At 35.1% G+C, this 71,817-nt stretch overlaps 8 protein-coding genes across 9 annotated transcripts in view; 3 read left to right on the plus strand and 5 right to left on the minus strand.

Moving 5' to 3' along the window:
* Window positions 1–9,261: 9,261 nt before the first annotated feature.
* On the minus strand, window positions 9,262–11,277 carry LOC132037688 (F-box protein At5g03970-like). Its single transcript, XM_059428238.1, has 2 exons — window positions 11,193–11,277; window positions 9,262–10,573 (listed from the first exon to the last, which is right to left on the minus strand). Exon 2 carries the CDS (start codon window positions 10,361–10,363, stop codon window positions 9,398–9,400), a length of 966 nt encoding a protein of 321 aa, XP_059284221.1. The 5' UTR covers window positions 10,364–10,573; window positions 11,193–11,277; the 3' UTR covers window positions 9,262–9,397.
* A 9,072-nt stretch (window positions 11,278–20,349) lies between these two features.
* Window positions 20,350–21,901, minus strand: LOC132038258 (F-box protein At1g52495-like). The gene has a single exon (XM_059428947.1). It carries the CDS (start codon window positions 21,457–21,459, stop codon window positions 20,350–20,352), a length of 1,110 nt encoding a protein of 369 aa, XP_059284930.1. The 5' UTR covers window positions 21,460–21,901.
* A 5,404-nt stretch (window positions 21,902–27,305) lies between these two features.
* LOC132036351 (lysine-rich arabinogalactan protein 18-like) lies at window positions 27,306–28,096 on the minus strand. Its single transcript, XM_059426672.1, has 2 exons — window positions 27,800–28,096; window positions 27,306–27,721 (listed from the first exon to the last, which is right to left on the minus strand). The coding sequence occupies exons 1-2, from the start codon at window positions 28,017–28,019 to the stop codon at window positions 27,483–27,485; spliced, it is 459 nt and encodes a 152-aa protein (XP_059282655.1). The 5' UTR covers window positions 28,020–28,096; the 3' UTR covers window positions 27,306–27,482.
* Window positions 28,097–32,711: 4,615 nt separating this feature from the next.
* LOC132037212 (uncharacterized) lies at window positions 32,712–37,588 on the plus strand. The gene is made up of 2 exons (XM_059427686.1): window positions 32,712–35,151; window positions 37,218–37,588. Exon 1 carries the CDS (start codon window positions 32,857–32,859, stop codon window positions 34,930–34,932), a length of 2,076 nt encoding a protein of 691 aa, XP_059283669.1. The 5' UTR covers window positions 32,712–32,856; the 3' UTR covers window positions 34,933–35,151; window positions 37,218–37,588.
* Window positions 37,589–39,272: 1,684 nt separating this feature from the next.
* Window positions 39,273–40,526, plus strand: LOC132037823 (nuclear transcription factor Y subunit B-3-like). The gene has a single exon (XM_059428456.1). The coding sequence runs from the start codon at window positions 39,701–39,703 to the stop codon at window positions 40,256–40,258; it is 558 nt and encodes a 185-aa protein (XP_059284439.1). The 5' UTR covers window positions 39,273–39,700; the 3' UTR covers window positions 40,259–40,526.
* An 824-nt stretch (window positions 40,527–41,350) lies between these two features.
* On the minus strand, window positions 41,351–51,121 carry LOC132037820 (DEK domain-containing chromatin-associated protein 4). Of its 2 annotated transcripts, none has more exons than XM_059428455.1 (13): window positions 50,956–51,121; window positions 50,799–50,849; window positions 47,934–48,788; window positions 47,784–47,817; window positions 46,512–46,591; window positions 44,581–44,640; window positions 44,016–44,126; window positions 43,646–43,726; window positions 43,478–43,558; window positions 42,757–43,228; window positions 42,428–42,540; window positions 42,117–42,147; window positions 41,351–41,896 (listed from the first exon to the last, which is right to left on the minus strand). In XM_059428455.1, exons 3-13 carry the CDS (start codon window positions 48,771–48,773, stop codon window positions 41,736–41,738), a joined length of 2,064 nt encoding a protein of 687 aa, XP_059284438.1. In that variant the 5' UTR covers window positions 48,774–48,788; window positions 50,799–50,849; window positions 50,956–51,121; the 3' UTR covers window positions 41,351–41,735. The 2 variants fall into 2 exon arrangements, with proteins under 2 accessions (XP_059284438.1, XP_059284437.1); XM_059428454.1 differs by having other exon boundaries at window positions 47,934–48,834.
* Window positions 51,122–64,083: 12,962 nt separating this feature from the next.
* On the plus strand, window positions 64,084–67,197 carry LOC132036714 (uncharacterized). Its single transcript, XM_059427094.1, has 3 exons — window positions 64,084–64,286; window positions 66,477–66,577; window positions 66,710–67,197. Exons 1-3 carry the CDS (start codon window positions 64,253–64,255, stop codon window positions 66,983–66,985), a joined length of 411 nt encoding a protein of 136 aa, XP_059283077.1. The 5' UTR covers window positions 64,084–64,252; the 3' UTR covers window positions 66,986–67,197.
* Window positions 67,198–68,064: 867 nt separating this feature from the next.
* The window catches only part of LOC132036619 (cysteine synthase 2), a 4,688-nt gene continuing 935 nt past the window's right edge, over window positions 68,065–71,817 (minus strand). Inside the window, exons 2-6 of the mRNA XM_059426991.1 lie at window positions 71,809–71,817; window positions 69,782–69,925; window positions 69,133–69,522; window positions 68,818–69,053; window positions 68,065–68,530 (exon numbers count right to left, since the gene is read on the minus strand). The exon at window positions 71,809–71,817 is cut by the window's right edge and continues 66 nt beyond it. Of these exons, the coding sequence (XP_059282974.1) occupies window positions 68,308–68,530; window positions 68,818–69,053; window positions 69,133–69,522; window positions 69,782–69,925; window positions 71,809–71,817 (1,002 nt within the window). The 3' untranslated portion in view covers window positions 68,065–68,307. The remainder of the gene's footprint in view (window positions 68,531–68,817; window positions 69,054–69,132; window positions 69,523–69,781; window positions 69,926–71,808) is intronic.

Raw genomic sequence — 71,817 nt, forward strand, 5'->3', positions numbered from 1 at the left:
ATGGAGAGGAAAAATAAGAGCGTGACGCAAAGAATTAATCCTCCATCATCATCACATTCAAAAGGAGAATTCTTTGACAAAGAGATTATCATATATAATATGGTAAAAGTGTAACACCCCGTATCTAAAAATAAAGGTTAGACTCGTATCGTTAGAGTTTCAGAGGAAATTTGAAGGTTTGAACGTTTTGCGAAAGTGGTTGAGAGGCCTACTTTGGGCAACCATAAAACCTTGATTCGTTGGGAATTTGGAAAAGGTTCCTAAATGAAAGTTGTAGCCCCTTGAAATAGCTTTCCAACGGTATATTGTGAAGCCCGAACGGAGCTCTGTGCTAGGAGTTATGCCCATTTTACTAAATGTTGTCGACTTGGTGTAAAATTGACAGGGAGCTCGCCGAGCGAGGCCCAAAGTGAGGCAAGGGCTCGCCTTGGACCGCGCTCAGCGAGGTAGGGGTCCAAAAGTGGGAAAAAGTCAAGAAAATTGTCTAAGTGTAAAATGGACAAGGGAGCTCGCCGAGCAAGGCCCAAAGCGAGGCAGGGGCGAGCCGTAGACGCGCTCGGCGAGCCAGGGGGTCCAAAATGACCCATGCTATTAATTCAACACTTAACACGAAATTTCAGTTATTAGACATTATAACTTCGTTCTAAAGCCCTAAGCAGCAGTTTTCCTCCTCTCCTCATTCTCCCACGTCAAGGTAAGATCGCTCTAACGATTCCTAAGTAATTCCAACAATTATTCATGATTAGTAACATGATTCTTCAAACAAAACATAGGATTTCCAAGGTAAATCCTTCCCAAGTGATTCAAAGCTAGAGTTTTGGTATTCTACGTCAGAAAAGCAGTTTAGTTCGTTGGATTAGAGTGATTACAGGTATGTGAGACTAACTATCTACGTTAGGGAATGTTTATGATTCTCTCGCCTCATTCTTCATACTTATCGGTAAATTGACTCGAGAATACAGTTTTTAGCCTAATTTCTTGAATAGTTGTAGAAGCGTATCTTAGGCTTATAGTTTCGAATTCGTTCATGGTGATTAATTTGAATATCATGAACTCGACGTAATCATTATAGACTTGTGAATTGTATCTCATGAGTCTCAGTATGGATACTTAGAATTATTATGAACAGTTGCTAGTTTTATCTTCATAATCAGAAATCAGTATCATGTTATCAGTTATGTCTCAATCTCAGTGCTTGTTATTGAATACCTGTATTAGGGCATCAGGCCCACAGATATGGACCTAAGGTCACAGATTATTTATACGTATACTTAGGCATCATGCCACAGATTTTGCATGTATATTATTATTATTGGACCAAAGGTCACAGACAGTAAGCAGGTTATTCGTTATTCGGGACAGGGAGTATCCATATCCTTACTTCTCCCGTTTCGATCCCGGTTATCGACATTTCGATTCCGTTTCGGTTCGGTTTATTATTTCATTCGGTTGCTTTACATACCCAAGTACAATTCGAGTGTCGACGTCCCATTGCTCGGGGCGTGCATCTCGTGATGCGGATACCAGGTATACGGGTGCGACGCAACTCGCTAGGAGGCTTTCAGATTCAGCTAGTCAGTGGTGAGCCTCAGTTCTCCGAGGCCCTATCTTTATCTTTATATTCAGTCAGTTAGCAGACAGTATTTCAGTATTAAGGTATGTCGGGGGCCTTGTCCCGGTAGTCAGTCAGTATTTCTTTATTCAGTAGAGGCTTCATAGATTACAGTCAGTCAGATATTTCAGTATTTTGTTGGATTATTGAGTTAGCCCTTTTGGCTACCACTTATTCAGTATTGCAGACTTTTAGTATTTCTTTCGCACAGATATATATTCCAGTCAGTTATTCTCACTCGATTAGCATGTGTTTATTGTACTTAGTTATCAGTATACCACATGTTGATCCAGTCAGCCAGTTGGTTCGATCGGTCACATGCAGACAGGCACCGAGTGCCGTTTTACGCCCAGGCCATGGTTCGGGACGTGACAAAAAGTAAGTTAAACATCCACATATCTTAAACCAATATAGCAACAATGGAAAAAGACGCTTAGTTTCAAAAGCGCATGTACAAAAATACTGGTAAGGAAATGAGGTCTCTCCTTATGTAGAAGCTTCAAATAAATCCCCTTGTTCTACCAAAGCCTGCTTCCTACTTGTATCTCAGATGAATCTGAAAAAATTGATGTAAACCAATATACGCTCCACGACAAAAAAGAAAAAGAATTTTTTTTATTACAAAGATATATGAAACCAAACACTAACCTAACTCAAGAGATCAAATGATTGTTTGCGCCGTAGAAGGCCAATATTTGATATTCATATGTTGAGTATGTGTATATATGGTTGTGTTCACAATTTAATGATGAAACAATCTTAGTTTTGGTGTTTTCTTCCGTTGCACCGATAGGTAATCACCATATAAATTGCATTTTGTTCTTAAAAAGTAGTGTGGTTATTGAGAGTGTGTGTGTATATAGCACTTGCAAAAATGTAAAATTTAAGTAATGCATCAATTCAACAACATAATGCATGAATAGGAATTTAATTATCATTAAGGTAATTAACATTAGGTGGGTGGATTCAAGCTAAATGGTAAATTGGGCTTTATTATAAAGGGGAATCGTGCACATTCCTTTCATTCAAATGAACCACCGTTTTTATTCCATGTTAATCAATGTGTAGCCATAAGTTGTCCATTATTGAGCACAATAATTAAGAGATAATTAGATTTTTTTTCATTTTATAATTAGAGAAAAGGCCAAAAAAAGGAGAAAAAAGATAAATAGAAATGGTGGCCATAGAGAGGTGTCATATCACCTTGTCTATGCCTAGCTTTATATTATATATAGACTATCTTAACCCATTTTTCATTAATATAAATAAAACATAAAATTTTGATAAATAAAATACGAGAAACATTTATAAGGTAATTAAAAATAAGTATAGCCGGTAAACCAAGGAAATTTAGTCAATTGATGTTATGTTAAGAAAGGAAAATCAGTTTAAGTTAATATTACAATAATAATAATTGAGTTTACGATCAAATATGAGTTCATGTGAACCCGTAAAAGACCCTCTAGATCCGCCCCTCTGCCTACAAAAAGGTCTCAGCATTTAGAGTTCCAAAGAAAAAGAAGCACTATGTAAAAAACGATTATACATATCTGAAAATAAGAGTAGCTATAGGATTATCATTTCTACAAATAGATAGTAAATCAACAATGTTTTAATTAACCAACATAAAATCAACCTTTATCTTGTTAAACAAGTACATATGAAATATATAAAAATCTAAAATGACAAATATTAATACTTCAAATCTAACGCCAAGAAGGAAGCTTCCATTCTTGATACTCATAAGGGAAAAAGTTTGGTGGATATTTGACGTTTGCCAAAATCACACACTAATTTTGCAGAACAATTGACCATATCATATAGCAGATCAGAAACTTACCACTTCCTTTTATGTTCTTATAAACAACAAAAATGTGTGGCTCAGCAGGGTGAAATACCATATTCAGGTCGACATGAAAAGGTCCGGGATGTACGAGTCTCGAGGTCTCGGGGTAAGTGTTAACAGCTTAAAGGACATCCAGTTAAGTGTACTTCCTATCCCATAATGTTGTCATGTCGCGTATATTGCTCTTCATGTGCCAAACGTTGAACAAACTGGAGTCTAAAAGACTCCAATTTTGAGTAACAGAGGATTCCCCTGTATACACCTAGAGCCTATTTGGATGGGCTTATAGCTTTTGGCTTATAAGTCATAAGTTCGGAATCCTAACTTATGAATTTTAGCTTATTTTTGTAATTTGGCTTTAAAATAAGTACTTAAAGCACTTTTCAATCTTATTCAAACACTACAAAAGTGCTTAAAAGCACCTAAAATAAGTCAATCCAAACAGGCTCCTAGAGATCTCATTTGTCTATGATCAAACACATCGGGTAAATCCAAAGACTGAATACACTATTGTACACGTTGATTTGATGCCCATCGTCCAGCCAATAGAACATCCACATCGATAACACCTGATGATGATTTCCACTTCGAAGGGTGGTTAAAATAGGGTTAATAATTGATACGATTGAGAGGTTTTTCGGGTTCAAAGGGGAATTTAGTCCATAATCTTGTCTCAGAAGAGAAATTTTCGATTGTTAAAGTTGATTTTGCTGGAACCACATAACGAACTATCGTGAACGTCATCACACCATCAACGGCCTTGCAATTAAACCCAATCTCCACGTGTTTAATACAAGTCCGTGGTTCTCGAAGAGCTAAGTATTGCCTTGTGGCCGGATTATAACGTAGTAATGTTGATGATTTATTTCTTGCTCGCTACAAAGAAGAAGTTCATGCCATGATGCAATAACATATAGGCAGCAATCATGTAGAAAATTTATGGAAAATGCATCTCCACAAAAACTTCAGAAGAAGACAGTAATACTGGTAATAAGCAAAAATCAAACAAACAATTAGTAAATTAATTTAAGTAAATCCGTCATTATTTTTTCATCAACATTTATTTTAAATCTTCTATTTTAAAAGTTTTCTTCATTTTTATACTCTGTAATCCGTGATTCTAAAACAATCCCGCTGAAAATTTCCGTACGGTGTTTCGTTTACAGAAATTATCAATTAAAATCCTACTATAATAATTCGGATAGCTATAAATTTATATCACCAAATCATCTATTTTACAAGGAGAAAAGCTATTCAAATAACATGTCCTAACCTTTATATATGGCATTGTCTCGGCAATTTCTTCATCGAATAATTATTTGCTTTTGTTTGGCACGTTTATAGCAATGTTGATGAAGAAGCATGTCACATGAACAACAACAGTTCCATCCGTTTCATGTAAAAAAAGTTGCCGTGCATTTAAAGAGTAAAAACTCAAGTATTGAAATTTATAACATAAGTAAAAGATGTATCATTCCAAATTTCCAATTTTAGAAAAATACTGTTACATATCTAACGATTTTACAGTTCATTTTTGCTAGGAATACCAGTTTATGTACTTCAAATATGAAAGGTTCAATATGCTATTAACGCGGAATACATAAGAGGCTGGCGGCCTTTTGAACTAGTCCAATATTTTCACTTAGGCACGTTAACTAAAAGTATGACCTATATATTGAACATTTTATGTTAGTAGAAAATGTGCTTGCCATGGTGCTAAGGTAGAGAATAAGTAGGCCAGAACTGATTTTTTTGGCAAAACGTTGAATTTTCCCGACTTCACGCCTTATGTTCGGGTGACAGACAAATAATATGACATGTCACTAATTTGTGTTCAATAGACACATTTTTTAAAACATAAGGGGTCCAATAGGTCGCACTCTCAGTTAAAGTGTCTACGTGAAAAGTGCGGACACATTTAGGTGGTTGTTTATGTGTTTTTCCCTACAAGCAACATAATTAAACATTATAAAGAGCAACCTACAAACAGGTCTCTCTCTCTCTCTTTAAACAAACCGTGGGTAGGGGAAGGGGAAATGAAGGAGGGGATTACAAGGTGGAGAATCGAACCCTCACTAACAAGGTCAAAATTCAGGTAGTCAACCAACTGAACTACTAAGATTACCTTACAAACAGATCTCTGCCATTAGAGTTCGAAAAAGAAAAGGCACAATGACATTAAGAAAAGGCACAAAGACATTAATAAATTAATTAGTAGATAAGGCAACAATATAATGTTCTTAACCAACATAAAATCAACTCATGCTTATCTTGTTAAAACAAATACATATGAGAAAAACACAAGAACTCATTGACAGCACCACCAATCCTTCAAATACAGGATGCCTAAAGAAGAAGTGGCCATTCTTGCCACTCATAAGGAAATATATTGGTGTATGTTTTGTGATTGCCAAAGTTACACACTAACTTTGCAGAAGAATTGTCCATGTCGTAGCACATCAGAAACTTACCATATCTTTTATATTAAGAACAATATTGAGAATTTGTGGCTTAGAAGGGTGAAATACCATATCACATTCAAAATAATAATTTACCCCACCTTTTATCCCACCGCGATGAAGAAGTCCCAAGGTCTCCTGACAAGTATTGAAAGCTTTAAAAACTTTTAATTTAGTGTACTTCCTGCTCCATCGCGATGTCTTGTCCCATATATTGCTCTTCAGGTGCCAAACAGTGAGTCCCCGACTCATAGTTGCATAACAGAGAATTCCCCCTGAGACACCTTGAGATCTCATATAGAAATAGTTGAGCGTATCAGGTAAGTATAGAGACCAGAAACACATATTTAGACTATCGTATAGGTTGATTCGAGGTTGAAAGTCAAGCCAATAGAATACTTCGTTAATAGCGCCTCCTGATTTTGGCCACTCTGAAAGGTGGTAAATGGCGGGATGAAAATGAAGAGGAATTTCAAGTGCGGGGGTTATTTCAGTCCATGCATTAGTTTGAGAAGAGAAACTTTCAATTGTTACCGTTGATTCTGCAGACACCTTATAACGGACTATCGTGAACGAGATAACATCCTTATTAATTGGGTCATCCAACTTGCAATTATACCCAATCGCCACATACTTAGTACATGTTTTTATATTTATCCCAACCTCGACATGCTTAGTACATGTTAGTACTTCTGGGAGGGCAAAGTATTGCCATAGTAATGTCGTTGATATATTTCTTGCTCACAGCAAAGGAGATTATAAATGTATAGTAGAAAATTTACAGACTCATCGATTTTATTTTTTTTAGAAAGGGGAAGGTAGGCTATGAGTTAAAAAGTTTTGTAAACTCACAGCAAATAGGATAAACGGGTCGGTTTGTTCAAGATTCGGGTTATTTATCTTTTTCGATTTATATAGACAAATCGATCAAATATGCATATTTATTTAAGTGTTCTCTTCTAGATATCCCGAGATTAAGGAAATCTAAACTAATTAAAACAAACTTGTAGGAATAGGAGGCCTTATTCTCTAGAACTTTGAGAAAGAAAATTTTCCACGTTAAAAATTCTTACTCGTATAAACCATCTAATACTATTACCTCAATATATTAGTCCTCCAATGTCTTCGTGTGTTGTTGCGTATATTTTGAGAAAGAATTAAGGTAGCTTTAACTCGGTCACTTAGCGCGAACATCTCCGAAAGATCACAATATCTTTTAAATTTTATCATATTATTATTTATCAATTTTAAAACTTAAAACTTTTAAAAAAAAATAATATAATTTACTGTTTAAATATATCTTTGTTACTTAATATTTAGTGATATTTTAAAATTTAGTACTATGCATCGCATTTAAGAGATTAATACTTTAAAAAGAATCAAAAATTAATTAAAGCAAGTAAAGAAGAATTGAAGAAAAAAATAAAAAACGAAAAAGGACAAGGAACTTAGCAGCAAGTAAAAGAGCAAGCCAAAACAAATAAAGAAGAATTAAAGAAATGAGTTAGCTCGGTTTCATGTCACTGGGTGGTATTTTATACCCTTTGCCGGTGTGCACCTTTTCATCTTTTGTTAGTAGGGGTGGCAAGATCAATATATATTGAATTTTGTACACACATATTACCGAAGTGTCGGTGGCGTGCCCTCCACATAGATCCGCCCCTGGCATATAGTAAATACTCCATATATGCTCCATTTAAATGGTTTAAGTTTGAATTATCGACAGGAATGAGGATTTGAAAATTTATCATGTCACAACTAGTAGTTATGACTTAATTATGATTAAACTTGACCTCAAAAGACATTAGAAGTCCAATATTATTGTCATGTGAAATTAGAGTTCAAATTATATGTCGTGCGATGTAAGAAACCGTCATAATAGAAGTTATCGAGACAAAATGATGGGTAGCCTGACCAATTCAAACTAGTTAAATTTCACGTGTTCGAACTGTGGAATTAATCCCTATTGTTTGTTATAGGCTAGCCTGATTGTGTTACCTCCCTTTTGAGTACAGCCTTTCCAGGATCATGTGTGAACCTAGATGCTAAGTAAAACGGGCTACCCTTTTCAATTATTGTTATCGGGTGTGAGTAGAAGCACATACTCTAAAAAATTTCTCACACACGATATTTACATCAAAACAGTAAATATAAGACATACCTCTTGTATACACATATTTATCATTGAACTATGATTAAGTAAAATATATTTCTACTTTAATTTTAATTGCTAAGTTAAATTACTTCGTTTAATATAAATATCAAATACCAATAAGTATTTACTATTTCTAGAATAATGTGTTTATCCAAACTAGCTATACAGAAAAGCATGGGAATTAAACTGACTAATCCTTCCTCTACCACTGAACATTGGGTTGATTTATCATTTAGAATTTGTCACTATTTTGAAAAATCGTACAAATATAGCCTTTGAGAAAATATTCTTCTAGACAACGTTGGATTCGGATCAAATGTTTGTTCATATCTTGGGCAACATACCTTACAAAGAATAACTTATAAAATTTTAAATTGTGGTCTCTAACGTTTTCTCATAAGATTTTCAATTTGCTAAAAGAGTTCTTTAGACTGTATCTAAAAGGTACCATAAGTTACAATAAAAATAAAAAAAGAGGTTATTTACTAAACTTTGCAGCCATAAATACCAACAGCCTTCCTCTTCAGTGCATCTGTGCTGATTGACCTCCATCTTCTTAATCTGCCTCCTCAAAAGGTACCGTACTTCCTGACAATACCGGTCTTCTTGGTCCTCTTAGTCATTTTGAAAAGTTACGAAAGCACGAGGGTTGAAGATGACGACGTAGCAGCGGCAACAAACAAACTCTTAGGTTATTTACTAAACAACTATCCCAGAAAGGGACAACCAGCAGAAATGCCAATAATAAAGTTGTATAAGTGGACAAATAAGACTAGGCAAGAAACCAAGGAAGATTTGACAGGAAACTGTTCCAGCTTCTTGACTTCTACAAATAGACTAGACAACATTGTTCTTAACCAACATAAAATTTAACTGTTTATCTTGTTAAACGAGTACATTTGAGAACTATCTAAAAGCTCAGCCACTAAACTAAAACTCCTAATTCACCTCTGATATGATTACATAAAAATTTTAAAGAGAACGTGGCCATTCTTGCCACTCATAAGAGAAGAAATTGAATGTTTTGTGGTTGCCAAAATCACACACTAACTCTACACAAGAATTGTCCATGTCGTACGAGATAAACAACTTACCATCTATATTCAAATAAATAATGTGCAACTCAACAGGGTGAAATGCATATTTGCGATATAAGTAGATCTCGGATGTAGAAGTCCCAATGATCAAATATAAGCTGTTAATGGATCAAATATGTGTTCTTAACCAACATGAAATCAACTCATGTTATCTTGTTAAACAAGTACATATGAGAAAATGTAAGAGCTCATTAACATACCAATAATACTTCAAAAACAGCAAGATGCCTAAAGAAGAAGTGGCCATTCTTGCCACTCATAAGGAAATATATTGGTGTATGTTTTGCGATTGCCAAAGTTACATACTAACTTTGCAGAAGAATTGTCCATGTCGTAGCACATCAGAAACTTACCATATTCTTTTATATTAAGAACAATAAGAATTTGTGGTTCATAAGGGTGAAATACCATATCACGATCAAAATTATAATTTATTCTATGTCCTAGCCCACAGCGATGAAGAAGTCCTAAGGTCTCCGGACAAGTGTTAAAGGCTTCAAAAACACATAAATTAGTGTACTTCTTGTCCCATAGCGCTGTCCTGTCCCGTATATTGCTCTTCAGCTGCCAAACCGTGAGTCCACAACACATACTTGCAAAACAGAGAATTCCCCCTGATACACCTAGAGATCTCATATGTAAATAGTCGAGCCTATCAGGTAAGTCCAGAGACCAAAAACACATATTCACAGAATCATATAGGTTGATTCGAGGTTCAAAGTCAAGCCAATAGAATACCCCTTCGATAGCGCCTCCTGATTTTGGCCACTTTGAAGGGTGGTAAAAGGAGGGCTGAAAATCAAGAGGATTTTCAAGTGCGAGGGTTATTTCAGTCCATGCATTAGTTTGAGAAGAGAAACTTTCAATTGTTACCGTTGATTCTGCAGGCACCTTATAGCGAACTATCGTGAACGAGATAACATCCTTATTAATTGGGTCATCCAACTTGCAATTAAACCCAATCGCCACATACTTAGCACATGTTTGTACTTTTATCCCAACCTCGACATGGTTAGTGCATGTTTTTACTTCTGGGAGGGCAAAGTATTGCCTTGTGACAGGATTATAAACATAGTAATGTCGTTGATATATTTCTTGCTCACAGCAAAGGAGAAATCCCATAGATGATGCAATAATGTATAGGCGACAACCATGTAGAAAACTTACACACTCGTCGAAATTTCCTTTAACCATCTCAGGTGAAGTGAAGAGAAAATGAATTTGGGCGTGTGTACGTATAGCCTGGTAAAAGAATCCAATTGTACGAGTACACAATCTCCGAGAACGGCAATCAGATACATGTAGTGCCCAACTCCTAGACACACATTTAAACCTCGCAAGGGATTTCGAAGGCAACCGACGCAATATATCAATTACCGTCTCTACAGACAGCTCCCTGACAATCTGCAAATCGAAACGGAATTTCAACAACTTGAGAAGGAACTGAGGTTGCATTGGCTAGCTAGATGATTTCTTTTTATCTATTAAAGTTTAGGTGAGCTGAGTTACCTTGTCACGCTTGTTATTTAGTTTCCCCAATTTCTTCATAATCTGCAAAAGATCAATTTATATAACATACTAATTAAGAAATATATAAGTTCATGCATTCAGTGACGGATCTACACCATTGAAGTTCGACATATTGCAGCTTTATTTGGCCCACGGTATCTATGTTAAGAAATCCGCTTAATAGTGTAAATAATCTATCCCTGACCAGTATATGTCCCGACTTAGAATTCAAAATTCATAAATTTGAAATTTAGAATCCATAGGCACTAGAATAGTCGTGCAAGTTGATCCAAGTTAAGGAAAAAATAGAGAATAATGTCAATGCATCTCTACTTAATTCTTTTTTTCCTGGAAGTCTTGATAATTGGATGGATTTCATACTAATTAATTAAAAACATCAATGCATCTCTTACGTAGCTTCAAAAGCATGAAAGGAGTACTAGTAGTAAGTAAAAATTAAACAAACAATTAGTAAACTAATATGTGGAGGGTAAAAGGCAAAAAATATACTAACCTCGGTAATTTATAGATTGAGAACAGAGATGAGAGCTTGATAATAATATAGTGTTGTGCTTGTGGTCGGTGAAAAGTATATAGGGACACTCAAGTTAGGGTTTCATTAAACTATTAATACTCCTTTTTATAGTAACTAAATCCGTTACAATTTTTGATCAACAATTAATTTTAAAACTACCTTCTATTTTAATTTTATAAGGTATTCTTCATTTTATTTATAGACTGTAATCTTTGATTTTCTCAATAATTACCTGAATAGATTTTCAATTTTTTATTAGCAAAATGTCTGATTGAATTTTAAAGAGTCAAATTAAATTGCAGTCCATATTTTAGATTCTTTATGCTATTTAAATATAATAAACTGGTATAATTAAGGTACCTTCAACTACTGAGTACTGAGTACATATGATTGTTGTAAAATATATATTTACACCAAGTACTCCTTATCATAATAAGTGTTTAACTGCAGTGGCAACTGGGTGGGTTTTGATTGGATTTGATTTGATTGAAAATGGTTTGAACAAAAACGGGTTGAGTTTCAAATCGCCCATATTTCATTTGGGTAAAATATGGCTTGATTGATAAATGGGTGGGTTGGTTATGGGTTAGCGCATATTATACAAGTGTAATATTATTTCAAGTGTAATGTTTATAATTTTTTTTCTTTTGGAGGGGAAGGGGATGTGGGTACTAAGAAATTTTTTCCATTTTGTATAAATTTTTTATAAAAGTGAATTATATGAAATTGATATTTGGGTGGGGTGGGACTACGAATTATTTTTCACTTTTTATAAAAGATAAAATGTATGAAATAGAAAATACGGAAAAGGCTCAAATATGTCATCCAACTATCGGAAATGGCTCATTTATGTCACTAGTCAACAGTTTGGCTCATTTATACCATCGAACTATAGGAATGGCTCATTTATGCCATCGAACTATAGGAAATGACTCATTTATGCCACTCATCAATAGTTTGACTCATTTATGTCATCGCCCGTTATCAAAATGACTAATCCATGCCATTTTTCATTAACGCCGGTTTTATAATACCAGATATGACACGTAGCCTCCAATTAGAGGTCTACGCCGTTTAATTAAACCAGCCCAATTTTAAATATCAAATTAATAAAAAATCCGATCCATACACCTTACCCACCCACAATCATAATCTAGTTGGAGGCCACGTGTCATACAAGATATTGTAAACCAAAATTTTTAATGAAATATGGCATGGATGAGTCATTTTGCAATAAAGGCGACGACATAAATGAGTCAAACTATTGATGCAGTGGCGTATAAATGAGCCATTTCCTATAGTTCGATGGCATAAATGAGCCAAACTATTTTCGTGGCATAAATGAGCCATTTTCGATAGTTGGACAAGATATTCGAGCCTTTTCCGTAGAAAATACGGGTGTGGTGGGGGGGGGGGGAGGTTAAGAAAAAAATTCTCACTTTTTATATTTTTTTGCATGGTGGGGTGGGTGGTGGGGTAAGAATTGGGGTGGGAGGTAAGAAAGAAATTTCTCATTTTCGTAATGAGTTGTTATTGGTTCTAGTGTGTTCATATATGGATATCCATATTTTACCCATATTTCCTCATATTTTTATGAGTTAAAAATAGACTTGAAGCTTATATTTACCCACCTAAAATATGAGTGACCCAACTCACTAAAATGTGGATTACATAGACTAATACTCTAAATATGTGCTCAAATTGTCACTTCTATTATATATAGTTTAACTAAAGATAGGTAATTTCACATAGCAATTCATTAAAGTTGGGAATCAATGAAAAGCAAAAATCACATAAGGGATCTGCTCAATTCAAATGTTATAGAATGTTATAGTATTAGATTAGTTTGTCTTCAATATATTTGGTCGATTTATAGGAAGGTGTTAATATTTGCGGAGTCACATAATCTTTCTTTTGACTATAATTTTTTCAAATTTTATTAACTATTAAGTTGAGTTGAAGTACTTTTGTGTAGTTTTCAAGTATGTAAATTTTATTTTAAAAGATTTATATCCAAATTCAGGTAAAAATTATATATTTTGATCATCTTGGACCCCTTCACGATTTGTTTTAGACGTTGTTATAATTGTGAGTTAACCGACAGAGAAAGATGAAGATAGGTTATGAGTTAAAAAGTCTATTTAAACCTAGTATGTACTGTATTTAATAAATAGGAGCAATATATATGCTCCATTTAAATAGTTTAGTTTTGAATTATCGACAGGTATGAGGATTTGAAATTTATCATGTCGCAACTAGTAGTTATGACTTAATTATGAGCAAACTTGACCTCAAAAGACATTAGAAATCCAATACTATTGTCATGTGAAATTAGAATTCAAATTATATGGTGTGTGATGTAAGAAATCGCCATAATAAAAGTTATCTAGACAAAAATAGTAGTTGGAGTAGGTGCATAACATGGATGCTACGTAAAACGGGCTACTCTTTTCAATTATTGTTGTCATGTGAGTAGAAGCACATATTGCAAAAAAAAAAATCTCACACAATATTTACATCAAAACAATAAATACAAGACCTGCATCTTGTATATACATATTTATTACTGAACTATGGTTAAGTAAAATGTATTTCTACTTTAATTTTAACTGCTAATATAAGGTTAAATTATTAATTTAACCATCAAATACCAATAAATGTTTACTCATAAAATATTACGGATAATCTAAATAGCATAAGTTATGCTAAAATAATGTGTTTATCCAAACTAGCTATACAAAAAGGCGTGGGAATTCAACTGACTAATCTTTACCACTGAACATTGAGTTCATTTATCATTTAGAATTTGTCGCTAATTTGAAAAATTAAGCAAATATAGCCTTTGAAAATATTGAGCAAAATATCTTACAAATAATAACTTACAAAATTTTGGACTGTGATCAAACTTTTTTTCATAAAATTTTAAATTTGCTAAAAGAGGCCTTTAGACCCGGTAATCTATAGAGTCCGCGACTTAAGTAGCACAAAAAATAAAAAGTTGTACTAATAGTGAAAAAAAAAAAAAAAATCCATTAGTAGTATTCACGCACGTAAATTGCGTGGGTGTGAAAGGAGCCGAATGCTTTTTTTTTTTTTTTGCGTTACCTTTCCAAACACGTTTTTTTCCATACTTTCAAGAAAGATTAGTCATATTTCAAAATTCTAAAATATCAATATTTTATATAAAACTTAATATCTTTTTTTGCGTACAATAATGTCGGCCATTACATCAAGTCCACTAAACGTTGATCGTCGTTTTAGGGGTTCTAAAGTGCCCCGAAGCAAGTTTTGAAACTTTGTAATATTTATAGGGTTTTGATTTAAGTGTTTTAATAATAATTCATCCAATACGAGAGGTTTATACTAATTAAAAATAATTCATTCCATTTAATTACAATACTAATTCAAAGCAATACAATAATAAATTACAATTACAATAACAATAATACAATCTTCAAGTTCTAGAGGCTTTATTACTTCGAGACGTTTTTGTACTACCACGGCCTTGTTGCCCACACGAACGCTTGTCATGGCCATATTGTTTATATATAGAGCACTTGCGAGAGTAAGTTCTTCACTAACATCCATTTGATTGGGTCTACGACTCCGTGAGTTAATGCCCAATTTTCTAATGTAATCCTTGTTAGCAACCATCGAAAACGGCTCGTTTGGCCAATAAGCTTCATTACCAAGTCAGGTGGAATTGGCCGGAATATGCTCTAAGGTAACTTTGGACCTTGTATTCCCCGCCACATAATTTGTTACCGTTTTTCCTCATTCTCTCGAAGCACTTGACAGCATGAGAACACGGTATGTGGTACATTTGCCACTTACCACAAGTGCATATTCTTGTTGCCTCATAAACGGTATGCATCAAGCTTCTACCTTACCGTTATAATAACCCGTCCTAACTTCATACACATGTTGAATTGGGTCATACTCGGTCATTTGGTGACGCTGACATTTTTGTCTATAATGCTCCATAGTTTTGAAGGGCTTTGGCATCCATGTCATGCGTGGTGTGTTGTCAAATCAATACTTATAGTGCGCATTAAATTGGTGCGCAATACAAAACGGTCAAAAAATACAGCAACGTATTGTCAAATCAACTTTATGTGTCATAGATTCCCGAAATTGTCATGCGTGGTGTTGTCAAATCAATACTTATAGTGCGCATTAAATTGGTGCGCAATATAAAACGTTGTAGTTGCACTTCCACTCACGCATTTTGTGCGCGGAAAGTGCAAAAAAAATCTTATTATACACTTTCACGCACAAAAAAACCGGCAGCGCGAGTGGAATCTTCTGCCTAAACCAAAACCGCGCGCGAAAGTGGGAAAAAAAATTTACACTTTTACGCACTTGTGCGGAGTGGCAAAACCGTTTTACCCTTCACGCATTGTACCGTGCGCGGCGGGAATCTTCAACCTAAACCCGGACCGTGCGAAAGTCGGGAAAAAAATTTTACACTTTCACGCACGTGAATTTGTGCGTGAAAGGGTAAAACAGCTTTGCCACTTTCACGCATTAACGCCCGTGCGGAAAGTGTAAAAAAAAATTTCCGACTTTCACGCACAGATTTTAGGGTTTAGGCTGAAGATTCCACTTTCACGCACAAATTCTGTGCGTGAAAGTGTAAAATTTTTTTTTCCGACTTTCACGCACAGATTTTAGGGTTTAGGCTGAAGATTCCACTTTCACGTTACTGCATTCGTGGCGCAAAAGCCGAGAACTTACGCCCAAAGTGAAAAAATATGCAAAAAATTTATGATAAATTTAAAGACTAAATATGCAAAAAATATATATTATTTACGATAATTTTACAACACTAATGTATATACACTATCGAGGATGGGTCCTGGCTACATGTAGTATGCCCGAGACTATCCCTTAGGCTCTAAGGCTCATACCATCCCCACCGGGCTCGTCATCGTTCTCCATCGCCCTTTTTCCTCCTAATAACCGGGCGCTCCAACTCATGATCATCATCTTCGCCCGACCCGTGATCCCTTAATCAGAACGTGCTTCTTCGGGATCCGATCCCGCCGGCACACTCGTAACCTCAGCCGAGTTAGGTCTCGTGTCTCGACCTCTACTCGTTCTAGAGTCGCCACCTCGTGCGCCGAAGGATGAACCCCGAAAAGTATATAATAATTAGTACCATTCATTATTTATATAATACATTAACGTTATTTATTTAATAGAACCCGCGTGTCAACGCGGCGCCCGAAAGAGTTCGAGATGGGTCCGTAGGCTCCCGAGACGGGCGGGGCGGACATACGCAGGTAGTCTCCTGGATGGGTCGCTCCCGTGGACCCACAGCGTAGAACAATGAATCGAAATAATATATAAATAATTTAGATTTGATTTATTGTAAAATGAACCTTAAATAAACAAATAATTAATAAATTACTTTTACTTTGTTGTAAAAGTCAAACTCCGCGTGCCGACTCGCCTCCGAGACGCCTCCCGGTGAGTGGTGGCTCCCGAGGAAATGCTCTCGCGTTGCGGCGATGCGTATGGTGCCATCAAACACGAAGTCCTCGAACACGGTGTGTCGTCGAACGAGAAATGTAGGCCACCCCGTAGATCACGAACCGGCCGCTCACCCGCGGATCACGAACCGGCTGACATGAAAGTCAAGGCTGTGGCACATAACCTGAAAAAAGGTCCCACAGATATAGAGGTGTCTGTGAAGTCGACGGCCGGGAATGAGAAGTCGACGGATATTCGTAGTCGACGGAGCCTCATCACCTCTCGCCACCTCTACCTCTCGCGGGGACGGCCACCGCTCCTGCAGCGACCACGGCCACCGTCGCCCAGTGCGGGGCACGGAACACGCTCACGGAGACGCTCAAAGTCACGTGCCTGTCCCATACCGCCCCGCAAGCTCAATCATCCGTGCCGCATACTCCGCCCCTGGGACCCGTACGGCGGCTCCCAGCGCATCGTCCGAACGGGTCCGTACCTCGCATGTTTGCAAATATTAACAATTTAATAAATTTAAAGTAGTACATAAGACGACGGTTTAAGTTTAAGACTCAATAAAACTTACTGGGGCCGCCTCGCACGCTCCCCGCGAGAGCTACATATCCCAATCCATCCGGACGACGCCAGAGGGGTCACACACGACGCGAGTGATCCGCATGTACCACTCCATGTACACACGGACGGGAGTGTCATGTCCGACCACCGCTAGGCTCGCCATCCTCACATCCCAACTACGGACCCGTCGCGCATATGGAGTCGCCACGCATCATCGACGCCCGCACGCTCGTCCCTCGTATGCGCGGGTCATGCTCCCAAACCGTAGCCGCGGGCATATTCTCGTACATACCCAAACCGCCGTAACACGCGATCGGCGCGCGATACCAACGATATCCATATGTATCAATGGACACCGCGACATCCACACGTGCCGACTCGCCCACAAAACGCCGCAGCTCATCCAAAATATGATCATACGGCGTCCATATAAAAGCCTCGTAAAAAGAATTGAACTAGTTAACAACATAAGACCAAAAATAAGTAGTTATGTGGTTCAGCGTGTGCGAATCCAAAATACGAACATACCGTCCCTCGCGCCCGTCATGGTTTAGCCGATCCCTTCAAACGGGAGAAGGCCGTGTGCGGCTCTCCACACGTCGCGCGTACGCCTCGCGACCATCTCCGCGCGTATGGCATCGGACGCAAGATAGTACGGCCGGGAGGTCACCGGTACTGGCCGGTGTCTCAACCTAGTCCACACCCATATCCGATATAGTCAATTAAAAAAAGGTCTCAACACCCGTCGTTTAAAAAAAAAAATATTTTGTGTATAATAACACGCACTTAAATATATAACCCAAGCGAGCGAGCAAAATGCAGACTCTACCCTCGGTGTCTATAGAACATACAGTAATCTCGATACATGTAGCCCGGAAGACAAATAGCCGCCCAACTATAACATCCTATCTCGGCGAGATCGTCGATATACCGAAGATACCTCAAGCTCATACGCGAACTGCGGTTCTTCTGAACAGGGATGGCCCCCGAATATGACGAGTAGGTATAGACGCGCACGGCCGATCAACATCAGCCCGAGGCGTGTCCTCTCCAATCGGACGCCGCATGTCCGCGAGGCGCAAGCGAGCATAAAGCGGCCGACAACAAAAGCCGACTTCCGGCCGGAAATATGACCATCCGCAGCGTAAATAAACCGGCGAGCCTAATCAACTCATCCCGTAAGGCGGCAAGCACAGCAGGCTCCTCAATATACAACGGGCGTCCATCAACCCGTAGCCTCATAAATGACCTCCACATCCTCGGGGTAACGGTAGCCTCACCGGTGCAATGAGATGAAATGTGCGCTGCCTCCTGGGCCGCCACCTCTCAATCAATGTCGTCACTAGCGACCTATCGTGCCGTACTCCGACCAACTTCGACGCACCGCAGATACCGCCCGACGTAGTATATCCAGGACACGAGGACGCGGGGGCGAGCAGCCAAGCATCTCCCATGCCGAGTCCCCATCCGGCTGCGACCGAGACTCGGTCGTGTCGGATGTCCATATATGTCGCGACCCATGTTCGGGCCGAAGATACAAGAATCCCTTGGCCGGGTGGCCCCTGATCGCAGGTGGTGATCCATCTATTTTACGCATTTTATATAAATCATTAACAAGTAAGTATTAGTATTAGTATTAGTTATGTAATCTTTTATCGAAAATTTTATTAAAGATTAAGCGACCTCCATCTCGTTTTACGTATTTTAAATAAATCATTAACAAGTAATATTAGTTACGTAATCTTTTATAGAAAATTATATTAAGGGTTTTCAATCCTAAGCTACGGTTATGAATCCTAAACTAAGGGTTTTCATTCCTAAAATATAAAGACGAGTTAAATAATTAACAATTAGTTAGGATACAATTAGTATAAATAATTAATAAATAAACAAATAACTAACAAATCAAATAATTAACAAGTTATTATCATATATTTAATAAATAAACAATTAAGTAACTAATCAAAAAATTAATAAATTATTATCGTATATTTAACAAATAAACAATTAATTAACTAATGAAACAAAACAATTAAGAAATTATTAACAAATAAACAATTGGCTTAGCAAAACAAAATAAATAATTAGCTACCTAACAATTGAAATAGCTAGTCTAACAATTAATAAATACTTAAGTCGCTAATCCAATAATTAACAAATACTAAATAAACAAGCAATAAATAATTAACTAATTAACAATAGATAAACAAATAAAAAAAAAAAAAAACGAAAAAATGTAATGGGCCCCAATGTTGTACCTGACGCTTCTAAAACGCAAAAAAAAAAAAAGGAAAACGAGTAATCCACCACAGCTTATACAATGACCATGCTTAGATAATAATATATTTAACAATGTAATAGAAAATTTGTAGTGAAATACCTAGATTGAAGCTTTTTTTTTGAGTTTTTGAAATGTGTTATACGCCGCTCTATTCCGAAATCCAACCTTAGAAACTTGTTCCTACACTTCAATATACCAAGCATTATGAGTTTTCAGAATGGATCAAAATAACACGAAATTATAGTTTTTTAAGGGGGTTGGGACCACCGAAAAAAGCGGGTTAATGGCGGTGGGAGGAGGAGACGTCGCGATCTCTGTGAAGATGAAAAGGCATTTATGATTTGTCCCTCATTCACGATTAATTCTCATACACAGCGCCAAAGTGAAAGCACTTTGTTCCTTTCACGCACGAATTTCGTGCATGAATACTATTAATGTAAATTTTTTTTTTTGCACTAGTTTGATACAACTTTTTATTTTTAATACTTAAGTTTCTATGACTCTAATCTATAAGGTTTTATAAGCTACAGGAGAAATAAAAAGAATGTCATTTAACATAAAGGAACAACCAGAGAAAATGTCAATAACAAATTTGCAGAACTGCACATATTAGACTAGGCAGGACACCAAGGAAGATTTGACAGGAAACTATTCCAGCTTTGACTAGTTCAAATAGACTAGACAACAATGTACTTAACCAACATAAAATTCTAACTATTTATCTTGTTAAACAAGAACATTTGAGAAATCTATAAAAGCTCAGCCACAATAAACTAAAACTCCTCATTCCGCCTAGATTACACAAAAGGTTTAAAGAGAACGTGGCCATTCTTGCCACTCATAAGGGAAGAAATTGAATGTTGTGCTTCTGCGAAAATCACATACTAACTCTGTAGAAGAATTGTCCATGTCATAGGAGATAAATTTACCAGATATATTCAAATAAATAATGTGCGACTCAGTAGGGTGAAAATCCATGTTTGCGATATAAATAGATCTCGGATGTAGAAGTCCCAAGGTCTCCGGACAAGTGTTAACAACTTCAATAACATCTAATTCGATGTACTTTCTAACCCATAAAGTTGTCTTGTCCCGTATATTGCTACTCATGTGCCAAATGTTGATATGACCAGTATTTAAATCAGTCACTGCATAACATAGAATTTCCCCTGATACACCTAGATGTCTACCATAGGCATTCCCATACGTATCGGGTAACTCCAGTGACCAGAAACACATATCCATAGTATCGTATGCAGTGATTTGATGTCCACCGTGGAACCAATAGAATACTCCATCAATAGCACCAGCTGATGTCAGCCACTTTGAAATGTTATCATGTAAGGGGCGAAAACGGATATGATTATCAAGTGTAAGGATGATCTTAGTCCATACATTAGTTTCAGTAGAGAAACTTTCGATTGTTACAGTTGATTGTAACCCCTGCCTCCGTCCAGGTACCATATAACGAACAATTGTGAACGAAATCACATCAATTGGGTCATACACCTTGCAATTAAACCCGATCGCCACATCTTTAACGCACATTTGTGTTTCAAGGAGAGCTAGGTATTGCCTTGTGGCCGGATTGTAAACATAGTAATGTCGGTGATTTATTTCTTGCTTACAGCAAAGAAGATATCCCTTAGATGATGCAATTATATATAAGCTATCAGGTAGAAAATTGACAGATTCGTCGAAGTTTTCTATGGCAGTCTCTTTGGGAGAGAGGAGAAAATGAATTGGGGCTCGTTTACGTATAGCTTGGTAAAAGAATCCAATCGTACGAGTACACAATCTTCGAGAACAACAATCAAATATGTGCCCTGCCCAATTTGTAGACACACACTTAAATCTCAGAAGGGATTTTGTAGGCAATCGATGCAATATTTCTATTATAGTGTCCGCTGGCAGCTCCATGACAATCTGCAAATTGAAACTAAACTTCACCAATTAGCCAAATGTAATATAATGGGAAGAGAAGGAACAGAGGATATATAATGCAAATCTACAGTAACTTATTTATAGGTGTCATTGAGAGGCGGATGAAGCCTATAATCTATGGGTTTAACTGAACTTTATATTTTTTTTATCCGAAGCATGTGTGTGCACCCGCGTACTTAAAACACACTAAAATATTCAACAAATATCAAATTCTGAACTCATAAGTTTGAAAGTACAATAAGTTTACAGCAACGTCAATCCTCATTAATCAAGACCTTAAATTACTTGTATAGGAGCATGTTTAAGTTGAAAATTGGATGGAGTTTATTCTAATCGAAATTACGCTCAGGCATCTTTAATCAAACAAACGAGTAAACAAATATAACTATATAAGTATGGACGAAAAGGCAATAAATATACTAACCTGTCAATAGGCTTTGTAGACTGAAAGCAGAAAAGAGAGCTCACCGCTTCTATTGATATTGATACGGTGTTGTGCTTGAGTATGTGTAAATATATAGGTCTTTTTTTTTTCTTTTTTTTTTAACCCGGTATTCTATACCTGCATTAGAGTCTAGGGCCCGTACCTATGAACCAAGTTAAGAATGAATTAAGAAGTATTTACTACTCCAACACAACCTTTGTCGGTCAAGTTAGGGTTTTTCTTTTCTTTTCCATAATACATACATTCCATATTTATTTTTTAAAACCAATATGAGTTGTAATATCTTTTGTTTCTTTTTTCACTTTTTTCTTTTAATATACTCTGTAACAGTGATGCAGTAAAAGATCTAGTAAATATTATTACCAAAACTTATCATATAACAACTAGTAGTAGTTAGTACTAGTAGTTATGAGCAAACTTGACTGCGAAGAAATATTGTCATACTAGAGTTTAATGCAACGAGGATGTGTAAAAGAAAACATTATCTCGATCTAAATTAGGTTATTTTATCTAGCAAATACAAAGTATTGTTTACCCCGAAATTGATAAGATATGTGATATGTGCTTTGTTCTTGACCATGTTAGATAAAGGAAATAGACGTTCTCCAATGAACAGCCAAAAAATGTAGACGTTTGTGAGCAATGTATCATATGATTAGCAATCAACCACATTAATAAATGTAATATCTCGATTACAAATGTTCTTGAAATATCATGAGCCAACCCCCACAAAACATGGATGTCCAATATTTATATACTAGCCGAATAAAATACAAAGTTAAGAAATTGGGACACACGCATGGAGAACCATTTTAACTGTCCATAATTAACTCTCGAAATTCCCATCTTCCAACGTTAGTTATACAAGATAATGGACATTAATCCCTTCTTAACTAATTCAACCACATTAATAATGTAAAAATTATTTCAGCGTTAGTGTTTTTAACTTAATTACTAAAATTAATAGTTTGAGAATTGAGGAATGAGAACTTTTCTTCTGTTTTTACATAATTGAGAAAAGTATCAATTTTGCCTTTGAACTAGTTTGAAATGGAATAATTTAGCCTTTTATTTTGTTTTTTTCCCATAAAAATGCTACGTGGTCCCGCGCATTTTTAGCTTAGTAGCTCCAAAATGTTGTCGCCTCTATCGATTGTTCTTAGCTTAGATGGAAAAGTAATTTGCCCTTGAACTATGTAAGATGCCAAGCAGTGAGGTAATATTGAAGAATTCAAATTTCACTATATATATAAATGATTATCAATAATTAAAAACAATAGTACTCCCTCCGTATCAATTTCATTTTAATTAATAGACTTGTAGCCAAGAACAAGTGAATTTGAACTTTCGCATCCTAAATTAAGGGATAGCTTTTAAAAACTTTGTGATATTTTTTAAAGTTGTGTATAATGTATTAAAATGTCATTTAAATCTTTTGATTTTAAACTTGACATATAGGAAGTTAGAACTATTGTTAAAAAAGATAACAATAACAATAAAAAGTGACACTCTTTTTAGGACATACCAAAAAAAATTGACAAGGCAAAAAAAGCAAGCCCACTTACAAAGTTAGGACGGATAGCAGCTGGACCTTGTTTTGGATTCTTTTTCTGGTCTTTCAGTCATTTTTTTGCGTGGATAAACAGTCTTATTAGATACTTCGTTATGCTTTTCATTGGGAGCTAATAGATTCCGGATTCTAGGAAAGTTAGTTTACTTGATGGGTTTTGAATAAATTATTTATATATATTAAGTTGATTTTTAACATTAATAAAGGGTTTGGACCAATGCTAATAAGTTATGCCGATTTATGCGGAACTGTAGATAAGTTTTCACCATTTGCCTAGCATACTTTTAAGCAAACTTTTCCTCAAATACTCGATTTTCGACATACCAGACATAAGGAATATTTATTTCCCGTGCCTAAAGTTAAGACGATTTGCAAAAAAAATTTTCCTAAATTTCTACCATTTTTTGTCGAACTTGCCATTATGCTTTATGTAATTTCGGATCTTAAAAGTTAGTTTACTTGACGGGTTTTGTATTATTTATATATTAAGTTGCATTAAAAAAATTATAAAGCTTTTATTACAACTTAAATAGGTAAGTGCTCGGTCCCGAACTTCAGTACCATATTAATTTGTTGTTCGCCCAAGTGATTACAAACGCATCGAAAGAACTTTTAATTTGTCAGCTACGTATGCATATATGTACTGACATTTGTATATATTCAAATTAGAGAAAAGGCACAATGCCAGTAACAATTTGCATATCCAGTTTATATAATGTTCTTAACAAAGGACATGTACGGACATGTGCAAAGGAGATGTACGGACACCCCAGTACGGAGGTGTGAGAGGTTGGCTATGGACGGTTTCAGGAGAGGCAGAGGCAGGCCGAAGACATTACTGGGGAGAGGTGATTCGACACGACATGGCGCTTGTCCAGCTTACCGAGGACATGAATTTAGATAGGAGATTATGGAGCGCACGAATTAGGGTAGAAGGTTAATAAGTAGTTGAGTATTGTCTTGTTTATCATTTCATACTAATAGTTGCAGTATTATCCTTGTAGGTCCTTGTATTTTGATTCCTGATACTATTTGTTGTTGCTTGTACTTTGATTATCAAATTGTTTTAATTTCTATAGTAGTTCACCATGCCTTTTATATTGCTTTAAATTGCTTGTTCTTGTCGCTAGTACTACTTGAGTGCTTCTTTTACTATGTTATTTATCATATTATCTTGCTGCTATTACTGCTTATTATTATTGTTTATTATTACTGATGCTTTTTCATCTCTTGAGCGGGGGGTCTATCGGAGGTCAAAATATCGGAAACGTAACCTCTCTCTACCCGGGATTAAAGGTTGAGGTAATGTCTAACAAACATAAAATCAACTACTCATATAATCTTTAAACAAGTACACATGGACCACACAGTAGCACTAAGGGATTATGAGTGGCATGTTGTTGTTGTTGTCGTTGTTGTTGTTCTTTTTTTTTGTATAATGTTCTTAACAACATAAAATCAACTACTCATATAATCTTTAAACAAGTACACATGAGAAATATAAGCTCATCACGGCACATTATCCTTTACTAAAAACTCTATAAGCACTAAGAGCCCATTTGGATTGACTTATAAAAAGTGGTTGAACCGGCTTGGGCAAGTCTTTTTTGATTTTTCAACGTGTTTGACGGCTTATAAGCTAAAAATTGCTTAGAATAAGCCAAAAAAAATAAGTTAGGGTAACTTGACACTCTTATTTTTTTAATTTATTGTTTTGTGAACACATATTCACACTATCGTATATGTTGATTAGAACTTGAGTGTAACTTTTTCAAGCTTTAACCACTTATTTAAGGCTCTAATGGTTCTTAAGAAGACGAGGCCATTCTTGCCACTCATAAGGAAATAAATTGTTGTCTGCCAAAAAGTGGTCGGCAAAACCACACACTAACTGTGCAGAACAATTGTTTATGTTCTGGCACATCACAAACTTACCACATTCTCCTTTACTAAAAACTCTATAAACAATATGTGGCTCAACAGTGTAAAATATAAAATTTGGGCTGACATAAAAAGATCCAGTTGGAGGTAGAAGTACCGCGGCCTCGGGGCAAGTCTTAAAAGCTTTAGAGATATAGGCATATAGCGTATTTCCAATCCCATTGCGATGTCCTACCACGCATATTGCTCTTCAGGTGCCAAATAGCAAGTCCATGACTCAAATTTGTGTAACAGAGAATTCCCCCCGATACACCTAGGGATCTCTTTTAAAAATAATCGGTCCAATCAGGATGGATCACATACTAATCAAAATCTTCAATGCATCTAGATCTTAACTTGGAATTAATAATGACAGTACTACTAGCAGTAAGTAACAATTAAACATACAATTAGTAAACTAATGCATGGAAAAAGGCAATAAACATTCTAACCTGAGTAGGTTTTCGATGGAAAAACAAAGATGAGAATAGGCGACTATGCTTGCGCATGTGTGTAAATATATAAACACTCAAGTTAGGGTTTTTTTTTCTTCACCTCTGCATTCCTTTTTGTAGCATTTGAGCATATTCACCATCGACAGCATATTGAATTCGAGTCGTTGAAGAGTAAATGGGGTGGGGAGGAGTAAAAGAAAAGAAAAAAAAATAGCACTATTTTTTTCAACAAATATTAATTTTAATATCTTCGATTTTTAAATCTTTTCTTATTTATTACCAAAGCATATGTTCGAATTTTTATTAACAAAAGCGAAACACAAAACTCTAATTCCCTCCACCCATCTAAAAAAGAAATTGTTTGAGATGACTTTTTCAAGAGTCAAACGAATTTATAGTTAATCACATTATATTTTTGCAGATTCTTTGTGGTATTTTAATATTATAATAAGATGGTATAATTAAGGAAAGTTCTAGATGTTGAGTATATAATTCTAAATTGATGAACTGATACCAAATACTCCTTACGATAAATACTGCTCTAACATTTTCTCACAAGAATTTCAATTTGCCAAATGAGATCTTTAGGTTTCATAAGTTACAAGATTATTATTTTTATTTTTTTAAAAAGAGTCATTTACTAAATAGCTATCCCAAAAAAGCATAACTAGCAATAATGCTAATACTAAATCTACATAACTAGACAAGTAAGACTAGGCATGAAACCAAGGTAGATTTGACAGGAAACTATTCCAGCTTGACTTCTTCAAATTGACCAGACAACACACTGTTTTTAACCAACATTCAACCATTTATCTTGTTAACAACTGAGAAATATATAAAAGCTCAACCACAATCCTGATTACGCCTCTGATTATTCAAAAAGTGTAAAGAGAAATTGAATGTTTTGCTTCTGCCAAAATCACACACTAACTCTGCAGAAGAATTGTCCATGTCATAGGAGATTAATTTACTATCTATGTGTAGTCCAACAGGGTGAAAACCCATATTCTCGATAAAAGTAGTAGATCTCGGATTTAGTAGTCCCAATGTCTCAAAAACTGTCGTCGTCTTTAGCCTAGAGATCAAAAATATCCTCTCCGCTAACAGCTTCTCTAACTTAAGATGGAAAAGTACATTTTTTCCTTTGAACTATTTAAGATGCCTAGCAATGAAGGAGTAAATTCCCTGAATGGTCATCCTTTTAAGGAATGGCTAAAGAAAGTCACTTTTTTTTTTAGTGACTAAAATATACCAACTATTCCTATTTTTCTTAGAATATACCAAACACCATAAAATCCTCATTCTCTCCTAATATATTCTGAAGAAAATAGAAATAATTGAGTATTCTAGTCCTAAAAGAAATAAAAGTGACTTTACTAGGCAATTTTCAAAACATGAGTGTCATTCAGGGAATTACTCAACAATGAAGTAATATTAAAGAAATCAAATTTCACTATATATATAAATGATGAGCAATAATTAAAAACCAACACAAGTAGATTACTGAATGAATAAGTGTTCAAAGAATTACAATAATAGTGAAAGATTCAATAATACTAATAGTATGTCTAAATGGGCCTGGCGTTCAATATTGGGCCGGATCCATTCAAATTAACAAGGCAGCCCATATAGCAAACCCAAGCCCAAGCCCGCTTAGAACCATCGGCACTTCAAATATTGAAATTGCAGATGAAGTGTCATCAGCACTTGGACCTTGTGAACTCTCCGGCGACAAACTCGCCGTCGCCGGAGAATTCGCCGGAGTTGCTGAACTTGAAGAAATACTCGGAGAAGTCGCCGGAGTTGCTGAACTTGAAGAAATACTCGGAGAAGTCGCCGGAGTTTCTGAACTCGAAGAAATACTTGGAGAAGTTGCCGGAGATATCGCCGGAGTTTCTGAACTTGGAGAAGTCGCCGGAGTACTCACCGGAGTTTCTATCGCGGGAGAAATCGTCGGAGAAGATACACTGGTTGATGGACTGAGTGCTGGAGATCTCGCCGGAGAAGAAACCGGTGGTTGAGATTTCGCTATCGGAGATTTAGAAGGAGAAGAAATTGGGGAATGAGAAGGTGCATTTTGTGCGTTACCGCAATTTAACACGAAAAATACTAAAAAAGCAATAGTAACAAATAAATTAGACATTTTGTAGTAGTGCTAGAAAATAAGGAAGAGCGACAATATTCCTGTGATCGGAAAATTAGAAGGAAATGAAGAAATAGTTTTTGTGATGATTAATAATGTCCAGTGAATATTGAAGGGAATGTTTTGGGAGTGATATATAGGAAGTGAAAGTAAACGTTGCGTTTATAAAAAATTTAAAAGTGGAAGTGACCGTTGCTAGTCGTGGTCTTCCAATGCTACGGCGGTACGGCATGTTTGCAGTAATATAGCCGTTATTCAAAAGTATTTTACGAACTGGTTCGGTAAAAAAATTGTGTTTGCTTAAATCGTACTACTAATTTATAATGATAGTTATAAACTAAGGTAAGAATGTATATTAACTACTACATACAAGGTTAGATAAGCGTGGAAATTTATCACGGTACGATAATACAAGAAACGTGAAATAAAACTAACGAAAGCAACGGGATACGTTATATATATATTTATAAACTAAGGTAAGAAGATAAAACAGATATAAGTGGATCAAGAAATATATATTTTAGTATAAACATACAAGATATTGTGTTAGTTTCATTTGTCAATGAGTTGCTTCATATTTCTTTTAACCATTTAGTATCCTGAATTTATTTGCTCGATACGTATTTAGATTTATAATGATAGTTATAAACTAAGGGACTTTTTCATTTTAACTAACATACAATTTAGTGATATAAGTGGATCTCAAGACATGTGTTATATATATATTGTTTTAATTTGTCTACAAATACATGAATTCTAATTTTTTCTCTCAGTTTGACATTGGGATTAGTTTCATTTGTCAACTGAATCGCAAGGTAAAATTGGTCGATTCTATCCCTGTGAGCTAAATATAAAAGGTGACCTGATCAAGTAACCTTTTGGTCAAAACTAGTCAATCTAGAATAGTTAAGTTGCCATGTCAGTGTAGTTAAACTAAATTTTGATTAAAGATGGAACAATTCTGAATTTTTTGGAATAACCCTTAGTTGTACATATTTTGTTTAATTTGTCTACAAATGACATCAATTCTAGATTTTTTTTTCTCATAAAACACAGGGATTTTTATCTTTTTCTGTCGCTAATTGGTCGATTCTATCCCTGTGACTAAATATAATTTCAGTGGCTTGTCACCTTTTGGTCAAAACTCGTCTTGTTATATTTAATCACCCAGTCAGTGTAAAAATTCAATTTAGAGGCTCGTTTTTTGAATTTTTTGGAATAAGTTGAAATGTGTTGACATACTTTTTTCTAACAAATAAGTTAGCAATGACATAGTCAATGCAGATACTTTCATTCACCTAGATTTTTATCTTTTTCTGTCGTATTATGTTTATGATATAGATTTATATTTGTGCACCAAATCCTTGTTGTTATATTTAATCACCGAGTTGGCATTATTAGCTCTCGGGGAGTTTCAACAAAAAAAAAAAAAAAATCAATTGTAAATGCATGTAACAACAAAATCTGTGTATGAAGCTAATCAAGACCGGAAAAATAGCATCAAAAAAAAAAATGTACTCCTTTGATTCAGAGGAAAGTCGAGGCTAAGGTCTTTCATTTAGAGAGTCTTCTATGATTCGTATCTTTAAAACTTGACTCAAGGGTCTTTGAATGCGATCTTGGAATTGATGGTTTTGAATTTTAATTCAAGTGGTTGAATGCTTGATATCAAATTATAATTTTGAATTTGAGTTAATGGCTTGAAAGCTTGATAACATATGATTTTGAGCCAACAAGCTTAAAATATTGATTTAATTTTATTTCTTGAACTTATATAATTGTTTGAGTAACGCTTATTCTTCAGACCGTCCTTTGCAACTTCTAGATTTTTGCTCTCTTTTTGGGTCATGGAGACCTATTCGTAGTTGTGGAAGCGAGAACTTGTGATGAAAACAAACTCATTTGCTTTGATTTGAATGGTTGAGTGGTTGATTTAAGTCACCAACAAATCAGATTGAAGTAATGACAAGATCATATTTGATTGGTCAGATCATATCACTAGTTCATGTTGCGCATTTCATTAGCCCTTTGATTTAAGTTGCACACCATACCATTTGACATGTGACATACTCATAGTGGCTCCTTCATTCGACTTGACACACCACTTTATTTGACACGCGATAAAAATTTAAGCCTTAGGACAAGATCACATCTTGGACTAACATAAGTGGCTTTCATTTAAAATCCTAATAAAATTGACTAGCCTAACAAATTTGGGCTATTAATTAATTCATACTTTAAACATAGATTCAATTATATTAGCCTATGATATTTATTCGGACCAATATGTACTGAAATTAAAATGTAGTTCAAATTAGCTATGGATTTAGAAATATAATTGAGATACCAAAACATTACATTGCATGTGTCTTTATATAAGTTTCTACTTCATATTACTTAGATGTAATTAATTAGTTCTTCATTTTTCTATGACATTTTTGGGTATTAGATTATCCAATATTGATTAATTGAGGGAGTGCAGACTGTCTCCTCAAATGTATCGCGTAATGCTCACCCCATGCGATAACTTTTGAGGCTGAAGCGGGCTCAAGATTCGTCTATTATTATGGTATCCCAATCAAGCTCATTTATATAATGGGAAAATAATGACTACCTTATAATAGTTTCCTATCATTTATAGTATATTACAAAAATATGTTTTTCTCAAATTAAGGTACTTTTTCTTATTTACAAAATATACTAATAAAATTACAAACACAAGAAAAAATTAAAAGCATACCCTTGATTTTAGGCCATAACGGTGGGATCATTTATTTAGTTATTAATTGGTATTTTTTTTTACCATACTCTTCCAAAAATCATTTTTAGATTTCCGACCCTTCCCCTTCCCCTTCTCTATCACAACATGTCCATATCTGAAAAAAATCTCTCGTCATTGCTATGTTTCCTCCATGCTTTCCGGCAAATTTCATTGGAATTTTTACAGACGTTTGATAAGAGGATGTGCAATAGTTCTGATAGCTGCATCAAAACTTGGAGTTATTTTATATTAAATATATGAAATCCTTCAACCCAGACCCATATTTGCATTGTATTCTCTCATTACAATATTAGTTTTTTATTTACTCATATTTGATAAGGCTAAGTGTTGAAGCACCAATCAAGACAATCTCCAACATCTGTTTGTTGAAATTGAACAATCTCGTATTTTATACCAAAATTAATATTTGGTAATTGGTACCTCTCCATTTGAATTCCTCATCAGCTAAATCATAAATAAGGAAACGATAAGCCTATCAACTCCAACTTCACACTAAAAAATACTCGTATTTTAGGATTATCAAACGAGAGTTATTTCTACACAAATATTTTTTTTTTTGAATATTTTGAACTTTATCTGAATTTAACCACCAGATACAAAATTGTATTAAATTTACATTAATATTGTGCTTTTGTGGAAGAATAACACATTAAATATTAAATTTCTAAAAAAGAGATGGGATAGAACGTGAGGCCACTTTGACCACATATGCTTATCGAAATAACATATTTGGAAATACCGTTTTTTTAGATTGCAATATCCCTAAAAAATCGAATTTTAAGGTGAAGAGAGGAAGAGTATATACATATTTCTTCCCATAAAAGGTTTTAGCGAAAAATATAGAGAATGGTTATGCATATTAAATAATTTATTATTACCACGTTTTCACATGAATATAAAATTTGAGGTGAAATTTTTTGTATTTATTTTGTAAGAAAGTTATTGGTATAGTTAAATCGAAAAGTATTTAGTTATTATTAATTAAAGAATATACCACTAATTATGTATTATATATAGGTCATTCTCCCTTATATAATTGTGTTTTTCAATGTTGAGTCCCAATATTACATTATCATGTTCTATTTACCAGGCCTGGGCCTGCTCCACATTAATTGAGAGAATGAAATATCGTCTCCTTGTATGACCTCAACAAGCCTTGCTTACAAATTAAACTCCAGGTATATATTTTTTTCTAATTGCCTTTTTCTTAATCATGTCAAACTCCAATACAAATATTTATTCAAGAAATTCGTATTCAATCAAACCCTAAGAACAGACTAAATAGACATTTTCAACTCAGTTGTATCACTAACCACGGTCGTGCTGGTTAACTCGTGCTTAAAGTCGAGAAAATGAATAAACATAACTCTTCACATTTTTTTGTTATTTTTTAAAAAGGAACATTAATCTTCCAAAAACAAAATACTTGTTATTTTTAGATCTCATATATATACCAACATGGATTGTGGTGGAATGGATGGAGTCCTCCGCCCTTAACCCGAAATATCATGTTCGAGCCTTGAAATAAAAAAATTCTTGTCGGGAGAGCTTCCCCAAAATAGGCCCAGCAACACGCGATCCCGATTTAATCGGGCTTATATGGACATTGTACTCACTGTTTGGGAAATCAAAAAAAAATCTCATATTATATAAAAGTTAAAAAAAAAAAACTCATACTATATAAAAAGTCAAAATTAAAAAAAGAACTATATAAAAGTAAAATAATGAAAAACGTATTTATAAAGATTTACAAAATCAATTGAACCCACTCAAGTAGATAGTCAATACAAGATAAATGTTGGGATACGCATCTACTAAGGCACAAAGAAAATACAGCAAATATTACCCCCTCTTTCTCAATAGTTCTCACAACTTTCCAGAAAGAATTAGGGTTTCTCCTCTCCCAAAAAATTAAACCATCAGGTAAGCTAATCACCCCAATTTCAATTTATTGTCTCTTAACTTAAATTTAGTTGAGTTTTAAAATTAGAAAAATCAGGTTATTTAAGTTCATAACAACTGAAACGCTAACCCTAATTCTTGATAGATTAAGCTATGGATGATAATGAAGGTGTTGGTGGAGAACCAATCGAGCAATTTCATAGAAACGAAGCGATTTCAGCTGTTGCAGATGATGGGTTTCTTGTTGAAGAAGATGATGATTATGAAGATCTTTATAACGATGTTAATGTTGGTGAGAATTTTTTACAATCTATGCGTAAAAATAATGATGATTTAGTTGTATCTAGGAATAATGATAATGATGATGACGTGGCAGAGAGGAAACCTGATGTTTCGGTTTCCCCTCCGTTACCGCCACCCCCGTTGCCGCCGCCGCAAGGAGTTGTGGCGGCTGAGAGTGGCGGTCGTGTCGATTTACCGGGTGTGGGACCCGTAAAAGAGGAGGATGTCGTGTCTGGGGTTTCGGGTAGGGTGTCGGTAGGTGGAGTCGGGTCTGGTGCATCTAGTGGTGGTGGGTTTAGGGTTGAGTTAAGTAACCCGTCGAGTAATAAGATGAGTGATTTGGCTGATCGGGTTGGGAATAGTAACGTTAACGTTCCGACAACTCAGGTGATGGTACAACAACCTCATGGTGGTGGTGGTGGTGGGGTTGTTGGAAATGTGGGAAATGATAATTTGGTTAGGCAAGGAGGAGGGGTTAATGTGAACGTGAATGGGGCAAGTAATGTTGGGGGTGGAGGAGGGGGTGGGGGTGGTGGAGCGACGATTCTTTTTGTTGGTGATTTGCATTGGTGGACGACGGATGCGGAGTTGGAGTCTGAGTTGAGCAAGTATGGACTAGTGAAGGAGGTGAAGTTTTTTGAAGAAAAAGCTAGTGGGAAGTCTAAAGGGTATTGTCAGGTTGAGTTTCATGATTCTTCAGCTGCTACGGCTTGTAAGGAAGGGATGAATGGTCATGTTTTCAATGGGCGGCCATGTGTGGTTGCCTTTGCGTCATCACCGTATAATGTGAAGAGGATGGGTGAGGCTCAGGCGAATCGAAGTCAACAGACGGCCCAAACTACTGTTCCCCAACCAAGGCGGGGGCCGCCTGGTGATGCTGCTGGTAAAATCGGAAATAACAATGCTCCTACTGGTGGCAATTATCAAGGTGGTGGTGGAGATGGGAACAGGGGTGGTTATGGTAGAGGAGGTTGGGGTAGAGGAGGTCCTCAAAATATGGGAAATCGGGGTCCTGTGGGTCCTATGAGAAACAGGCCTGGTGGAATTGCAGGAAGGGGGATGATGGGAAATGGTGGAGGTGGATTTGGACAAGGTATGGGCGGTGCACCTCCACTTATGCATCCTCAAACAATGATGGGTCAAGGCTTTGATCCTGCTTTTGGAGGGCCTATGGGAAGAATGGGTGGTTATGGAGGATTTCCTGGTGGTCCAGCCCCACCATTTCCTGGTATGTTATCAAATTTTCCACCTGTTGGAGGAGTTGGGATGCCTGGAGTAGCTCCTCATGTAAATCCTGCATTCTTTGGTAGAGGAATGCCAATGAATGGTATGGGAATGATGCCAGGTGCTGGTATGGAGGGACCTAACATGGGGATGTGGTCTGATCCTAATGCGGGTGGATGGGCTGGCGATGAGCATGGTGGTAGAGCAGGAGAGTCAAGTTATGCAGAAGAAGCTGGGTCTGATCATCAGTATGGAGAAGTAACTCACGATAGAGGGGCTTGGCCTAATAACATGAAAGAGAAAGACAGAGGATCAGAGCGTGACTGGTCTGGTTCTACAGAGAGAAAACACCGAGATGGCAGAGAACCTTCCTATGATAGAGACATGGCTCGTGAAAAGGATCGAGGGCATGATCATGATTGGCCAGAGAAGAGATACCGAGATGATAGAGATGTCACACGAGACAGGGAGAGGGACAGGGATCGTGAACGTTCTCGAGAACGAGGGCGTGATCGTGAGAGTCATCGAGATCGTCATAGGGATGACAGAGATAGATATGCTGATCATCATAGGTACAAGGACCGTGAGCAAGAATATGATGATGAAGACAGAGGAAGATCATCAAGGGGACACAGCAAATCACGATTATCACATGAGGAAGACCATCGGTCAAGGTCAAGGGATGCTGATTATGGAAAGAGGCGGCGTATAACTTCTGAGTGATCTGCAGGCTTGCCTGCATATTTCAAGGATACTTCAGAATGAGATCTCGATTAGGATCTAATCCACTGAGAGTTTGCCATGTGTATTCAGGCTTTCTACGGAGAGGCTTCCTTGCTACCTGCCTTCTTCAAACAGTTGCTCTCTGAAATGTTCTCCACACAAATTTGATGCTCTTTCAGTCTTCTTGTTAAAGGATTGCTGGACTCTAAGCACTAAGAAGTAAGTTCACAACTCCTCTTACATTGAATTAGTGCTTTTGGTAATGAATGTTATCTGTGTTTGCTGTTTCCCTGTTTAGGAGGATGTTCTCTGTTCGAAGGCCTTCTCAAGCACGACCACTATCATGTGGTGTTTTGCCTGGGCTTGTCTGGGCTAGTTGGGAGGGGACTAATATTAATTAACCAAAGTCACTGTGTGACGCTGGTCATTTATGGAAAGCGCTTTCCTTAGTCTTGTAGTATAATTCTATGGGCTAAAGCTGAACTGTTTTTTGTCTTTTCAATTCTTGTGTAAAGAGAACTGTATAGCGGATGCTGAATCACTTCTAGATTTTTTTTTTTTTTTTTTTTTTTTTTTTGATTCCTTGTAATTTAGAAGATCTTGTATGTTCTGTAATTTTTTTACTGCAATTACCATCTTGGTACTGAAGAATACACTGTTACCTTATTAATTTTTTTTATTAACATTGTTATGAATTTAAAAAGAAGATTGATATTAACTTTATGTAGATAACTTCATAAGAAAGTGACTGATAAAATAAAAACCATAGGGAAGTGGATGTTTCTTGGGGAAGTGTCATGTTGCTCATTCAATTCTGTAAGTAAACAGCATATATATATTTTGTAAACCATCAGCTTTCTTTGTTGTTAGGTGATATCCTTCAAGCTGGTGTATGTCTAGTTATTGGTATTTGGGAAATTTGAAAAACATATGGCCTTTTGTACACCCTGCGAGGCTTTCAAATTTCACAACTTATTTGTTAGTTACCAAAGAACCCTAACAGAGTGCCAGTTACTCCTTTGTTAAAAAGGGGTATAATTAACATTTCTCTCAGGTTCTTCCACTAGGTAGGTAATCTAAATAGCAGGTGATGCGTTTCCACTATAAGCTTGAGTTTTGTAGTAGTTTCAGCAGAAATAGCGTTCTAATATAATACTCCCATCCGTGCCAATTTATGTGGTTGTGCTTGACTAGGCACAAAGTTTAAGAAAGAAAGGAAGACTTTTGGACTAAACTGTGTCATGCCTGAAAGTATCAAGGAGGCCTACATCAGTTGGATTTCTTGAAAAAATAGATAATTCAATCAGGAAAACCTGGAGAATGATCCAACCTACTCCCTTTTTGTGTGTTTGGGATGAGAGGAACTGAAGATGTTTTAATGGAATATCAACTCCAAACTCCCTCAAGGCTAGATGTCTTTTGAATTTTTTTTGAAATTGTAGATGTCTTTTGAATTTATGTAGTTGGAATAGCTTGTCTCTGTGGACTCCAATGTCAAACTTTTGTATTTTGTAAGCTCCTTATACATGGCATAAGACTCATTGTAATAGAGCTAACAATCTGTCTCTTTTGTACTTATCTTTTGCAATTACGCATCTTGATGCTTTTTTATAATACTGCTTAATTCATAAAAATAGATAGAAAGACTTTTGAAAATTGTGATCTAAAACAAGTCAAACATTTATTTGGATATAAATCATCTCTTTGAGAACAATTAAAAAAAAATAATCATCTCATTAAGGGTAAGGTGCGAAGTTTAAAGTTAAATTGTTTCTAAACAAGTATGACATTTTTCTTGGGACGCCACATAAATTGGGGGACCGGAGGGAGCACTTTTTACTTCTTAGTACTTTCTGTTTCTTTTTTATTGAATAATGTTGGGCTGAGATGATTTTAATTTGAGAAACATGGTTAGTAAGGATTCATATAGCCGACCCCAACTTGCTCGGCAATTTTTTTTTTTTGGTTTGGTTGAGAAGGTAACATATTTGTATAGTGATGGTAGATTGGACTTCCACTTCAAAACTGTGGAAGTCACCCATAATTACACTGTGGCGTTCAGAGATGTCCTTGCCATCCTACGTCTTCTTACAAGGAATGTAAAACATAAATAACTGAAGCATGATCTTCTTAGTACATCCCTTTACACCAAAAGTAGTTGTGTTGCTAATTTAGACTGTTGAATTTTGATCTTTTCCACATGAGACTGCTTGTAGTTTCAATCTTGATTATTCTTTTTCTGCAAGGTGTTGATTACAAATGTTCTTTATTTCTTGTGATTATAGCTTGGAGGACATAGAGCAAGCTGTTGGAAGAAGTATGGAAGAAACCCCTTGAAGCTTCTGCCTGAGGGAGCATGTTATATTACATGGTGTTACCTCTTAGTGAAGATTGCTAGTGGAACCTTTTATCTCAGTTTTAAGCCTCTTTTCTTATTTATGTTTTAGTTGAATGTGACTTGAATAATCCAATGTTTTGTGACTTGTGATTTGAATTTGCTGTAAGCTGATAGATTATCATAGACATTTTCTATTTGATGTAATGTGTTAGGAGGATTTGACACACAGGTTGGCGCCGATCTGCTCCCTTCTTGCTCTGGCGTTTGTTGTACTAATCATTTTTCTCTTTGTATCATCTTTATTTTGTTTTTGACCCAGTTTTTTTTTTGGGCATCTCTTTGTATCATCTTTAGTTTGTTTTTGACCCAGTTTTTTTGTTGGGCCTATGATGTTGCTTAGCACTCATTCTTCTTCTGCAAATGTACATAGAATTTTCTTGTTATAAGTTTTTGAGAAGTGTACATGGAATACTATCAATGAAATAGTTCCAGTCCTTCTAGATAACATCTATAATTGGACTATTTCGTTACTTATTGTGTCTACTTGCATGTTCTTTGTCTGTGTGTGGATTGTGTGCGAATTGAGAACATTGTTTCATGTGCGCATTAGATGGCGCTGCACATAGTTATACATGTACTTTTTTTATGGCAGTAGACAATATTGAAGTGCAGATAATTTGTGCACCCGTCTTTGCCTTAAACTTCTATACTTATTTTACCTTCTCAAAAAAGAAATATTCAATGGAAGAAAGTTTCAAAGGATTAGGGTAGAAGGTTAGTAGATAAGCGAGTGCTATCGTACTTCATGTGGGAGAGATAGGGGAAGCCTCCTCTCCACTTCTCCTTATTAGTTCTTTATTTAGTCATTGCATAGTTTTTTTTTTTTTTTCAGTACTATCTGTAGGTTTCTTTGCTTTGTATCATGTTATTTTGCCATCTTATTTTCTTGCCGCCCTGCTTCGATTTTTTTTCTTTTGAGCTAAGCGTCTATCAGAAACAATTTTTCTATCCTACAAAGGTAGGAGTAAGGTTTATGTACATCCTACGCTTTTCAGATTCTACGTGTGGGATTACACTGGGTATGTTATTAAATTCTCGAAGGAGAGCTAACTAGAGTAGTAATAGCTCTGTGAGGGGTCGTTTGCTAACCTGCATTATGACACTAATTTGGTTACAAAATTTGGGATTACATTTATCCCGTGTTAGGTTATTGGTATTAAATAAATCAGTGTGAATTTATACCAAAATTTTGGTATCACCAACCCATATAAGTATGGGATTACCAAACGACCCCGGAGAGATGTTATGGGATTTGATCTGAACCAAACGACCCCGGAGAGATGTTATGGGATCTATATCTTTGTTCTGAACCAAAAGGTCCAAGATAGTTTCTTAAGTTTGGGCTTGAAGCAAAATCATTGTTGTTCTCTAGTTTGGAGCACTAGTCATTTGGAGTCTTTTCATGTTTATAGTGTAGGCTATGCATAAATATACTGTGCTAAATTACTTAATCAAAATTTCAAGTTCGAGTAAAAAACAAAAACATGAGATTAGATGTGCTTTCCCTTTAAATAATCAAAATATAAAATTAAAAAGTTAATGATCCACGTAAGTAATGATAAACATATGGCACTATCCAAACCGACCATACCCCATATAAGATACAGACGTCCTTGATCTTTTGGCTAAACCAACAACCAATCACATGCTTCCACGTATTAACCACTACGCCATATTTTAACACAATTTTAATCCAACGGACCTCGTTATATTCCATCTTATCCAATTCTCATAACTGTGTGCTTCACTCTCTACTCTGCTTCTCCAACACACTGTAAGTTGCATAAATTCCATTTTTTTTGTTCTTAAAGCTTCAATTAAAGTTCTTTATTTTTATAATTTTTGGTGGTTTTTACACAAAAAATAAAAATAAAAACTAATTTGGTTGAGAATGACAAAAGTGGATTCATAAAGTGTGAATATTTCTTCTTCTTTTTTTTTTTTTTTTTTTTTTGCTTCTTTTTCTTTTTAATTTCGTGGGATTTTATAATAAGAGAAAAAAGAGAAAGAATAAGCAAAAAGACTCTAATTTGATCAAGAATGACAAAGCTAAATTCATAAAGCATGAATCTTTTTGTATTTTGGTAGGTTTTTAGAGGGAAAAAAAACACACTTTTTTTCTCCATTTTCTTGTTGAAGCTCAATATTCTCTATAGAGTATCGTTGGGGTACTTGATTTTTTTTGTTCTCCTTTGTTCTTTTATGAAAAAAAATAATCCAAACTTGGTTGAGAATGTCAAAAACATAATATAAAGTTTGAGTCTTTTACTAAAGTTCAAAAACTGTCACAACATATATTTTATCCTGTTACCTTATAATTTTACAGGTACTGTCACTTTTTGTGCTGATCATCAAGAAAAGCTTATATCAATGGCAGATTCAGACAATGAATCAGGAGGACACAGAGATAACAGCAATACTGAAAGTTCCCTAAGAGAACAAGACAGGTTCCTTCCAATAGCAAATGTAAGCAGAATCATGAAGAAAGCTTTACCAGCGAACGCGAAAATATCAAAAGATGCTAAAGAGATAGTTCAAGAATGTGTTTCTGAATTCATAAGTTTTATCACTGGAGAAGCATCAGATAAGTGCCAGAGAGAAAAGAGGAAGACCATTAATGGTGATGATTTGATGTGGGCAATGACAACTCTTGGTTTTGAAGAATATATTGAGCCACTTAAGGTTTATTTGCAGAGGTTTAGGGACTTAGAAGGGCAAAAAAGTGGTGTGGTTGGAGAGAAAGAGGGTAGTGGATCAGTGAATATGGGTGGTAGTTATGTTGAGGATTATGATATGGTGATGATGGGGGGTCAGCATCGTCATCAAGGACACGTGTATGGTACCGGAGTATATGATCGGACGAATGATAATGTTGCTGGTGTTGATACTGCAGGGTCTCAGTTTCTTGATGTTGGGAGACCAAGGTAGTGTTGATGAAATATTATGACAATTATATGGAGTCAAGACAATGTGACAATCCCGGATTACTAAGATGTATCGAGACTTGAAAGAGCATTACCTGTATCGGATTTGCTTAAACTGTCAACAGGTCAAGTACGGGCGTTACAGCTACTGGAGGACATAATCAGACTTAGTAGGGGCTATATTCTACAGACATGTAAATTGGTAAATATGTGTGTACATTACAATGTGGTGTAAACATGGTAGTTTAACGTGTTGTAATTGTCTACTCATATAGTTTATCAGTTGACTTCAAAAAATAGCTTTGCTAATGTAACAAACGAATTATATTGTTCACCATTGAATAACTAAATACTCTTAACCAAGTATGTAAAGATGTAAACGTCTGCCCACTAAAATGTCGTGTATCATAGCATGTTAATAGGATGAATAGTGCGACTATGGCCGGCTGGTATCAGGTAGGCCGACTTCTACAATTTTGGGTGTAGAAAAGACGTTTTTCAGCCCAGCTATGCAAAGTTCGAAACTGAATAGGTAATGGGTCAGTCACTCTATACTTCTCCGCATAAATATCAAGAAAGTCTACAGCAGGGTTCGAACCTCAAATGTATAATATCAAGTTTATCTACGGCAGGGTTCGAACCTCAAATGTATAATATCAAGTTTATCTATGGCAGGGTTCGAACCTCAAAACTTATAATACCAGGTTTGTTTATGGCAGGGTTCAAACCTCAAACTTATATTACCAAGTTCCTCTATGGCAGGGTTCGAATGAATCACGTCTTTAACTCACATAAAGCGTTAACACTCTTACCAATAGATTTGTAGGAAAACAACACTTCTAAGACACAAAGCACAACAAAAGCAAAGAGCTAATTGAAAGCAAACCAACACTAGTTTGATCTCATAAATCACAGTGACATTGTAAAACTTATCCTCTACGTTGAATAATTCTATTCTACCACATTTTAACACTTTCAACTCCTAATTTCCAGCGCACATAAGATATTTTAGGTTTGCATGAAAGGAAATGGCCTGGGCAAACATGACTATGCAGTGATCACGCCAAACACAGGTAGTTCCAAGTTCAAACACTAGTTTGCCTCAAGCAAAATATTGCAAGTTTATAGACGATCTCAGGCTGAAAAAATCCAGCCCATTAAAAAGAAAACAGCCCTACATACTCCCAAATGGAAGTTGATTTTGATTACAGTACTTTATCCATGACCAGGGCAGCTAAATAAGTTTACAGGGGAAAAAACCTACAAATGTGTTTATACAAGCAGTAATCTTGCACTGGGCTTAGGCATTTATAGTTCTACCATATCCTAGTCAGAGAGTTAATCATAAAACGATACATTGACAATAGATTACAGCTGGTGAACTCATAATCGGTGCCTGGAGGCACAAGTTCGTGAGGTGGTCAGATATTGAAACAGACAGGGAAGGCTACATTTCCCGTGATTACATTCTCCTCATGTTTTCAGGCTTTCACGCCTTTGCCAGAAGGCTTTTTGGTAGCCTTCTCAGCCTCAACTTCCTCGTCCTCGTCATCTTCCTCATCAGCTAGTTTAGTAAGCTCATCCTGGATCATAATCTTTATAGACGATTTTCTGGGCGTGAGATCTGTATCAAACCTCTTGGCTGCAGAAGAAAAAAAATGTCATGTATTGGTTAGGAAACAAGGCGAGCGCTCATTTGAAATCTAAATATCTTGCTACAATGGCCTAATGGAGGAAGTACACCATATTTCTCAAGAGGATAACTTAACTACGAGAAAATAATCAACAAGACCTAGCATCTTTTTTATCTAGGTACACACCCAAAGAATTGCCCAAGAAGAGACGAAATACAGAACACTTACCAAGTTGCTTCAGAATGTCAGTAAACGTGGCCTGCAAGCACAAACAAACAGGATGTTAGCAATTCAGAAGTACAAAATTTGAGAATGTAAATTACCATTTCTGAAAATGTGATCACTCGAACATGCAATGCCCTAAAGCATCGTGGCAAAAAGGAATACAGAGAAGATTACATGTCTAAATGACCACAGAACAATCACACAAGTAAATTGCATGATGATGCCTTGAAGAGAAAAAAGAATTGGCGAAAATTGCACCATAACATCTACAGTCACAGAAAGAACAAGCAACTTAATTAGAGTTCAATGCTCACCGTGTTAAAGTCGACTTCTTTTAGAATTTCACAGATTGCATTTCTGAGTTCATCATCACTTGGTCTCAATTTATCTTCTTTGCTCTTGTCCTTTCCCTTTACGGTCTTTTTCCCTGCACAAACAGAAAAGCTCATTGAAAAATATAGTCAACGACAATATCATACCCAGTGAAATCCCACAAAGTGGGGTCTAGGGAGGGTAGAGCAGACGCAGACCTTACTCCTACCTTGTGAAGTAGAGAGGCTACCTTTGACAGTCATCATGACAAAATAAACCATACTTGAACACTTCATAATAATGCATAAATGGACATATGGGTCATTCTCACCAGTATTTTCTTTGGGAGTAGACTTCTTTGGCGTTGAAGATTTTTCTTTAACTACTTCAGCTTTTTTCTTCTTTGAAGATGCTTTTGGAGTTGCATCATTGCTTGCATTCTGCTTTGAGCTCTTTGGTGATTTTGAAGGGGTCTTTTTGGGAGCAGGACTCGGTAGTTTAGAGACTGCAGGTTTCTTGGTCTTAGCTTTCACAGCAGGCTCCTTCTTTGTAGAAGACTTACTTGAACTTTGCTTATGCTTTTTCTTGTCCTCCTCAGGCTCATCTTCAGATTCACTCTCCTTCTCACTTTCAGCTTGATCTGACTCCTCATCATCAGATTCCTCGGGAACACCATTAGCTTTTTCCTCTTCAGATTCCTCCTCATGGACATCATCTTCTTGCTCAGACTCATCTTCCGACTCAGGCACATTCTTCTTCTTCTTCTCAGCCTTTTGAGATGCTGTTTCGGTTTTTTTCCCACTCTGTAAATGTGTCAAATGATGTGATTAACCCTCTGAGATCTTAGGAACTGAGTGCAGAAACTTAAGGTGAGAACAAGTGAAAATATAACCAAAAAGTTTGTGCAATGAAATTAAATAGATTTTTTTATCAATTTTGTCATGAAATATAATAAGCCTACAGGATACAAGTTACTAGTTGCAAGCCCAAAATCATATATTAGTTGGTATTTCACTACTAAAAGTTCGATAAATGTTAAGAAAGAGGAATACCTTAGCTGAACCTTTTGACCTAACAGATGCCGACGAGGGGCTCTTTTTGCTCTCTCTTCTACGCTTCTTTCCTTTACTTGACTGTTCATTTTACCAGAGATGTTTCAGCACACTATAGACAAACAGAACAAGTCACTGATGCTTTTATCTGTATCAGAAGTCACCAACCTGTTCCTTCTCGGCAAGCAACTCAGAAGTTGTAGCATGAGGAGCTTCCAAAAAGTCCATCAACTTTACCACTATGTCTTCCTAATCCATAAAAAAGTCCTAATTAGTTTAAGACACTTGAGAGGGAAATTGTGTACAAAATATAGTCCTCACGTAGTATGAAGTGACAAGTTGAGGATGAAAGCAATTTTCTGAGTCGATTTTCAAAAGAAAAAATCTCAAGTACCTAGTTGGCTTTCACTCATGCGATAATTTTTTTTTCTTTTTGATATGTAATTCACTCATAAGATAAATTCACGTGACTGATTAAAGAAGAACTACTTACGTGAAATAAAAAGGTCTAACATGCAGCTAAAGCATATGAACCAACCTTTCTTGATGAAGTTTTGGTAATAGGTATATCCAGTACATCACAGAATTCCAACAGCTTCTCTTTTACATACTTGTCAAGCTTTTCTTTTATTTTCAACTTTTGCTTTTCCTGCAATATTACAATGATCTAACCTCAGGCATTTCTAAAATCTTAATCATAAGACAACGAATGAAATGCATTTTTTGAGAAACAACGAATGAGATACACATACAACCAGTATGACCAAGCAAATAGAAGGTTAATGCTCAAATTCTCCAGATCAACATACCAGGCGAAAAAAGGAAAGAGAGAGTTATTTCCTCATCTAGGAAAACTTTTGTTTTAAATAGGTAACCATTTGTATACATAAAAGAAGACTCAGCACCAAAAGGTGTTGGTCAGTGCTGTAATTACAATCTCAGATTCATGAGAGCAAAAGTAGGGGGAGATTATGAAGTATGAACAGACAAAACTAAGCGTTGCCGATCAGATCTATCAAATCACCTATATCCCCCATTAAATTTTTGTTTCCATCAAAAATAAAAAAGCCCAAGGCAGTTCCGAAACATGAGATGTCATATACCTCATTTTCATGCCACACAAAGCCAGAAAACCGTGAAATATTGCTCTTGATCTGAGCTGCCTGCGAAGGACAAGAACTATAAGCAAAAAGAATAAAAAGTTGAAACTAGCAAAGCAATCAGAAGAGAACATAATTCTAGAAGACATGAGCTGCTTACTAGTTCCATAAGTGGAGATCAAGTAACATGCAGAATAGTCCTAATCAAGTTATCAATAGAAGAATCATGCCAAATTCATTGAACCATCATATAATGGCCCGACAAAAAGAAAGGGAAATCCACAAAAAGTTAGAGCAATCACTAAAACTTACAATCCGATACAGAAAAGCATACTCTGGTAAATAATCTTACAGATCTTTTTTATAAGGAATATATCTTAGAGATCATAAAGCTTTAACTGCTTGCCGGCAAAGGAAAAGGAAGTACCTTATAGCATCATCATTTATGTGGCAAGACATGCCGCTTTAGAAACAAGAAAAAATTGATAAACATATCTTTTCTTAAAGAAATACAAACTTCTTCCTGGACTAAGCTGCAAATGATCTCAAAATTATTTGCATCACTACACTTCTCAACATTGCTTTTGAGTTGCGAAAGAATAAAGTAGACCAACGATGTGGCTAAAACAAAATCCAAAACGTTTAAAGTACCAACACATTGTTCTCACCCTAAAATGATGCAAGTAATTTCCTCGAAGCAAAAGGTGAAATGTTCATAATTTCTCCTCAGTGATTTCATATAGTGATTCTATTTTCCTTTCAAGGGCGCGATAGGGGAAGAAGAAAGATGACTTTTTGCAAACAATTAACATCAAGAAAACACAAAACTTTTAGGCTATCACGCGATACGGGATGACTTAAAAAGAGTAAACTTTGAAAGTCCCCATTAGGTAATTCTACTTTCTGAAGGATACAGTCTCATCATAAGCAAGAGAAACTCAGGTTCTGCATTGTGCACAACGTCAACACAACATGCCAAAATTCCAATCACATCAAAGCTTCTTTTTAAAATTTTCTTTTTTTTTTTTTTTTCCTTCTCCAGGTTCATAAGACTAATAAAGATCAACAGATGTTGGTTGATAAATACATTTTGCGACTATCTGATCCTATGGAATCGTCAGGATTCAAGCTTTTTTTCCTGACTACAACTATTTATCATTGGGACTGGTCAGAATTTATTGGAACTACGAATAAGATATTGTATGAACTATTCAAACTCTTGAAAATCGCAGTAAGAAAATTCCATCACATCCCTAGGGAGGACTGGAGGACACAAAAAACATATAAAGGGCAGCCCGGTGCACTAAGCTCCCGCTATGCACGGGGTCCGGGGAAGGGCCGGACCACAAGGGTCTATTGTACGCAGCCTTACCTTGCATTTCTGCAAGAGGCTGTTTCCACGGCTCGAACCCGTGACCTCCTGGTCACATGGCAGCAACTTTACCAGTTACGCCAAGGCTCCCCTTAATGAACACAAAAAACAAATAATGAACTTAAAATTGTTTTAGAGATTGCAAAAACAAAGCTAGAATAACACATATCAGTGTATAACAACGTTCAGTGTTAGAAACAAGTAAGTACTTTATCTTTTACTGATTCCCCCAAAAAAAAAAAAAAAAATCAGTAATAGCATATGGAACTTGAAAAAAACTTGGGAATTTCAAAGATCTTATTGGTAAAAGAGCTCATTAGTTACATAATTTGACCATTAAAACTCCAAATATGCACAGTAAAACTTATAGCTATCCAAGGAAATCTTTGATGTCCTCACAAGAGAAAAGTTAAATAGCTCTAGTAAAAGAAACTCTTCCATTGTCAAGAAGAGAGTTTCAGGGACGTAACTAGTTCTTCAATCTGAAGACCAAGGACTAGATAAAAATACCATTCCGAGACAGACATTAGAAAAAGAATAGAACTGCAAGTCCGCGTGTCACCTTTCCACGCCGTCCATAGAGAATTGTGTGCAGCAGTTTGAATGTCTCTTCAGTCTTCTTTCTGGATAATTTGTATGCAACTGAATATAAAAACAAAAAACAAAGAAAAGAATGAAAAAGGTTTTTACGGTAATCAAATAATCTCAGCTGAATCATTAGACATCAGACAATTAAATGTGCCCAAAAAAGAGGGGCCAGAAACGGGCAAAATAGCAAAATTTACATTCTCATAAATGGGGAAAAAATACATCAAGGAAAATAGGCTACTTAGCAAAGTATTGGATCACTAGAGACTTTCTTTTTGATCGGCTATTGGATCATCTGGTCACTACACTTCCAAGTAACCTAATCCTGGATACACAAAGAAGTGACAAAAAGAAGAAAACAAGAGAAGAAAACTAACAACACACAAATTGGTATACCAGGAAGAAACCGACTCATTATACTCTTAAAATTATGTGTTCGGATGATCGGATCTAATATTTGTTGAAATATTTGTCGGTTTTCAAATAAAAACTTATTCTACGTGTCGAAAATACTGGGTTTGGATGAACCCAGTGCAGAACCACTGGATCCACCCTGGAAAATGAGCTCAGATGCAAGTAATTGGTCCTACACTCCAAACCTATATTTTTGTAGGAACACAAGTAGTCCACGAACAGGTTGTAAGTAACAGAGGCAAATACTGTAACCAACAAATTCTGTATTCATTTGCAGAGTAACAGAAAAGACATGGAAGTTGTAGTGAGACCTACAATCTCTTGGATTACACGCAGAGCAGACCTAGCAAAAAATAGGGTACAATGGAAGAAAAAGATCTATATACTATACCAATGAATTGAGACCAAGTTTTAGCATGCTAGTTCGTTAGCATTAGACCCAATAGTAGCTAGGACATTGGTCTAGTTAGATTTATATATAAATGTAAAGAATATCCAATGCTAGAGAAACTACTTTTTATAGACCTTAACTTGTCTATGATTGAGGTATAGTTGTTTTTGTTTGTTGTTTGAAAATTTATAAAGTTTCACGACAAAGGCATAATCTTTTTTGGGGGGTGGGGGAAGCAAAGGCATGTCATTTTTGTTACAAATTTGTTGGATGTCCTCGATTATGAAAGAAGCAGATATCATCAGACATGATTCTCTCTGCATGTTGAGTTGTTCACAATGTTAATTTGCAGCTATATGAAATCCCATGAGGTCAGGAATCCGACTGAATTTTATAGTAGAGGTATCATTCTAGAATTAAGAGAATTAATAAGTAGAATACCATTTGGGATATCTTTTAGTGCAGTTCCACGGCCCTGCAGAGCACATAAAACACAAATTCATTAAGCAACATTAAACGTACAGTGTGGGCCTAAAATCTGGAAAAGCATAGGGGGAAGAGGCAGCAAATATCAGTAGTTGTGTAGCAGACCTTTTCAATACGGAATTCCTTGTTGGCATCTCTGTCAATAGATGCAACAAGCCTTTCAACAGATTTGCGTTCACGTACTGGACGGTCAATTGTTGAGGGTGCAGCAGTTTTTGGCTCCTTCTCCTTCTCCTTCTTCTTTGGACGGTCACTTGTTGAGGGTGCAGGAGTTTTTGGTTCCTTCTCCCTCTTCTGTGCAACTTCCCGTTTTCTTTTCTTGTTTTTCACCCCCTTAGATTTAACACTCTTCTTAGAACCTTCTTCATCTTTATGCTTTTCGTTGCTTTCTTTATCCTGTTTCTCTCCATCTGCCTCCTCTTTAACCTCCTCATCATCCTTATTATCTGGCTCTTCAGCCATTTCTTCATCCTCATCCTTATTATCTGGTTCTTCAGCCATTTCTTCTTCCTCGTCCTTAGTATTTGGCGCTTCAGTCATCTCTTCCTCCATTGCCTCACTCTTGGCTTCCAGCTTCTCTTCCTCCGCTTTAATTTCCTGGTCAGGTTTCACCACTTCTTTAGCTTCATTGCTTTCTTTCACCTCTTCCTCTTTTTCTTTGTTTCCTTTTACCTCTTCTTCTTTGCTTTCTTTGACCTCTTCTTCTTCTTTGCTTTCTTTCACCTCTTCTTCTCCATTGGCTTCTTTTACCTCTTCTTTGTCTATATCCATCTTTTCAGACTTTTCCACATTATCAGTCTGTTTGCTCTCTTCTTCTTGCCCTTCCTTTATTCCATCCTTTTCCTCGTGCGTATCCTTGGTAATAGCTTCACTCTTACCTTCCACTACCACATTTCCATTAGCAGGTACCTCCGCCAACTCAGAAACTGTCTCCCCTTCTCCCATAACTAAAATTCAACTCTAATCGGCGAAAAGAAAAAAGCTTTAGCAAGTAGCAGAAACGTAACTGCATACAAATATGCCAAGCAACATAAAACGTTAAACATATAACCAAAGCTTTTGTAGTAATTTGCAATATAACTACAAAAGCTGAACTATTTATACATTTTAACTTTTATCTGCATACGAATATGCCACGCAACATAACACATAACCCATATAAGCAAAGCTTTTGTAGTAATTTGCAATATTACAATAAAAGCTGAACTATTTATACATTTTAACTTTTTCTGCAGACAAACATGCCAAGCAGCATACCACGTCACACATATAAGCAAGCTTTTGTAGTAACTTGCAATACTACTAAAAGCTGAATTATCTATACATTTTAACTTTTAACTCCATACGAATATACCAAGCAACATAACACATATACGCAAAGCTTTTGTAGTAACTTACAATATTACTACAAAAGCTGAATTATTTATACAGTTTAACTTTTAACTGCGTACGAATATGCCAAGCAACATAACACGTCACACATATAATCAAAGCTTTTGTAGTAATTTGCAATTAAATTGCAAAAGCTGTCTTATTTATACATTTTAACTTTACAAATATGCCAAACAACATAACAAGTCACGGATATAAGCAAATCTTTTGTAGTAAATAACAATACTTTTGTCATATACTTGTAGCAACAAATTGGCACTAATTAGTGCAGCTCAATATTAATCTAGACAGCACAAAACTAGATTTAGTAGAATTCTGCAAAGTATATCTTCAAAATATTTCTAGATTCAATGAAACTTAACACATACAACGAGAAGGGGAGAAAAAAAAAAGAGAAAAAAGATCCAATTTTTCGCTAAATCTACGAAACCCAAGCTACAAAAAGCCAAAACTTTTTAACACAATAATGTACAAACAAATAACAGAAAGCTCAAAATTCATGAAATTTGCATATAATTGATGTAAAATTAAGAAACATTTACGGAGATTCCAAGCAAAATTTAGCGACTTTAGCTCACCAAGTTAAAATCAAATATATTTAACTACATACAAATATGCCAAGCAACATATGAACATGCCAAGCAACATAACAAGCCACACATATAAGCAAATCTTTTGTATTAATTTGCAATATTTTTGTCATATACTTGAGGCAACAATTTGGCAGTAATTAGTGCAGCTCAATATTAACCTAAACAGCACAAAACTAGATTTTCTAGAATTGTACAAATTATATCTTCAAAGTATTTCTAGATTCAATGAAACTCAACACACCGACCGTTAAAAAACAAAACAAAAGAGTATAAAGATCCAATATTTCGTTAAATCTACCCCTAAGCTGCAAAATAACAAAACTCTTTAACACAAACGCCACAAAATAACGACAAATACAGAACAAAAGCACAAAATTCGTCAAATTTGCACAAAATCAATGTAAAATTAAGAAACACTTGCATAGATTTACGAGCAAAATTTAGCCCTAAGCTGCCAAAAAAAAACAGAACTTTTTAACACAAATTCCCCACAATAACATATAAATACAGAACAAAAGGCCTTAAATGCACCTAATTGATGTAAAATTAAGAAACACCTATAGAGATTACGAGCAAAATTTAGCCCTAAACTACCAAAAAACAAAACTTTATAATACAAACGCCACAAATAACGACAAATGCAGAACAAAAAGCACGAGATTAAGTGAAATTTGCATAAAATTGATCTAAAACTAAAAAACACGGAGAGATATTTACAAGCAAAATTTAGCCCTAAGCTGCTAAAGAAAAACACTTTTTAACACAAACACCACATAATAACATATAAATACAGAACAAAACGCACTAAATGCACAAAATTGATGCAAAATAAAGAAAAACTTCAGAGAACTTTACAAGCAAAATTTAGCCCTACGCTGCCAAAAAACAAAAAAAAAAATTAACACAAATACCACACAATAACATACAAATACAGAACAAAACGCGCTAAATGCACAAAATTGATGTAAAATTAAGAAACACTCACAGAGATTTACGAGCAAAATTCACCGATTTTAGCTCACTACCAAACCCTAAGCTGCAAAAAAAAAAAAAATTTAACACAAAATAACACAATAACATACAAATACATAACAATAGACCTCAAATTTGTGAAATTTGCATAAAACTGATGACAAACTTACAGAGATTTACGAGCAAAAAATAGCGATTTTCGAAGCTTAAGCTCACACTCTCAGAACTCACTGTTTCTCTCTCTTATTTTTATTTTTTTCTCTCTCTTCGTTTCAACGTTTTCACACTTTTTGGTTATGTGTCCAAAAATACACACTGCGGACTCCAAATTCAGGATTTAAATGCGGTTTAATGCCATGTCGGATTAGTGACACAGAGCTGCTGTACTACTTGTCTATCCCAATTTATACGTTCATGTTTACCTCAGCACGAAATTTAAAATGTATAAAATAACTTATAAATATTTGTGCAGTTATAAATATTTTAGTAACCATAAAAGGAGAAACTTCAAGTAAAATTATTACCTTATCATATTTCAATTTATTACACTATTTAACTTAACACAGAGTTTAAGAAAGAAAGTAAAGACTTTTGAAATCTGCAATACAAATAGATATTTATATAGCCGTAAATTATTAATAAGGTTAAATTATTTTTAAATATAGAAAGGCGATTTTTTTAAAAGATTAAAAAAAGTGTGTCACATAAATTAGGACAAAAAAAATACTAAGTAGGCGTTTGGCCATGAAAACCAAATATCTTTCGCTTTATTTGAAATTTTGAAGTTAGAGTTCAAGATGGAGTTGTATTTGGTTATAGTTTTTATGAAGAATATTTGATTGTTTGAATGTATTGAAAGTAAAAAAAAAAAAAGATTTTAGGTGTTTTTTAAATTTCAAATACAACTAGAGTTGAATTTGAAATTTCTATAGCTAAATATTAATTTTCAAATAAAGTTAAATAATTTACGGGCAAAAGGTGAAAAAAATTGATGGCCAAACGGGTCCTAAATCTATAAAAAAAAATCATTTTTTCAAACTGGACTTTTAGATAAACGGTGTATGATAAGTTTGCTGATGGAATCTTGAAATCGACGGTGGAGATTAGATTATTCGTTTTGGACCTGCAACAGCTTTTCTACGCAACAGTGCTTTAATTATCGTTGACTTACCAAACTTCCTTCTATCTTTTTCTTGTTTTCTTTCACTTTTTGGTTCTTTTTCCCGCTACACTTTCCCTCCAAAAACAACCTTGATATTTGAACTAATAACAAACACTAGATCCAAAAGATGAGAGTTATAACTTTTTGGAATCTACTATTTGTAAATGTAAGAATTCAGTAATTACAATATTGATAAGGATGGAACTAAGAGCCTATTTGGATGAGCTTATTTTAAGCAGCTTATAAGCTGCAAACAGCTTAGTTTTAGACAAACTAAGTCAAACGGGCCCTAAATCATTACCTATAAGTTCAGACTAATTTAATAGCTTTCGATAAAAACACGTTTTTATATTAAACAACTAGAAGGTGACGTCTCAGCAAGTCACCCTAGCTCTACCGCTAAAGCTTGACTTTTTAAATAAGCGATAAAGATTTTTTTTAATCTTATTAGTCAAGCGCTAACAAGCAAGAAAATTGATATCTCCTAAAAAGCGACTTTCGTGCAACTGTTGCGCCCTTGCTTCTTGCTTCTTGCTTTAGAAAGATTGCTCGCGGGCTTGGCCCTACTCTTTCTTTATCGATTTATAATGATTTTGTGACTTTGTTCATTTCTTTCTCTCGTCTTATTATTGTCTATCTTTAAAAAAATTAAAATGAAGTTAGGTTTATCCATCCTTTGTGGCCGAGCAGCAAGAGGGATAGCAAGAACTGGAACATATTATTGGACCTAATCAATTTGTCTGCCTTAAAACGTGTGCTTCCACGGAGTATGGAATGGGCTTTGGACAAATTGGCAATCACTAGATCCAAAAGATGATAGAGTTATAACTTTTTTGAATCTACTATTAGTAAATGTAAGAATTCAACAATTGAAATACTAGTAGGGCGGAATTAGATCATTACCTATAAGTTCAGATGAATTTTAATAGCTTTCGATTAGAACATGTTTTTATATTAGACAATTCATTAAATAAGTATAAAATATTTAATTGAAAATCCAGTAACTCAGACAATCTACAAGTTCAATAGTAAATTTAGAACCCATAAATTTTAAATTATGATTCAACATTTAAATACTAATCACTTTTCAAGTATTAAAGCTTAGTATGTATGTATACATATAATATTGAGTAATAATGTTTATAAATGTAAAAGTTCAATAATTGAAATACTAAAAAAAAATTATTGATTTTATTTTGGTTCAAATACTAATGGAGGAGAACATGGAAGAAGGTGTAACAGCCTAGCCCACTAGTGATATTGTCCGCTTTGGGCCTAGGCCCACACGGCTTTAAAACGCGTCACTAAGGTGTAAGGCTTGTTTACTTATGTATCCAATATCTCTCTTGTATTTTGCCAGCGTGAGACTTTCCTCCTAATCTGGTGCGTCACATGCACCCACTCTTATGGACTCAGCGTCCTCGCTGAGATTTGCCCCGCCGTATGAGATTTGCTTAGACTCAGCACTAAGGTTTGCCCCGCCTAACGGGGATTTGCCTAAACTCAGTTGAACCGTGACTCACCATCGACAAGGCTGACACAAGAGTGGCTCTGATACCATTTGTAACAGCCCAGCCTACTAGTGATATTGTCCCCTTTGGGTCTTGGCCGCACGGCTTTAAAACGTGTCACTAGCGTATAAGGCCTGTTTGCTTATATATCCAACATCTCTCTTGTGTTTTGCCAATGTAGGACTTTCCTCCTAAGTTGGGGCGTCACAGAAGGCTCTTATTTACAAATAGGTGCTCATTTTTGCAGGTGATATGCATATAAGATATTCAAAGAGGATTAAGCAAGAGTGGACGTGGCAAGAGATATAATATCAGGAAACACGACACAACCATAACAGTAACATCAAAAGGGAACAACAAAGATGCAACAATAACAATCAAAATGACAACAAGAACATACACATCATGCACGTCGGAAAAATCATGTCTTTGGGACCATACTTACCTGATTGGTGATTGGGAAATATGTGGTATTATCGATGGATACTTGTCCTCTGCTAAAAAATCAATCGAAATCAGTAGAGGTCCAGAACATGTGATACATCAATTAACAGCTACAACACCTTGCACAGAACTTTGGAATAATCAGTATAAAAAATAAAAAAAATAAAAGGCAACATAAGCTACACAGAAACAATTTCCTCGGACGAGAAATCATTGCAGTTTAAGAAATGAAGAATACGAATCGATCCCCACAAGATTTTGAGCAGCAATCAACTATAGCATAAGATGAAGATCTCGCCATCCAAAGAGGAATTTGCAGATCTATTTGATTCTAGATTTTTACATTTTGTTTTAGTTTGTTTATTTTCTTGGATGCTTTTGTTTGCTTTATTTTTTCTTTTTTCAATATTATCAATAAACTAGTCATCCCAGTGACCTTGATTTTTCCAGAAAAAAAAAAAAAGATTCACATTTAATGCAATCCTGATTCAAGATATAGTCTTGTATGTCGAAGAAACATTCGTCTCGTCGATTTTTGCATTTAATTAAATTTAAAATCCTAATTACTCCGAGCTCGATTATTAGATGTGTTTGTTTCTCAAATCTGAATATTTAATCATCCGAATTTCAATGCATTTAGCCATTTACCTTTTATTTTACAACTAGTTTCTTTGCATGTGTATCTCATATTAATATATAATTTTTTTTACAATTATATACTAAATAATATTGAAATATGTGTATGATGATTGTTGAATAACACCAATTTTTTTTTTTTTTTTAAAAAGATGCGAGCTTGAAATACATAAGAACGACCATACTCACTCGATTGGTGATTGAGCTATATGTGATATTGTCGATGCTTACTCATCATATCGCCCAATAATCACTCGTTACCAGTAGAAACCCAGAACATGTGATAAACAAATTAACATCTACAACATCTTCCGCACAACTTTGGAATAATCAGCAGAGAAAGGCAACATAAACTGCAAAGAGGCACTTACCTCAGACGAGAAATCAATAGCGGTGCAAACAAATTTAAGAAATGAAGAACACGAATCGAACCCCACAAGATTTTGAGCGGCAATTACACATAGCATAAGATGAAGATTGCCCTAGCCAAAGAGGAATTTCTGAGATCAATTTTATTCTAGACATACACTTTTGCTTTAGTTTGTTTATTTGTTATTCTAGACATACATTTTTGCTTTAGTTTGTTTATTTGTTTGGACGTTTTTGTTTGTTGTATTTTATTTTCGATAGTATCAATAAAGTAGTCATTGGGTTCATCACCCAGTGGCCTTGATTTAAAAATAAAAAAAATTACATTTAATGCAATCCAGACTCGAGATATAGTCTTGTATAGCGAAGGAACATTCATCCTGACAGTTTGCGTTTGATAAAAGTCAAAATTTTAATTACTCTTAAATTCTCAATTGCTTTAATCTAGGTATTAAATGCGTTTTTTTGTTGAATCTAAATATTTAGTCATTCGAATGTCAGTGCATTTACCTTTTATTTATAACTAGTTACGTGCACGTGCATTGCACGTGTATCCTATATTAATATACAATTTTTTAAAATAATATTAAAATATGTGTGCTCTAACTGCTGAATAATTCCAAATTTGAAGAAAAGAAATACAAGCTTGAAATACAAACTTTTGTAGTAGTTAGAATAAATTAATGAAAGCTACATAAATCGGGAACATATGTTTAAACCATATCCTAATGAATATTGATATTCAAGTTGAAAATCTAATAAAAACCTCGTATCAAAAAATTAGAATTTCCCATTAAAAAGGGAACAAAGCGACAAGTCGGACAACAATAAAGGGGGAGGAATATATTTAAATTGTTTCGGTAATGACAGAGGTAGTTTCATACAGATAGCATAACGAATCGTAAAATGATCTTTTTCGCATAGTAAACGACATATTTAACGAATGATAAAATGATCTTTTCGCATAGTAAACGACGTATTTGACTATTTTTCATGGAAAAAAATCATGCATAGTTAGTCTCTATATCCAACTTGTAAATCTATATCTAATCCAAAACCTAAGGTCAAAACAAAATAATCCCCTATATAAATTTTAAAAAAAGAATCATCTTTCTTTTTTCATTGAGACTTTTTGGAATCTACTATTTGTAAATGTGAGAACTCAATAATTAAAATATTAATAGGGGTGGAATTAGATCATTACCTATAAGTTCAAACAAATTTAAGAGCTTCTGATAAAAACACATTTTTATATTAAACAATAAACAACTAGAGGGTGATGCCTCAGCAAGTCACCTTAACTCTACTCCTAAAACTTAACTTTACTAAACAAGCGATAAAGGCTCTTTGTATCTTATTAGTCAAACGCTAACATGCAAGAAAACTGATATGCCCTAACAAGCAACGACTTTCATGCAACTGTTGTGCCCTTGCTTTAGAAAGTTTGCTTGTAGGCTTGGCCCTACTCTTTCTTTATCCGTTTATAACAATTTTTTGACTTTGTTCAATTCTTTCTCTCGTCTTACTGCTGTCTATCTTAAAATATTTTAAAATGAAGTTAGGTTTATCCTTCCTTTGTGGCCGAGTGACAAGAGGGGTAGCAGGAACTGGAACATATTATTCGACCTAATCAATTTGTCTGCCTCAAAACGTGTGCTTCCACAAAGTAAGAAACGGGCTTTGAACAATAATCACTCGAAATCAGTTGGAACCCAAAACATGTGATACACAAATTAAAAACTACGACATCTTGCGCACAACTTTGGAATAATCTGCAAAGAAAGGCAACATAAGCTGCAGAAAAGCACTTACCTCATACGAGAAATCAATAGCGGTGCAAACAAATTTAAGAAATGAAGAACACGAATCAAATCCCACAAGATTTTGAGCAGCAATTACCTATAGCAGAAGATGAAGATCGCCCTAGCCAAAGAGGAATTTACAGATCATTTTTATTCTTAAAAAAAGATTCACATTTAGTGCAATCCAGACTCGAGATATAGTCTTGTATAGTGAAGAAACATTCATCCCAATAGTTTGCATTTGATAAAAGTCAAAATTTTAATTACTTTGATATTCTTAATTACTCTGATCTCGGTATTAAATGCGTTTTTTTGTTGAATCTAAATATTTAGTCATTCGAATCTCAGTGCATTTACCTTTTATTTATAACTAGTTATGTGCACATGCATTGCATGTGTATCCTATATCAATATATAATTTTTTAAAATAATATTAAAATATGTGTGCTCTGACTGCTGAATAACTCCAAATTTAAAGAACAGAAATACAAAGCTTTTGTAGTAATTTGCAACATTACTACAAAAGCTGAATTATTTATACATTTTAACTTTTGACTGCATACGAATATGCCAAGCAACATAACAAGTCACACACATAAGCAAAAATTTTGTAGTAATTTGCAATATTAATTACTACAAAAGCTGAATTATCTATACATTTTAACTTTTAACTGCATACGAATATGCCAAGCAACATCAAGTCACACATACAAGCAAAGCTTTTGTAGTAATTTGCAATATTACTACAAAAGCTGAATTATTTATACATTTTAAATTTTAACTGCATACAAATATTCCAAGTAACATAACGCAACAACAACAACAACCACCCAGCGTAATTCCACAAAGTGGGTTATGGGGAAGATAGGATGTTCGCAGACCTTACCTCAACATTTTTGGACTAGAGAGGCTGTTTCCGATAGACCCTCGGCTAAAAAAGAAACATAATCAATGCATGCAGCAAAATATCAAGATAGAAAATAACGCGTTACGCATATAATCAAAGCTTTTGTAGTATTTTTCAAAATTACTACAAAAGCTGGATTATTTATACATTTTAACTTTTAACTGATACGAATATGTCAAGCAACATAACACGTCACACATATAACCAAAGCTTTTGAGTAATTTGCAATATTACTACGAAAGCTAAATTATTTCTACATTTTAACTTTACGAAATACCAAGCAACATAACACGTCATGCACATAAGCAAAGCTTTTGTATCAATTTGCAATATTTTTGTCATATACTTGTAGCAACAATTTTGGCAGTAAGTAGTGCATCTCAATATTAACCTAAACAACACAAAACTAGATTTTCTAGAATTTCCCAAATTATGTCTTAAAAGTATTTCTAGATTCGATAAATCGTAGCACATACGACATAAAAAAAAAAAAAAAAAACGAAATAGTAAAAAGATCCAATTTTTGGCTAAATCTATGAAACCCCAAGCTACAAAAAGCTAGAACTTTTTAACACAAATACTTGTACAGAGATTGTCATATACTTGTAGCAACAATTTGGCAGTAATTAGTGCAGTTCAATATTAACCTAAACAACACAAAACTATAATTTGTTGAATTGTACAAATTATATCTTCAAAGTATTTCTAGATTCAATGAAACTTTAAATGTGTTTGTTTGTTAAATCAAAATATTTTATTATTCGAATCTCGATGCATTCACCTTTTATTTTACCACTAGTTTCCTTGCACCTGCTTTGCACATCTATCTCATATTAATATATAAGCTTCTTAAAGCGGTATTAAAATATGTGTTTGCTGCCTGCTGAATAACACCAATTTTAAAGAAAAAATTACAAGTTCGAGACACATAAGAACGATTAATCCATTTAGGCATAACACATAAACAGACATTCAAACTTGGCCTCAACTGAGAAGTAATCACTCCAACTTTGGGATTTAAAATATATTAAAGAAAATATTTTTGATTTATCTACACTTGTAGTAGTTTGTATAAAACCATGGAGGCCTTTACTGATGGTATTAACTCTGAATGTTATATTTGTTGTTTCATCATTTTGTTTTTCCTTTTCTTGAAACAAGTTCATGTTTCCACACTGGCGTGGAACAGTGTGGAAAACATGATAGCAATAGAATGTTCGCTTTGACGATGAGGTCATAGACTGGAACTGCTATATACATATATATTCAATGATCAAATTATTGATACATGACGGTAATTGTATTGAGTTACAACTGGCCAACTAAAGGAATGACCTGCATTTATTTTAGGGAAAAGGGTCAAAAATACCCCTCTACTTTGGAAAAAGGGCTAAAAATATACTCTGAACTTATTTTGGGTCAAAAATACCCCTCTCATCCTTAAAGTTTTCAAATGTACCCGTTCGATTTTAAATTATCCCCCAAAATAACCCAAAATTATTTTTTAAACCCGCTTCATCATTTAAACCTGACCCCATTAAATAATAACCCATAAGATCCCCTTATTCCCCCAATTCCCTCAAACTTCAAACCTACACATCGGGGAGTATAAGGGGATCTTACGTTATTATTTAATGTCGGGTTTAAATGATGGAGCGGGTTTAAAAACCGATTTCGGTTATTTTGGGATAATTTTCGTCAAGACGGGGTATATTTGAAAACTTTAACGATGGGGAGGGGTATTTTTGACCCAAAATAAGTTCGGAGGATATTTTTAGCCTTTTTTCCAAAGTAGAGGGGTATTTTTGACCCTTTTCCCTTTATTTTATACACAATTCCTCATCCTACTTCTTCTGCTTTGTCCTTGTATACTTCATTACAAAAGGTTGATTTTTGACTAAGATGAGTCTTTAAGATGTGTGTGTTGATCTTTCAAACGTTTGTCGTTTATACTTTATTGCTTTCATTTACCAATTTTAGAAGGGATTTGGAATATGACAACAAATGGTTTAGCACATTAAGTGTATAGTGACAGCTAAAAATCACTTAGCTCACTTTTTTTCTTGTTCCTTGATCTTCTTTAGTTCTAATAATTATTTTTTAATGATCGAGAAATCAGTTATTCTACTTCTTCCGTTTTGCCCTTGTATACTTCATTACAAAAGGTAGTTTTTAATTTTATTTTTAATTAATATGTGTCTTTAAGATGCTCAGTGTGTGTTGCTCTTGCAAACGTCTCTCTTTAATACTTTATTGCTTTCATTTACCAATTTTAGAATGGATGTGGATTATGACAACAAACGCGTTAGCACAGAGTGTATAACGACAACTACAAATCACTTAGCTAAACTTTTTTCCTGTCCCTAATGTTCTTTAGTTTTAATAATAATATTTTAATGATCGAGAAATTCTTTATTTCAACTCTGAAACTCGGTGGATAATGTCCCCATCCTTCTTCTTCAACATAACAAGTCACACATATAAGCAAAACTTTTGTAGTTATTTACAATATTACTACAAAAGCTGAATTATTTATACATTTTAACTTTTAACTGCATGAATATGCCAAGCAACATAACACGTCACACATATAAGCAATGATTTTGTAATAATTTGCAATATTACTACAAAAGGTGAGTTATTTATAACAAATTTAAGAAATTAAGAACACGAATCGAACCCAACAAGATCTTGAGCAGCAATTACCCATAGCAGAAGATGAAGATCGCCCCAGCCAAATTATATCTTCAAAGTGTTTCTAGATTCAATGAAACTTTAAATGTGTTTGTTTGTTAAATCTAAATATTTTATTATTCGAATCTCAATGCATTTACCGTTTATTTTACAACTAGTTTCCTTGCACGTCTTTTTGCACATGAATCCCACATTAATATATAAACTTCTTAAAGCAATATTAATATATGTGTGTGCTAACTGCTGAATAACACCAATTTTAAAGAAAAAATTACAAGTTCGAAACACACAAGAACGATTAATCTATTTAGGCATAACACATTTGAATCGAAAGACATTAGAATTGCTACCGGTTGAAATTTTCAATCCCTCTCATTTGAATTGCCCCTGCAACTCGTAGAGTACGTAATACGTAAAATTCCAGTCCATCCAAACTCCAACTACAACGACTACCCTATATGGTCCCTTACTACTGATGGGCTGTTTACCACCTCTTCCATCTATAAAATTCTTTGGACCCCTCTTTCAATCCACAAGGAATTCAAGTGGATACGGAAGCTCAAAACTCTTAACAAAATAAAGTTCTTCCTTTGGCAATGCCTTCATAATTGCTATATTGCTCGAGACTTTTGGCAGGACATGGGTATCTCATTTCCAAGGATGACTGATGAAGACTGATTGGAAACCATTCGGGACTATAATCTTTCCATCCCTAACAACAATCCTCTATTCCATTGGGAAGTTTTCTTTCCTTTTGCAATTTGGCATATTTGGCTCAATAAAAACCATAATGTCTTTAAACGGGATCATAAAAAGGTTACTCCCCAGCTAGTAATTGATAGAGTCCTAGAGTACACCTATACCTCAAACAATATCCATCACACTACTATGACTCATGCCATTTATATAAAATGGTACCCTCCGGCCCAAAATACATTCAAGCTCAACATAGATGGTTCGTACTTAGAAAAAGATAACTCTAGCGGAATTGGGGGAGGGGGTGGGGGTTGATAAGGGATCATGTAGGGAACTGGTTTTTGGGATATTACATGAATCTCTTGCTACTAATCCTCTTTACACTGAAATCTTGGCATTGCTCAAAGCTATGGAAGTTGCAAACAACTTACAGATTGCCATATCTGAAAAAGAAACTGACTCCACCAAGGTAATCCGTAGTATGGAAAAAGAAGTACCGCTACATACTAACTTGATCTTTGAGTGCAGGTGTTGGTTGAGGAAACTGGGGAGTCCACTACTCCGGCATAATTTTACAGAAGGAAATAAGGTGGCACATGTTTTGGCGAAAAAAGGAAACACCTACTTACCCAATGATCAAATAATTATTTTGGATTTCCCATCCTGTTGGGTGATGTCTACTATATTAGATGATAGGAATGGACAAGGTAGTACTAAGGAAGTCTCCCCTGCTTATTGTAATAAACTGGTATCCTTGTCTAATCTCAATGTTATCCACTCGTATGTACAAAGTTAGTTATTAAATAAAAAGTCCACTTTGTCAAAAAAAAAAGTTTAAAAAGTATGATTTGACTATTTTTCTCTTACTAATATACTCATCTGTATATTAAATTTTAAAAGCACCTTTAAAAAATAGAAAAATAAATTTTATATGATAAACTTTAGAATTGGATGGCTTTTATGCGATAAAGAAATAGAAAAGTAATTTTTATGTGATAAACATTAAAGTTAAACGATTATTATTATAAACAAAATAAAAAAAAAATTTGTATGATAAATTTAAAGTTGGATGACCACGGGTAAAATTTACCCAAACATTCATTCAGTTTTACTACCCAATTTTTCAAGTCCTTCAAATTTCAAATCTTTTACCAACCTTAATTTTTCTTCAAATAATAAAAATAGAGTAAAAATAAAAGAAAATGATGATGGATTGATTACTCATCAAAAACACAGCTGAATTCCATACAAAGAAGATAAATTACCAAGGAGGTAAAGTATAGCAAAGAAGAAAGGACATGGGTGTATGATTGCTTGGAAGGTGGGACCTATAATAATAGTCCATTTGTCAATAAATGAATGCCTCACACAAGTATAGGTTGGCATGCCTCACACATATTGTGTAATGAGTTACGTGGCATAAATATTACTATTAAAAACTGTATATTGTTGAAAATACACAATTATGTCTCGTTTGGTTCATTTTGGGTGGGGGTGGACGTTCGATTTTTCGATTCGATTTTATCAAATTTCGATTTGGCTATTTCGAGTTCGGTTTTTTGAAGGTGGACACCAAATACGTAACCAAACCAGTTCGGTTTCGGTTTCGATTTTTTCAATTCGATTTTTTTAATATAATATTATAAGCGATTCCATTGACACTAATTCATATTCTCAAAAGCAATAAAACATAAACCGATAAATTGAAATCAAAATCAAACAAACAGATACACAAAAGTAAAAAACTATAATCATGACATAGGATTACGAGGTGTTATATACATACCGTAAGAATAATTAAGAAAACATATAAAGGACATACATTAATCCTAAAAAGACATCCTAGTTACCTTTCTTTGTTAAGGATATTTAATTTTTTCAATTGAAGTGAAAAATTAGGGATACAAATGCAAAAGAGGACTTATTACAATTGGGTTTTTTTTGCTTTAAACTTAATGAGCCTGAACTATTTTTTTTTTTTTTTGGATAATGTATTAAATTTCAGTGCGCGTTCGTTTTTTCGGTTTGGTTTTATCAAACTTCGGTTCGACTATTTTGGTTTCGTTTTTTTGACGATGGACACCAAACACCGAACCCAACTAGTTCGGTTCAGTTCAGTTTGTTGAAGTTTCGGTTCGGTTCGATTTTTTGGTTTTCGGTATTTATGCCCAGCCCACTTTTGGGTCAAGATACCGGAGACAAGGCTAACTTGGTCATTTCACTCAATAATTTCTCAAGTAATAAGGGGTTGTTTGGTAGCTAGTTAGTAGTAGGGGTGGGCACGGTATGGGAGATACCGATTACTATACCGAAATCAAAAATTTTTATACCGCGGTTATGGTATTTGATACGGTATTTAGTATGCATTTTTTAAAAGTTTGGCATTCGGTATTCGTAAAGAAAATACCGAAATACCGAATACCATACCGAAATATGTAATTACACATACAATTCATATATCTTAGTATTATAATACTAAAAAAATTTATACACTAGTCTTATTAGAAAACTAATTGTTTAAACATTGGAACTTTAACTATTCTATCTTGATTTAAATGTCTTTTTTGTATAATTGATTTATGAAGGGGATTGCTTGTACTTTCTTTTGAATATTTTACATGTGTAAGATGTTTAATACATAATAATTGAGATGTTTCTTAAATAGCGGAAGCCATAATTCTCCACGATATCAGTATATGTAAGTCGAAGTCGGGCAGACTATGGTACCGATTTACCGTACCATATAACACCGAAACGGAACTTTAAAATACTGAACCATACCATATTAAATCTAGTACGATAATAGTATAGTATTTTTAGAAACCGAAAACCGAAATTACCGAACCCAAATTTTAAACGTACCATGCCCACGCCTAGTTAGGAGTACGTTATTGATGTATTAATCCTGCATGAATAATATTGTGTTTAATAGCTATTGATGAGATGAGTTATTCATGTGTAAAATTAATATGATATTTGATTTATAATTTAAAAATTTGCATAATTAATATATATATATAAATTATGAGAAAATTTATGTATTATTTTATCTTTGTCCAAACGAAAATAACTAAACCCTCGTAACTACACCTTTTTTAGGGTTTGAGATTCTCTGTTTACTTTCCTAACACTTTTCCCTCTTTTTCAAATAAAAAAAAAAAAAAAAAAGATGTTCTTTTAATATAATGCTAAAACTGCGTTCTTTTCTTGAATTCTGAGAAAATCCATGATCGTCGTCTTCAACAAATGGACCCATCTTCAATCCAAGACGACGAGTGGGGTATTACAGTTTTCCTTAATTTTCACAAAACAATTATAATTTTTATGTTTTTTTGAGACCCCCCCTTTTTTTTTTTTATGGTGCTCATCTGATTAGTGAATTGATGATAAGGAGGTTTGTTTTCAATTTTTGTAAGGTTAATTTGTGATTTAGCCTTTTTAAGTAATTGTTCAAGGCATAGTTGCTTTGTGGATAGCGGTATATGACTTTGATTTGATGAATTTGCTGCTTGGATTAACAGGCCCAAAATAACTACTGCTCCCTCCGTCCCAATTTAAGTGTTTTAATTTGAATTGGCACGAAGTTTAAGGAATAAAAAGAGGCTTTTGAATCTTTTGATCTTAAATTAAAGATGTGTGTAATATACCGAAATGTCCTTTGAATCTTGTAGTTTTAAACTAGCGACGTAGGATGTTTGAATTGTCAACTTACTAAATGGAAAGAGGTGCTGTTTTTGGGACAGACACTTAAATTGGGATGGGGGGAGTACTAGTCTGTCGTTTAGAATTTTAGGTAAGTGGTTTCCATGGTACCTATGTTGGTAAGAGAGATAGCAGGTGGAATGGTCGAGTTGTGCGCAAGTGAGCTCGGACACCACCTATATCAAAATAAAAATGAAAATTACTTACCAGTTTATGTTGGAGTAAAACATAACCTTGTGTTATATTTCTCTTTTTCAGTTTGTCTACACTTGTAGTAGTTTGTACTGGAGTGAGTATGGAGGTCTTCATTGATGGCATTTACTCTAGATGTTACTGGTAGTTAACCTAGTTATATTTGCTGTTTCATCTTTCTATTTTTTTTCCTTTTCGTGAAACAAGTTTACGTTTGCCATGCTGGTGTGGAAAATAAGATAGCAATTAGGATGTTTGCTTTGACGATGAGGTCACAGACTGGACATGCTATATACATATATATTTGGTAAGCAAAATTATTGATATGTGACTAATTGTATTGGGTTAGAACTGGCCATCTAAAGGAATGACCTGGATATATTTTACCCACAATCCCTCATCCTATTTCTTCTGTTTTGTCCTTGTATACTTCACTACAAAAGATAGATTTTAAATTAATATGCGTCTTTAAGATGCTTAGTGTGTGTTGATTTTTCAAATGTTTGTCGTTTATACTTTATTGCTTAGCGTGTGTTGATCTTTCAAACGTTTGTTGTTTATACTTTATTGCTTAGTGTGTGTTGGTCTTTCAAACATTGGTCGTTTATACTTTATTGCTTAGTGTGTGTTGATCTTTTGAACGTTTGTCGTTTATACTTTATTGCTTTTGTTTACCAATTTTAGAAGGGATGTGGGAATATGACAACAAACGCTTTAGCATATTAAGTGTATAATGACAGCTAGAAATCACTTACCTAACTTTTTTCTTTCTCTGAATTCTCCTCAATCTTCTTTAGTTCTAATAATAATTTTTTAATGATCGAGAAATCCGCCATTTCAACTTCGAAACTCGGTGGATAATGGGCCCGTTCTTCTTCTACACTTAAACATTAGACTTAGTGCAGCAAGCAGGTTTCGAACTTGCAATGTGTTGCCTAAAGTCCTAAACCAACATTCCATGTCGAACTACCATTACTGTTGAACTAAAACCCTCAGGGCAAAACAGATTAATCTTGATTTCATTTGTTTCCTAGTTTAGATTCGGGGGAAGAAATGGTTAATTCACCAAACAGTTCATGCCCTTGTACTGGAGAAAGTTGTCTATCTTTTTCATTGTAATTGCAGCTATTTTATTCATAAAATTATTTGGTTTATAGGATCTGTAGACCTTAGGCCTGAGTTTAGTGTTTTTCCCTTTTTGTAAATGCTTGATTTCCGTCCTGGATTACTTGTAGTGCCTGTTTCTCTTCTGGTAAGAATATGCCATTACTTTGCCACTTTTTGTACGCTTCTCATTGAACATGTATGTGATGCTGCATGTTTAAATATTGAAATTTCTTTGCTAACATATCAGACAATACATCTGGTGATTCTGTTTTCTTTTCGTCCCCAACACTTTATGCTTAGAGTAGAGTTCATCTTTTTTATCTTAACTGAATCTAGATTTAAGGCTTTGTTTAGCTAAAATTTGTTAGAAGTGAAACTTTTAGCATGTTTTGAGTTCATAATGTACGATTGATACTTTTAGATATAGAACATGTTATTAACATATTGATTTGATGTTTTTGACCATCAGACACTGAAGGATATGTAATTCCAAGCTTGGAACTTGAAGATCCTGGCCAAAATAATACTAACATTGTTGAAGTTGAAGAGTCAAAGACGTCTTCAGCTGAGGTTAGCTCTTAGGAGTTTCACTCTCCACCTGAAAGAAATATTTTTGTGATGTCAAAACTCTTTCAAGCTTGTTATCTTTTTCAAGATGATTTACAGTGCTTCAATTTTATCTCCTTCATTATTTGCTTGCAGTCTAAGAAAGAGGAGAATATATACCTTGGACCTCACGGTGCCCCTCCTTCACAGTCAAAGCAACAGGAACTCAATTCTACTAATAATCGCAAGCAGAAGTTTAGACAGAAACTGAAGGAAGCCGACAGGAAGTACAGCGGAAGTGGTCGCGAGAATAAGGTGGAACACCTGAGAGAGCTTGTCGGTGGAAAAATGGCAGCAGGATCAAAGGGTGCCCCCAGGGATTGGCTTGACCCTCATTGCGATGAGAATATGTTCCAAAGGAACCATCGTTAGCGTATCTGTACTAAACACATCCATAATTTACATATTCTTAAGGAAAAACCCCTCCCCGCTTCAGTAAGTTTTCCTTTCGGAGGGAAAAGAAAAACTTTGACAGAAGATTTATGTATTCTCAAATAATTCCCCTATGATTGGGGGCTAATATCACCAGTCTTCTGGCTGTGCTCTTGTTTGTGATATACCGATTCGGTCTGGGCTCTCCTTCTTTCAGTCTCTTTCACCATATTTGGTTTATGAATTGCACTTGCCTACATTGTGCTAAGCTATTGTTTCTTTGCTTGACTGAAATGTAAGGATTCACCTTGTAGCCTTGCAAACCTTTGAAGAGAATAGTGTGTTACTGCATTGTTCATCCTCCATTAATTCTTTAACCATTAGTGAAAATAAGAACAGGACGCGATTTTAAATAAAATTCTTTAAGCTGCAGGAGATACTCTTCTCCTTAATGCCCTTACCAAATAAACATAGTCCTTTTCCTTTTTAAAGAATGAAGGATTACAGCAAAATCAAAGATTAAGTTGTTCGAATCTACTCAACAGTCGAAATGTACATCTTTTGTGGTTTTGGCACTGGAAACGGAGGAAACTTGATATGAGTACAATATATCCACTGTTGTCAAAGACCTAGAGCCCGTTTGGATTGGCTTATAAGTTGGAGCTTATAAAATTTGTTTTACTTTTGAGTGTTTGGTGGTAAAAAATCATTTTGTCTTAAAATAAGCTCAAAAAAATAATTGGACATTTAACTTAGTTTATCTACAAAAAAAGCGAACATAAGTGAAAACGAACATAAGTTAAAAAAAATAAGTTGGACTACCCCAACTTATTTTTTTCAGCTTATAAGCTGCAAACAGCTTTAAGCTATAAGCCAATCCAAACGGGCTCCTAATCGCTTTGGGTTTGTATGAACCAGATACCAAATAAGAAACTAAAGCAGAAAAATATCTTTTACTTAGAAAAAGATTGCAAGACTGGGAGCAGAAAAATATCTTTTACTTGAAAAAGATTGCAAAACTGGGTTAAAATTAATATTCTCTGTCATACTATAATACACAAACGAAGGGAAACTTATAGTAATAAAATTGTCAACATTTTCTCTTTCTATCAGATTATATACCACATCAGCTCGGCTATTACATGGTATTGTATCTGAAAACTCAATAATGCTCCTGACATTTGAAATGAAAAACTTTCCTATCTGAGATGAACCTAACCAGGCTAAGCTAGTGCTGTTAATGAATTAAATTATGTGAGGACCCAAAAGTATCAATACAATCAAACCCAAAAGTATCAATACAATCATGCACTAGTCATAAATCAATTGAGACCAAGGAACTCCAAACCAGCTGCTGAAGGTGTCAACCCGTGTTCAGATAGGTATTCAGCATTGTGAAATTTACTCAGATGTCTCATACCACTATCGCACAAGATCGTCACTATTGTATGTCCTGGACCTAGTGCCTTGGCCACTCTGACAGCTCCAACACAATTCATAGCTGAAGAACTTCCAATAAATAGGCCATCATTTTTCAACAGATACCTGAGATGAGTCATAGTACCAGTTAAGCTCCACGAATTCTTTTACCTAACTCTTCATAGACATAGCTTATCAATTACTAAGAAGAGTTGTTCAATAAGGTGAATAAAATGGTGGAAAATTTTGGTAATTAGGGAAAAATCTTATCTTTTTCTTGTCGCTTTCACCTTTGTGTTAGAGAAGATTAAAAAGAAGTAGTCAACACTTTCTAAACACATTAATCTGCATATTGACATCTTTGCAACTAGAAAATACTATAATCGGTAGTTGACCGAAGAGCCTGAACGAACCTGGACATTTCAACAGCTTCCATATCTGTGCCTCGGAAAGCTCCATCAAGTTTTGCCATCTTAAAATTTTCAGTCAGTCTATTTATTCCAATTCCTTCAGTTATTGTATCAAATGGATTCTTCAGCCTTCGTCCTTCAGCCTCCTCCCTCGTGTACATTACTCCTCTTGTTACTTTGTTATATAAACCAGAGCCAGGAGGATCAATAAGAAAGCACTTGATATTTGAGTTTTTGTCCTGTTGATCATACAGGAGCTTTTAAATAAGACATCATATAGGATCGGAAATGAAGAAAATTTAGAACTTGCGAACCAACCTTCAAAAACTGGGAAACACCGGCAACAGTGCCACCTGTACCTGCAGCAGCAATAAAAGCGTCCAACTTGCCACCTGTCTGTTCCCAAATCTCTGGCCCAGTGCCCTCATAATGTGACCTGAAATTTGCAAGGTTTTCAAACTGATCCGCGAAGAATCCACCCTTGCATTCAGACGCGAGCTTCATATTCTGCTTTTCCTCACTAATTGAGTGACCATTGATTTGACTAGAATCATTGGCATTAATTTTCTTTTCTTTTCTGCAGGTTGATGTTAATTCACTTGCTTCCAGTGCCCTTCTTCTTGCAATATTAACAAAATGGTCACGGTGAGTGATAGAAACTGGCCTGACCCTTTCAACAGTAGCTCCTAGTGCTTCCAGTATTTGTGCCTGCAAGGAAGAATTGAGAAAATTTCAATCAATAGCAATACTTTTTCTTTAGTTTTTTTTTTTTAAATGACGGTGGTGTCCGGACCAGCTTTCGGACCCTGACTATTGATCTTTTGAGCTTGCATTCCGGAATCTAAGGGCTCAACCTAACATTGTCCTAGTAATTATCCCGCATACTCGGGGAATGCCAATATTAAATCTTATCTAATAAAGTAAAATACAAATGTAGAGGGAAAACAAGAGCATTAAAGTGTCTTACCTTTTCGAGAGCAGCATCATCTGGAATAACCACATGGCATCTGCACCCATAAGCAGGTGCTACTGTTGCAAGACTAATGGCTGTGCTTCCTGCACTGCCCTCTGTGACTACTCCACCTTCAGCTAATGCTCCTGATTCCAGGGCCTGTGATTGATATTCTACTGTTAAATAGAAGCAAATGAATTTACAAATGCCCAAGTTTACTGAACCTTGAGAACCTTGCTATGTGTAAGTTTGTGAAAGCAAATTTACAGAAAAATAAACACGTGACAGAAATCCTTGAGTTTAGCTTTCCTCCGCACTAAAAGCCTTCTCATCCCAATAACTAGAAGAAACTGTTAAACCTTAAACTGGCACCAGTGGTTCCCTTAACCCAATATCATGAATAAGTTAATGGACATTTAGATTTAAGAAAAGGAATAGACTTGCTAAGTTAAAATATCTAAAGAAATGTACGTACTACATTTCACAGCATATTATCCATGTGAAAAATATTTTCGAAGCTTGGTCACTTTTCAAGGATAGTGTGATAATCTCAGTCTCTAGCAACTAAGCCACCATCACACCTAACAATCTTGAACCTATACTTTCACCACACTTGCAAATCGTTCCTGAGGAAACAACATATATATACACACAGTCACAAACAGAAAAAAGCAACTTTGAGATCCACCAACATTATACGACTTCATCTTCTAGGTCACCACCACCACCCCTCACCATTTCATCTTGCTCCCATGGCAGAGCATGAATAGTGCTGGCAGACCAAGAATGCAAGCTAAGGCAATTTACCAATTAACTTGAGAATTGATAGAGTTTCTGAAATTCAAAGTGACCGGTGATCTAAATTTGTTCTGCAAGTGAATAACTGTAGGTTTGATTGATTCCTTTAATTTTTTGATTCTCTATTGTAGAAATTTGGGCATTTTTCCTACTTTCACTAAAGATATATCTTTAATTGATATACTTTTGCAGAAATGGATCGGTTTTTAAGAAGCTGACACATGCAGATATACTGGGCTGATAACAAAGTTCCATTTCTTTCCAACATGCAGATTAATTAGCCACTTCCCTTCCAAATTATGTCATAGATGTCTTCACACAGGGGTTCTAGGAGGTGCAATGATTGACTGACTTCAACTCCTAGAATCAGGTAATCTTCTTCAACATTCCATACATATTGGAGTTGTGAAGGTAGCTTCCGCAAAAGGATGCCTTATAGGGTATTAGACTTCGTCCTGGTATTTCCTCGGCAGACATCTAGTTACAACAACAAACCTTCAGTCCCAAGAACATTTGGTTGTTGACATAAGTTCACTAATTTTGTCTGCTCCAATACAGCAGAAGGGAGAGACATTTGGCAATCTTTTTTGAGCTAGGTGCAATGCATGGGCTCTAAATGGATCAACAACAACTCAAAATGAACTACTCGTGGTAATTGCTTGTGAGTTCACATCTTCTCCATGCATACCAATAGATTGATGAAAGTATATAGCCACAAAAATATAACTTATTCCGTATTAGATCTGCCCCTGGTATTTCTGAGGCAAATGTCTGGTTATTGACATAGAGTCACGAACTCTGATTCACCTGAAAGACACAGCCTTGTCAATCAGTTTTAGCTAGTTGCAAGATGTGTAGAGTACCTAGGGCATATTTAACCCCTTTGATCATCCTCTACCCTTGAAACGAATCAGTTTGTGACTGATCAGCAAAAGCTGGCTTGCTGCTAAACATTTAATTTGTGGTTGGAAAAGAACAAAGGTGTTTAAAACAAAACTGGACAAAAGAATGACAAAAGGAGCTAGTTGCTGGAGCTATTAAAGACAATATAAACTCTTCATAAATTGGAGCAATTCAGAAAACTGAATGAACTTCACATGAAAATTTAGAACCCGAAAGAATTTAAAAGAATGGTAAAAAGAGTACAGTTTAAGCAAGCATTTAGCTATAACGAGCTAATACAAGACTGTATGATGAACTAATACAAGACTGGCTAAGAAAAAGGAATTTGAACAAAATATCACCTCTTCAAT

Source organism: Lycium ferocissimum, chromosome 11, assembly GCF_029784015.1.
Source record: "Lycium ferocissimum isolate CSIRO_LF1 chromosome 11, AGI_CSIRO_Lferr_CH_V1, whole genome shotgun sequence".
NCBI lineage: Eukaryota > Viridiplantae > Streptophyta > Magnoliopsida > Solanales > Solanaceae > Lycium > Lycium ferocissimum.

Bases quoted from the DNA above. Each gene is read 5' to 3' on its own strand.
- LOC132037688 (XM_059428238.1), bottom strand. From the start codon at position 10,363: ATGGTTAAAGGAAATTTCGACGAGTGTGTAAGTTTTCTACATGGTTGT.
- LOC132038258 (XM_059428947.1), bottom strand. From the start codon at position 21,459: ATGGAGCTGCCAGCGGACACTATAATAGAAATATTGCATCGATTGCCT.
- LOC132036351 (XM_059426672.1), bottom strand. From the start codon at position 28,019: ATGTCTAATTTATTTGTTACTATTGCTTTTTTAGTATTTTTCGTGTTA. The intron at 27,722-27,799 runs GTACTCCGGCGA...CTTCGAGTTCAG, and splicing joins CGCGATAGAAACTCCGGTGA to AAACTCCGGCGACTTCTCCG.
- LOC132037212 (XM_059427686.1), top strand. From the start codon at position 32,857: ATGGATGATAATGAAGGTGTTGGTGGAGAACCAATCGAGCAATTTCAT.
- LOC132037823 (XM_059428456.1), top strand. From the start codon at position 39,701: ATGGCAGATTCAGACAATGAATCAGGAGGACACAGAGATAACAGCAAT.
- LOC132037820 (XM_059428455.1), bottom strand. From the start codon at position 48,773: ATGGGAGAAGGGGAGACAGTTTCTGAGTTGGCGGAGGTACCTGCTAAT. The intron at 47,818-47,933 runs GTCTGCTACACA...TGTGCTCTGCAG, and splicing joins AGGAATTCCGTATTGAAAAG to GGCCGTGGAACTGCACTAAA. The intron at 44,641-46,511 runs GTGACACGCGGA...TGTCCTTCGCAG, and splicing joins TCTATGGACGGCGTGGAAAG to GCAGCTCAGATCAAGAGCAA.
- LOC132036714 (XM_059427094.1), top strand. From the start codon at position 64,253: ATGGACCCATCTTCAATCCAAGACGACGAGTGGG. The intron at 64,287-66,476 runs GTATTACAGTTT...TTTGACCATCAG, and splicing joins AATCCAAGACGACGAGTGGG to ACACTGAAGGATATGTAATT. The intron at 66,578-66,709 runs GTTAGCTCTTAG...ATTTGCTTGCAG, and splicing joins CAAAGACGTCTTCAGCTGAG to TCTAAGAAAGAGGAGAATAT.